This window comes from Manihot esculenta, chromosome 8 (assembly GCF_001659605.2).
Source record: "Manihot esculenta cultivar AM560-2 chromosome 8, M.esculenta_v8, whole genome shotgun sequence".
Lineage (NCBI taxonomy): Eukaryota > Viridiplantae > Streptophyta > Magnoliopsida > Malpighiales > Euphorbiaceae > Manihot > Manihot esculenta.
The window spans coordinates 35949587-36020602 of record NC_035168.2 but is presented as its reverse complement, the minus strand read 5'-3'; the positions used below and the strand labels follow the sequence as shown (position 1 = coordinate 36020602).

At 38.4% G+C, this 71016-nt stretch overlaps 6 protein-coding genes and 1 long non-coding RNA gene across 13 annotated transcripts in view; 4 read left to right on the top strand and 3 right to left on the bottom strand.

The window, feature by feature from the left end:
• Positions 1–18830: 18830 nt before the first annotated feature.
• Positions 18831–21437, top strand: LOC110621659 (F-box protein At1g55000). The gene is made up of 2 exons (XM_021765928.2): positions 18831–19349; positions 20747–21437. The coding sequence occupies exons 1-2, from the start codon at positions 18834–18836 to the stop codon at positions 21119–21121; spliced, it is 891 nt and encodes a 296-aa protein (XP_021621620.2). The 5' UTR covers positions 18831–18833; the 3' UTR covers positions 21122–21437.
• Positions 21438–26221: 4784 nt separating this feature from the next.
• Positions 26222–30638, top strand: LOC110620937 (probable linoleate 9S-lipoxygenase 5). The gene is made up of 9 exons (XM_021764887.2): positions 26222–26600; positions 27390–27679; positions 27772–28012; positions 28103–28444; positions 28526–28611; positions 28762–28869; positions 28997–29301; positions 29401–29664; positions 29744–30638. Exons 1-9 carry the CDS (start codon positions 26372–26374, stop codon positions 30495–30497), a joined length of 2619 nt encoding a protein of 872 aa, XP_021620579.1. The 5' UTR covers positions 26222–26371; the 3' UTR covers positions 30498–30638.
• LOC122724386 lies at positions 28866–29530 on the bottom strand. The gene is made up of 2 exons (XR_006351725.1): positions 29390–29530; positions 28866–29310 (listed from the first exon to the last, which is right to left on the bottom strand). It is a non-coding gene; the product is annotated as an uncharacterized LOC122724386 (long non-coding RNA).
• Positions 30639–31184: 546 nt separating the features above from the next.
• Positions 31185–35297, top strand: LOC110620940 (signal recognition particle 43 kDa protein, chloroplastic). Of its 2 annotated transcripts, none has more exons than XM_021764894.2 (3): positions 31185–32445; positions 33768–34087; positions 34192–35297. In XM_021764894.2, exon 1 carries the CDS (start codon positions 31316–31318, stop codon positions 32435–32437), a length of 1122 nt encoding a protein of 373 aa, XP_021620586.1. In that variant the 5' UTR covers positions 31185–31315; the 3' UTR covers positions 32438–32445; positions 33768–34087; positions 34192–35297. The 2 variants fall into 2 exon arrangements, with proteins under 2 accessions (XP_021620586.1, XP_021620587.1); XM_021764895.2 differs by having other exon boundaries at positions 33755–34087.
• On the bottom strand, positions 32664–39364 carry LOC110620939 (sucrose nonfermenting 4-like protein). 6 transcript variants are annotated; one of them, XM_021764891.2, is made up of 15 exons: positions 39097–39363; positions 38735–38881; positions 38527–38617; positions 38270–38357; positions 37199–37375; positions 36417–36524; positions 36249–36308; positions 35946–36035; positions 35058–35192; positions 34421–34565; positions 34179–34352; positions 34002–34065; positions 33852–33921; positions 33496–33613; positions 32664–33424 (listed from the first exon to the last, which is right to left on the bottom strand). In XM_021764891.2, the coding sequence occupies exons 3-15, from the start codon at positions 38583–38585 to the stop codon at positions 33333–33335; spliced, it is 1380 nt and encodes a 459-aa protein (XP_021620583.1). In that variant the 5' UTR covers positions 38586–38617; positions 38735–38881; positions 39097–39363; the 3' UTR covers positions 32664–33332. The 6 variants fall into 6 exon arrangements, with proteins under 6 accessions (XP_021620583.1, XP_021620582.1, XP_021620580.1 ...); XM_021764890.2 differs by having other exon boundaries at positions 38735–39363; XM_021764888.2 differs by having other exon boundaries at positions 38527–38881; positions 39081–39363.
• Positions 39365–41910: 2546 nt separating this feature from the next.
• Positions 41911–43699, bottom strand: LOC110621572. The gene is made up of 3 exons (XM_021765843.1): positions 43526–43699; positions 42571–42864; positions 41911–42429 (listed from the first exon to the last, which is right to left on the bottom strand). Exons 1-3 carry the CDS (start codon positions 43697–43699, stop codon positions 41911–41913), a joined length of 987 nt encoding a protein of 328 aa, XP_021621535.1.
• A 26279-nt stretch (positions 43700–69978) lies between these two features.
• The window catches only part of LOC110621571, a 41420-nt gene continuing 40382 nt past the window's right edge, over positions 69979–71016 (top strand). The window contains exon 1 of the mRNA XM_021765842.1: positions 69979–70331. Within this exon, the coding sequence (XP_021621534.1) occupies positions 69979–70331 (353 nt within the window). The remainder of the gene's footprint in view (positions 70332–71016) is intronic.

Sequence of the window (71016 nt, the reverse complement as noted above, 5' to 3'; positions counted from 1 at the left end):
GCCAGAGGTGAGTGGAACTAAAACTTAATCTTTTAAATTAAATGCTTTATCATGTTTCATGCATCATGATTATGCAATAGGATGATTGCATTAGTTTTCACGAATATGCCGCATTGCATAAATTGTTGTTGTTGTGGGTGAATGTTGGATGATCCAATTAGTCTAAGACAGGAAGACCAGGCCCCATGCTACAGGCTTGGCACAGAGTAAGCAAGTCCAGGCCCCAGTCTACAGGCCTGGCACAGAGTAAGGAAAAGACCAGGATTCCATCCTATGGTCTAGCATGGATATGGGACTTGAAGACCAGGAGCCAGAGGAGGCCCTGGAAAAAATGGTAAGTAATGTATGCTCTGACAGGAAGACCAGGCCCCATTCTACAGGCCTGGCACAGAGTTAACTTGGACTAATTGGTGACGAGTTCACCCAACCCTTATGTGAATTGTTTGTGTTATGATGCATTCCATTTGAGCATAGAGTTAATGTGTTTTACTAGCTCTACTCACTGGGCTTCTAGCTCACCCCTCTCCCTTCTTCCCCCAGGCTTACAGGTACAGGATATAGTGCGGGAGTTCGGTTAGAGTGATGAAGTCATGCTTATGTAATAGCTAGAAATGGACATGATCAAATTGTAATGTAAAAGTACAGTATAGTTGTAATGAGTTTTATGGATGTTAGTGTGTGCTTGACCATAGAATGTTGTATCCCTTTTTATACATGATCTTAGAGATTTTGATGATGTTTATGTAAACCAGCTCAACACAGGTTATGTTACCCTTTGAGGGCACAGATGAGATCTCACTGAGGGATCAAAGTTATGTTAATGTTATGCACAGGTTGAGTTTGGTTGATGTTCATAGAAAGAACAGTTTTAATTTTTATACATGTTGTTGATCATGTATGGGATTATACAGGTTTACAGGTTATATGTCAGGCTTGCTACGGGTCCCGGCGGCCTTAAGTCGACCCGGATCCTAGCGCCGGTAGCGGTCCGATTTTCGGGTCGTTACATCTTCGCTCTCCCAAGTTGCTTCTTCTACTTTGTGATTCCTCCACAGGACTTTAACAAGAGGAATTCTTTTATTTTTCAACTCTTTTATTTCTCTTGCTAGAATTTTCACAGGTTCTTCTTCATATGACAAGTTTGATTGTATATCCACAGATTCTACTGGGAGGATATGAGAGGGATCTGACCTGTATCTCTTAAGCATAGAAACATGAAAGATTTTTTTTTTTTAATTCCTCTTTTTATCTTATATTATTCTTATTATTCTTCAACATCATATTTACACTATGCCTCATTTTTCTTATTCCTTTAATTTCTTTTTTTTTTTTCATCTAATCTAATATCTCTTCTTGTTTTTTTTTTTTTCTTTAGTCTACTAAATTTTTTATTATCACTATATCTAACCAAATTATTTTTCTCTCAAAGAAAATAGAGTCATTTCATTATATCCATAATTTAAATTTTGGTTAAATTACATATAAATTTTAAAATTTTCTATCTATTAAATCTATTATTTCTCAAACTTTGATTATACTAATATAATTAAATTATTATTTACTTGGTCTTTCTATTAGGGTAGTAAAATTTCAAATAGAATATAAATAACAATTTCTTGCATTTATTGAAATAGAGTTGAACACAAACCTTCCCAAGATCTTCCACAAACTTAAATTTCCCTAATTTTCCTTTTCTTTTCCTTTCCCTTCCACTTCTTCATGAAAAAAAAAATAAACCAATAAATCAAATTTGTTAGACCTAAATGTCCTAATCCTTGTTTTGATGATTAATAAACAATTGCTTGCAGGTCCCTTATTGAAAGGTGTTTTGTATTGAGCTTGCAGGTCCCTTATTAAAATAAATGGAATTGCTTCAGTCACAAAAGTGAAAAGTGCTAATTATGGAAGCATACTACAAGAAAGGGATTATAAAGTATTTTCTTTCTTATTATACGTTGCCAATTTATTTATTGTGAATTTCAAGTAATTAAGTGTGATGACTCAAGGTTTCCTTCTTTTCTAAAAGTTTTTTAGATATGGCCATTTTTTTAAAGTACTTGACTTTTAGGGACTAAAATGAAATTTTCCAAAAGAAGTGATTTTGAAATTATTCTTTATCAAAATGAAAGATCTAAAAATATATGTTACAAAAATTCAAACGGATTGAAAAATGGAATTTTATAGCCTAAGTTATGATTTTTCAAAGATTTAAAGAAGGATTTTTGTGCCCCCTAAACACAACCTTCGGCTTCCGAAAGTCAGGGACAGAAACGAAAGTCCCATATGTTCGGCCGCCGAACATTGACTTTCGGCCGCCGAAAGTGGTTTTTCAACCAGCCCCCTAAAGTGCAACCTTCGGCTTCCGAAAGTGAGGGACAGAGACGAAAGTCCCGCACTTTCGGCCGCCGAACGTTTAACCTTTGGCCGCCGAAAGTATGTTTTAAGTCTGCCTCCGAAGCCAAAAGTTCGGCTTCCGAAAGAGAGGAACAGAGACGAAAGTCACCCAAGTTCGGTCGCCGAACTCTGACTTTAGGCCGCCGAAAGTTCTTTTTTAAAGGAATAGTTTCTTCACCTCAAATGGTTCGGCCGCCGAACTCTAAGCTTAGGCCGCCGAACCTGAGTTTTTCTGGGCACGGTATAACGGTTATTTCTGAACATAAACGGCTCTATTTGCATTTAATGCATCCCCAACGGCCATATTTATGACTGAACTATAAATACAATGAGTTTTTGATGTGAAGAGGTTACAACAACCATCTAAGCAAATATTTATTGAGATTACAACATTTTTCATTCTCTCTCTCTCAAAACCTTGAGCCAAAGCATTAATTTCTTGAAAGCCTGTTTTGAGTTGTAATTGGTTGGCTTTTCGAAGTGAGTAAAGGTTGTTGAGAGATTCTGTTGTTGTGAGTGTGGCATTGAGCAAAGAATTGCTCTTGAGTGAAAAAGAGACTTGTAAAGAGCAAAGGCATGCTCTAAGATTGTAAGGGTTTTAATCTTCACCCAAAGAAGATTTGATAGTGGAGTTGAACTCTCAAGGTGGACCTTGAGGAGAGGACGTAGGCTTGGGATAGCTGAACCTCTATAAATTCTTGTGTTGATTATCTTCTTCCTCATTGCCTTCTAATTTGTACTTTTCCCTTTAATTTTTTTTTATAAACCCAATTCACCCCCCCTCTTGGGTTGCTTCAAGGGACAACAAGTGGTATCAGAGCAGGTCTCCTATCTTGAAGATATAATTATCTTGGAGTAAAGATCAAATGGCAGCCCTCAATTCTCAAGAAGGTCAATCGGTTGTGAGACCACCTTTCTTTGATGGAAATGACTTTTTATATTGGAAAAATAGAATGTATTATTTCCTCAAATCGGAAGGAGTTGATTTGTGGGATATTGTAGAAAATGGTCCTTTCTTTCCCACTAGAATGATAGATGGAAACCAAGAGCAAAAACCTAAGAGTGAATGGAGTGAACTAGAGAAGAGAAGGGTAGCCCTAAATGACAAAGCCATTCACATCTTATTTTGTGCTCTTAGTAGAAGTGAGTACAACAAAGTTTGCATGAAGTCTACTGTAAAGGAAATTTGGGATGCTTTGGTTGTCACTCATGAAGGAACCAATCAAGTCAAGGAAAACAAGATGGAATCCCTCATCTACCAATATGAGTTGTTCAAGATGAAATCCGATGAAACTATTAGCCAAATGTATGATAGGTTCATTGAGATCATTGGAGGGATGAAATCTCTTGGGAAGACATTCACAAATGAAGAATTGGTGAAGAAAATCCTTAGATGTCTACCTAAAGAATGGCTACCAAAGGTGACTTCTTTAAAGGATGCCAAAGATTTGAGCAAAGTGCAATTGGATGAACTCTTGGGGAACCTCATTGACTATGAGATGACTCTAAGGAGAGAGCAAGTGGAGGAACCTAGCAAAATGAAAAAGAACATTGCTCTAAAGGTAGCCTCCGAAGATACTAGTGAGGAGGAAGAAGAAATAAGTGAGGAAGAATTGGCCTTGGTAACTAGGAGAATAAGGAAGTTGTTGTTCCAAAATAAAAAGTTCATTCCAAGAAAGAATTTTAGAAAGGAAAAAGGTGAATCAAGCAAAAGGGAAGTTATCATTTGCTATGAGTGCAATAAGCCGGGTCACTACAAAGTGGATTGTCCCAAGTTGAAGAAGCCTATCAAGAAGTTCAAAAAGAAGGCCTTCAAAGCAACATGGGATGAGTCAAGTGATACCGAAGAGGAGGAGGTTGGTGATGAAATTGCCAACATGTGCTTCATGGCTCTAGAGGAAAGCTCCAATGAGATAACCATACTTGATGACTCTACTTTATGTGATGATGTTGTTGAGTTTTCATATGATGAACTTGTAGGTGCTTTAAAATTGATGAATGATGAGCTTGAAAAGAGTCATAAGAAAAACAAGTTTTTGAAATGTGAGTTAGCTAGCTTGAAAAAGGAAAGTGAGAACTCATCTAAGGAACCTTTACCCTTAAATGATCCTTTACAAAAATCCTTAGATGAGCTCTCATTAGAAAATAAAAAGTTGAAAAATGAAGTGCTTGAGTTGAAAAATTCTCTTTCAAAATTTTTAAAAGGCAAGGACAAACTTGATGAAATTTTAGACTCTCAAAGGTCTCCTAGCATCAAGTATGGCCTTGGCTATGATAAATCAACTCAAGCAAACTTTTCTAAAACTATTTTTGTTAAAGCTACTAACTCACATGAACCTAAGGTTTCTAGCTCAAATGGAAATGTGCCTAAAGCCTCTACTAGTAACATGTCTATGAGAAATGCACATGTACACCAATCCACTAGTTACAACACTCATATAAGACACACACCTAGGCAATTTGCATATAAGAGAAATGATCATTATAGAACACACACTTCTAGTTCACAAAATCACCACTCTAATCATATCTCTTGTTCACATGCTTTTAATAAACAAAGGAGAAATTGCCACATGAGAACTCAAACACACTCACTCACCTATGGACCTAGAATAAGAAGGTTCAATGGTCATTGTCACTATTGTGGCAAGTTTGGTCATACAAATTATAAGTGCACTATTAGAAAATTACATCTTGGATATGGTAGCATATGGAGATTGGATAGTGGAATGACTAACCCCCAAGGACCCAAGTACATTTGGGTACCTAAAAGTGTTTGAATTCCTTTTTCTAGGTGTGCTTGAAATCCTCAAAAATTGAAAGCAAATGGTATCTAGATAGTGGATGTTCAAGGCACATGACCGAAAATTCAAGCCACTTCATCTCTCTTGAAAAGAAAGACGGAAGTGGACAAGTAACTTTTGGAGACAATGGAAAAGGTAAAATTGTTGGCATAGGTAAAGTCGGTAAGGAAAACTCTCATATTCTTGATAAAGTTCTATTAGTTGATGGTTTGAAGCATAATTTATTAAGTGTAAGTCAATTATGTGATAAAGGTTGTAGAGTTATCTTTGAACCAAAATCATGTTTTGTTTCTAGAATGTCGGATAACAAAATATTGTTTGTTGGTGAAAGAGTTGAAAATATTTATCTTATTGACTTACAAGCTATGACTAACCAAGATATGAAGTGCTTTGTGTCTATTAGTGATAACTCTTGGATTTGGCATAGAAGGCTTTCTCATGCTAGCATGGATTTCCTCAAAAATTTAAGCAAAGATGAGCTAGTTGATGGCCTTCCAAAGATCAAATATGAAAAGGACAAAATATGTGATGCATGTCAAATGGGTAAGCAAGTTAAGAGTTCCTTTAAAGCTATTAATAAGGTAATCTCTTCTAGACCTTTGCAACTCTTGCATATGGATTTATTTGGTCCAACTAGAGTAGCTAGTCTTGGTGGCATGCATTATGGTTTTGTTATAGTTGATGACTACTCTAGGTATACTTGGGTTGTGTTCCTTGCTCATAAGGATGATTGTTTTGATGCTTTTAAAAGTTTTACAAAGAAAGTTCAAAATGAAAAGGATTTTCAAATTTCTTCAATAAGGAGTGATCATGGTAGAGAATTTGAAAATGAAAAATTTGAAGTCTTTTGTAATAAGTTAGGGATCACTCATAATTTTTCATCTCCTAGGACTCCCCAACAAAATGGTGTTGTTGAAAGAAAAAATAGAACTCTTTTAGATATGGGGAGGACTATGTTAAGAGAATATAATTTACCTACTTATTTTTGGGCGGAAGCCATAAATACGGCTTGTTATGTTTCAAATAGAGTTTTAATTAGACCTCTCTTAAATAAGACTCCTTATGAGCTTTGGAATGGAAGGAAACCTAGAGTTAGTTATTTTAGAGTTTTTGGTTGTAAATGCTTCATATTAAACAACAAGGATAATCTAGGCAAATTTGACTCCAAAACTGATGAAGGTATCTTCTTAGGATACTCTATATCTAGTAAATCATATAGAGTATTCAATAAAAGAACCTTGATAGTTGAAGAGTCAATGCATGTTGTTTTTGATGAATCTAATCCATTTGCTCCTAGAAAGGAGGTATCTTGTGATGATGATCTTGTAGGTAACCTTGATGAGTTGACCTTTGAAGATCCTCAACCTCATGGAGATCAAAGTCAACCCAAGGAGGATTCAATAGAGGCAAAGGAAGATGAAGTTGGACTTCAAGAGCAACAAATACAAATTACACAAAGTCAGGGAGTCCAATATGACTTGCCAAAGGATTGGGCCTACAAGAAAGATCATCCCAAGGATCAAATAATTGGTGATACATCACAAGGGGTAACTACTAGATCTTCTATTAGACATGTATGTAATAATATTGCATTCATATCTCATATAGAACCTAAGTCTATAGATGAGGCTATTAGTGATGAGAGTTGGGTTCTTGCTATGCAAGAAGAACTCAACCAATTTGAAAGAAACAAGGTTTGGACCTTAGTTTCTAGACCAAAACATCACCCCACCATAGGCACCAAATGGGTGTTTAGAAATAAGCTTGATGAAGATGGCAATATCATTAGAAACAAAGCTAAGTTGGTAGCTAAATGCTATAACCAAGAGGAGGGCATAGACTATGAAGAAACTTTTGCCCCCGTAGCTAGATTAGAAGCCATTAGAATCTTGCTTGCATATGCATCATACATGAATTTTAATCTCTTTCAAATGGATGTGAAAAGTGCTTTTTTAAATGGTTTTATTGAGGAGGAGGTTTATGTTGAGCAACCTCCGGGGTTTGAAAATCATGACCTTCCAAATCATGTTTTTAAATTGTCTAAAGCTTTATATGGTTTAAAACAAGCTCCAAGAGCTTGGTATGAAAGACTAAGCAATTTTCTTTTGCAAAATGGTTTTTCAAAAGGCAAAGTGGATACAACACTCTTTGTCAAAAATCATGAAAATGACATCCTTGTAGTGCAAATATATGTTGATGATATTATATTTGGTGCTACTAATGTGTGTTTGTGTGAAGAGTTTTCAAAAGTTATGAAAAGCGAGTTTGAGATGAGCATGATGGGAGAACTCAAGTTCTTCCTTGGGCTTCAAATCAAACAAGCTAAGGATGGCATCTTCATCAACCAAGCCAAATACACAAAGGAGCTAATCAAAAGGTTTGGGATGGAGAATAGCAAGCCTAGTAGAACTCCAATGAGCACAAACACCAAGCTTGACAAGGATGAAAAGGGTAAGCCTATTGATGAAAAGCTCTATAGAGGTATGATCGGAAGCCTTTTATATCTCACCGCATCTAGACCGGATATCATGTTTTCCGTATACTTATGTGCACGTTTTCAATCATGTCCTAAAGAGTCTCATTTGCATGCCGTTAAACGCATTCTTAGATATTTAAATGGTTCATTGCATTTGGGGTTATGGTATCCTAGAAGTACTTCCTTTAGTTTATGTTCCTACTCGGATGCCGACTTTGCCGGAAGCATTCTTGATAGGAAAAGTACATCGGGTACTTGTCAACTTCTAGGACAATCTCTTGTTTCTTAGTGTAGCAAGAAACAAAATTCGGTTGCACTTTCAACCGCCGAAGCCGAATATGTGGCAGCGGGTCTTTGTTGCATAACCCTTTGGATTAAGCAACAATTAAGAGACTTTGAAGTGTCTCTTGATCACATTCCTATTAAATGTGATAATACAAGTGCAATCAATTTAACCAAGAACCCCATTCAACATTCAAGAACTAAGCATATTGACATTAGACATCATTTCATTCGTGATCATGTGTTAAATGGTGATGTTGTTCTTGAATTTGTGGATACAAACAACCAATTAGCTGATATTTTCACTAAACCCTTAAATGAAGAAAGATTTAACTTCATTAAAAGGGAATTGGGAATGCTAGATGGTGTTGCTTGTTGAGTGTTTTTATTTTTTTTTATGTCTGTTTATCTCTTTGAAAGTTTGTCAGATTGTTTGATATAGTTTTAATTATTTTTTTAAAAATTAAAAAAAAAAAAAAGGGGGAGGAAGCCCAAAAATTCCAGGTTCGGAGGCACATTCGGCCCCCTAACCTTCAATTTCAAGGGCAATATGAAAAGCGGGAATTTTCTTGTCTTTTTCTTTTCTCTTTTTCGGCCGCCTAACACTTTATTCGGCCGCCGAACTTTATGAAGTTTCGGCCGCCGAAGTTTAAGTTCGGCCTCCTAAACTTGCCCAGTTTCGGCCGCCGAAGATTAGTTCGGCCGCCGAAAATGCGCGTCCCTTAAAAACCCCCCGCGACAGCTCATCGTCTTCCTCGCGTAACATTCTCCCTCCCCGAAGCTTTCTCTCTCTCCCCGAAGCTCCCTTCGTCTCCCTCTCAAAAATCTGCATTTTTGAGCCTCCTTTCCCCCCAAAACCTCCATTTTTACTCTTTTTTCTTCTCTGAAACACCAAAAATCCGTTTCTTTTCTTCTCAAACAACCCATTTCGAGCTTTTTCTATTTGGGTAAGTTTTCTGTTTTCTCTCTCCCTTTATGCGTTTTTGAGTTATTTTCTGTTGATTTGATCTTGTTTTTAGCTCCTAATCTGTTTAGGGTTGTGTTTTTATTGAGTTTTGTTGATATGGGTATATATATATAACCTGCCTGTTTTTTTTTGTTAGCTGGGTTGTTTTATTGTTATGGGTTACTTTGTTGATTAGCTGTGGTTTTGATAATTTTTTTTTTTGACATATGAAATCTTTTTTTTTTGTTGTTGTTCTGGTTTTGAATATGGGCATGGTTAGCTGGGTTATCCTATTGTTAGCTGGATATATATATATATCAATGCCTGTTTTAAATATGAGATTGTGATGTTTATTAGTTGGCTTTTGTGTTGTTTCCGGGTTGTGTTTTGTGATATATATATTTGCTTATGGATTGGTATTTTATTGTCCTTTTGTTTATCATTTGCCTCTGTAGTTTGTCTGTCTAAAAATGGGTAGAAAAACCACAGCCCGTAGACATCCATATTTTAGAGGTCAATCCAGTAGACAGTTTGAGGCTCCTAGGTCCCCCTCCCCTGACACTCCTGCCTCTCCACCCTTTGAGTTCCCTGTTGTTAGAGAGCATGATCCTGCTTTTCAGCCTTTTTCTCTCAGGTTTGTTCATCCTGGGAGAACCGTTCATGCTAACAGTGTTCAGCTCTTTCGTTCTCATGGTTTTTTACAGCCATTCATTGTTCAGGGTTGGGAGCACCTTCTTATCACTCAATCAGACACCCATCCTAGGATTGTTAGGGAGTTCTATGCAAACCTACACACCTTTACCCGTCACACTCTCCCCCACCTGGTCAGCTTTGTAAATGGTCAGAGAGTTTTCCTCACTCCTGACATCATTGCTCGGCATCTAGGTGTCTCCAACTCTAGGGCTGTTGTCTCTACCACTCATAAGTGGATCACTGGTGAGATCTCTTCCCTTCACCAGACTAGGATTATTTCAGGAGACGTAGATCGTGAGGAGCCCTCTAGGCTTAAGGCCTGTGACCTCAACACTCTCCCTAAAGTTGTTCACCACATAGTCACCTATGAGATTCTCCCTAGATCGGGTCATAGGACTGCACTCTCCTACTCTGACATGTTTGTAGTATCTTGTCTGCTAGAGGGTCGAGCCCTTAACCTGCCACATATTATGATTCACTCTATAGCAGACTCCCTTAGGCTGAGTCGAGGTTGTCTCCCCTTTGGCCGTCATCTCACTCTTCTTCTTCGAGCCCTAGGGGTTGACCCAGGTACCGAGTCGACCTTACCTTTGTCTAGTGAGTACACCCCCTATACTGAGGCTACCCTCCACCACATGGGTTTGACTAGGAGAGGCAATGAATTTTATAATTCTAGGAGAGATTTTGCAGCTCGCAGAGCAGCACATGCAGCAGCACAGGCACATGATGGTTCTGATGAGGAGTCAGATGATGCTTCTCCTACTGATCTTGAGACAGAGCGAGCTCCCAGAGGCGATGCTAGTACCGGGCGGTCCACCGAGCAGGGTACATCTTCACGGACTGCATCTGATCTGTATGATGCCATGGGTCGTCTGGAGCTGCAGGTTGCTCAGATGTTTGATCGCCAGGCTCAGATGTCTGATCACCAGACTCAGATATCTGATCGCCAGACTCAGATGGAGCAGCAGTTAGCACGACTTACAGACCAGCAGCAGACCCTGATCGAGCAGCAGAGCCAGATTTTGCACCTTCTTCAGCAGTCATCTGGAGTGCCACCTCCTCAGCCTCCTCAGTGATCTTTTTGTTTATTTGGTTGCTTTTGTTTTCCCCTTTTGTTATTGTGATATTTTTTTTGTTTTTGATGATGTCAAAAGGGGGAGAATGGTATAATGGTATCATATATGTATATATTTGATATTTTGGATATTGGCTATATTAGTTTAACTCTTTTGGTTTTATGGATTTTGGTACTTTGTGATATCTATTTGACTCATAATTATTGTGTATAATTATAACTCTTCTTGAGATGCATTTTTTGTTGGAACTCATTCATTCATATAGGATCCATCCATTGCATCTCATTGCATTGAGTCAAAACCTCCGCTTATGTGCCTTCTCACATTTTAAATATGGCATAAAGTATTTTTGACAGGGGGAGCACATTAAGGGGGAGTAATTTTTAAAATGCACACACTACACCTATGATTATTATTTTTATTGATTACCAATTGTTTGTCATCATCAAAAAGGGGGAGATTGTTAGACCTAAATGTCCTAATCCTTGTTTTGATGATTAATAAACAATTGGTGTGCTACTAATTATCTTCAAAGGTGTTTTGTATTGAGCTTGCAGGTCCCTTATTAAAATAAATGGAATTGCTTCAGTCACAAAAGTGAAAAGTGCTAATTATGGAAGCATACTACAAGAAAGGGATTATAAAGTATTTTCTTTCTTATTATACGTTGCCAATTTATTTATTCTGAATTTCAAGTAATTAAGTGTGATGGCTCAAGGTTTTCTTCTTTTCTAAAAGTTTTTTAGATATGGCCATTTTTTTAAAGTACTTGACTTTTAGGGACTAAAATGAAATTTTCCAAAAGAAGTGATTTTGAAATTATTCTTTATCAAAATGAAAGATCTAAAAATATACGTTACAAAAATTCAAACGGATTGAAAAATGAAATTTTATAGCCTAAGTTATGATTTTTCAAAGATTTAAAGAAGGATTTTTGTGCCCCCTAAACACAACCTTCGGCTTCCGAAAGTCAGGGACAGAAACGAAAGTCCCATATGTTCGGCCGCCGAACATTGACTTTCGGCCGCTGAAAGTGGTTTTTCAACCAGCCCCCTAAAGTGCAACCTTCGACTTCCGAAAGTGAGGGACAGAGACGAAAGTACCGCACTTTCGGCCGCCAAACGTTTAACCTTCGGCCGCCGAAAGTATGTTTTAAGTCTGCCTCTGAAGCCAAAAGTTCGGATTCCGAAAGAGAGGAATAGAGACGAAAGTCACCCAAGTTCGGCCGCCGAACTCTGACTTTAGGCCGCCGAAAGTTCTTTTTTAAAGGAATAGTTTCTTCACCTCAAATGGTTCGGCCGCCGAACTCTAAGCTTAGGCCGCCGAACCTGAGTTTTTCTGGGCACGGTATAACGGTTATTTCTGAATATAAACGGCTCTATTTGCATTTAATGCATCCCCAACGGCCATATTTATGACTGAACTATAAATACAATGAGTTTTTGATGTGAAGAGGTTACAACAACCATCTAAGTAAATATTTATTGAGATTACAGCATTTTTCATTCTCTCTCTCTCAAAACCTTGAGCCAAAGCATTAATTTCTTGAAAGCCTGTTTTGAGTTGTAATTGGTTGGCTTTTCGGAGTGAGTAAAGGTTGTTGAGAGATTCTGTTGTTGTGAGTGTGGCATTGAGCAAAGAATTGCTCTTGAGTGAAAAAGAGACTTGTAAAGAGCAAAGGCTTGCTCTAAGATTGTAAGGGTTTTAATCTTCACCCAAAGAAGATTTGATAGTGGAGTTGAACTCTCAAGGTGGACCTTGAGGAGAGGACGTAGGCTTGGGATAGCTGAACCTCTATAAATTCTTGTGTTGATTATCTTCTTCCTCATTGCCTTCTAATTTGTACTTTTCCCTTTAATTTTTTTTATAAACCCAATTCACCCCCCCCCTCTTGGGTTGCTTCAAGGGACAACAAAATTAATACAATATTTCTCATAAATATTCACATAAAATGATAAGAAATATCCCTACAATAAAAACCCCTAACATACCTTTAAATTCCAAACCCTTGGTTACTATTCACTCCCCCTCATCCTTGAAATTTCTCTTTGATTTCTCTTCTTTTCTTCAAATTCTTCTTTGGAAAGGTGTTAGGAGAAGATGGAGAATTGATCGGAGGTGGAGATTTGAAGAAATTTGATGTAGGAAAAACAAATGGAGAAAAGAGGGTTTCACGGCAGAGGTAGCAGAAGGAAATGGAGGAAACAAAATGAGTTTCTCTCTTCTCTTCTAGTCTTTTCTTCTTTCTTCTTTTCTTTTCTTTTTTTTTTTTGGTATAAAATTTATTTGGTTTGTGGCTACAAATGAGCCACTTATCTTTTACATTAAAATTTAATTTATTATCTTCTTTTTTTTTCTTTTCTTTTCTTTTTAATTCTTTTTCTTTCTTTTTTTTCTTATTATTTATTTATTTTATTTATTTATTTTATTTTTTTAAGGATGTTACATGACACAAATTAAGAACAAAGACTAATCAATTATCAATTGAATGAATGAAATCGGAAACAAAAAAGAATCAAGAGATCACACCTCACAAGTAAGAGGGCAGTGAAATAAAAAATACAATCTTGTTTCTGATGTATCATTACAGACTACACATGTAACAAGAACATCTTCCCATGATGCGTCACTAACTTTGAAGTAACAAAAAATAGATCACAATATAGTCGTCAAACTACCAACTTCATCTTCTGAGGCATCTTAACAGCACAAAATTTACACCATAAACAAGTAGAAAAGGAGGCACCGGAGATGTCCCACCTTGTTGATCAAGTAACATGTAATATCCACTTTTAACAAAATATAAATCCAAATGTGAAGCAAACCAATACTATAAATTTGATTGCATAAACAATCGCAAAAGAATTTGTAAAATCAGTCTTATATCTCTATCATCAAATAACTCATGAAAAATATCCATATTCCAACAACATCTTGGAGCATTAATAAGAAAACTAAAAGACATATTAGCTACATCCAAAACATTTGGTAAATGAATATATGGATCCTCATTCAATGGTAACCAGAAATCATACAATATTAATATTGAATAGCCATCTCCAATTTAACCACGTGATCCAATTTTCAAAAGGAACCCAGCTTCCTAGATAGTGATCCAATTTTCAAAAGGAACCCATCCCTACTTTGAAGCATAGTAATATTGAACTCACAATCTTTCGAAGATCCAAATCACCAACATCTGTGCGTGTACATAAACCCTCTCAACTCATTGAACGAACACCATCCCATTTAATTTATTATAACACCAAAATCTATTTAAAAGACATTCAATTTTGGAACATAAATCCTTAAATAATAAGAAAACACTCATCACATACGATAGAATCACCTATGTAACATACTTAAATAATACCTCCTTTCTTGCATGTAATAAAATTTTACGATCCCAACTATATACTCATTTTCATACTTTATCCAATACAAATTCAAAACACTCATATTTTTTTTAATCACTTTATTAAAAACATTTTTATATTTTTAAAAATTAATTGTTATGTTAAATAAAACATTAATCATATATTTTTTACCTTGATCAGACAATTTAAACATAAAATTAAAATTTCAATTATTAAATAATATAGTTAAATTTAAAAAAAATTAACAACATAAATATTTAAATTTAGAACAAGTTAAACAACATTTTATGTGACAGAATAAATTAAAATTTTGGCTTAACAAAGCATAATAATTTTTTAATTAAATGATTAATAATAGATATTAAGTAATTAATTTTAATAAGATAAAATAGCCTGATACTAAATTCATGCATAATGAAGTTAAAGCAAAATGTTGAAGAAAATCATGATATTCTTTTTTCTTTTCTTTGTTTTTTTTTTTTAAATCGAATGACAATTTATTCAATCAATAGTAATCAAGTATCCTCACCTTACAATTGAAAATGTTCATGATAAATTAATACTCTAGCAAACAAATGAACACTAACACTACTTGAACTCTTAATTTAACACACAGTTCTTATATTTAAAATATTTTTACAATCAGGCACAATCAAGTTAAATTTAAAATTATTTAATTGTCTCTAATTTAGTAATAAAAAAAAATTGGTTGTCGGTCAAAACACAACCAGAGAAGAGAAAAAAATTTTTAGCATAAATAAAATATTGTTAGACTGTCATCGCTTTCGAAATTGCTAGATTGTTAGCACCTTCAACAAAATATGTTATAACCCTTATAAAAATACCCTCCACATCATCAAACAACACCCCAAACCTGAAAAAATCTTCTCCAGTAAAAATTGACCCATCCGCACCCCAAACCTGAAAAAATCTTCTTGAGACGCTAACCATTCCGTTGACAATGATGGAATTGAAACCATAGCTAGATTGTTGGACATTGAAAGAGCATACCAGACAATAGTTTAGTGATGCTACTTAAACTTTTTGTATTCACAATAATATCTATTCACTGCTATATGAACTTGTTGTGGACTAGAGAAAATATTGGACTATAAGAGATCATTTTTTGCTTGCCATAATTTTCACACATGCATAGAGATGCGTACAGCTCTATCACATTCCAAGCCCTCGTAAACATCATTAAAAAAGCCCTAAAATAAAGATATATTATTAGACAAAACAATACTGGTTAGTCTCCATAACTCCTTACAAAAACACAATCTAGCAAAACATGATTGATACTCTCGTTTAGCCCCTCTCCTTGCTAGGCTATCCTTAAATGGTAGGATACCTCGCCTGTTCTCCACATAAAATCCATAAACTTAGAGAGCACATCTAAATTTCAAATCCGTTATACCATTCAAGGCCTGTTGTCCTCTATACAAATTCAATACCACATGATAAGAATATTTCACATTTCACTGTGTATAAATCATGTCTATTAAATTGCCACAACAAGACGTTTGGTTAGTCACCAAACTCAAAGGAATTCGAGGAATGGCTCTCAAATCATTAACATTAAATAAATGCATCAACTTATTCATGCCCCTTCACCGTTTCCCAATCTGAGGGGCCTTCTGTAACGATCCGAAAACTGGACCGCTACCGGCGCTAGGATCCAGATCGACTTAAGGTCGCCGGGACCCGTAGCAAGCCTAACATACATCCTATGCAACTGGTATAATCCCATACATGATCAAACATAACATAAAACTTTAAACTTTTCCTTTCATTTACCAAGCTTAACATGTGCATGCACAATAACTGTAAACATAAAACCCTTACTGGAGCCCTCATCAAATGCTCCAGTTGGGTCAACATATCATATGTCAAGCTTGGTTCAACAAATCTCATCATGAAACATACATAAAGATCATGTATCAAAAGGGATTAACCATACATAACTAGGGCAAAGCACAACTCTAACCATGACATGTCATTACATATCCTTACATTACAATACATACTTTTACATCATTACATAACTTTACATTACATCATGTCCACTACTATTCTATTACATAAACACGACCATAGCCATAACCTACTGACCTCCTGAACTATCTCTGTCCCTGCAAACCTAGGGTTAGGGGAGAGGAGTGAACTATAAAGCCCAGTGAGCAGAACTATATAAAGAAAACATTTAAACATATGCCATCATGAAATACATCACATTACAAACAATACACATCAAGGATAAACTTGTCACCAATAGCCCTCTACATATCTCATATCATAACATATCCAACTATGCCATGGGCGATACGGCCACACCTGGTATTCTCTTACATAGCTCATATCATAATATGTCTGACTATGCCAGGGGCGATACGGTCACGCCTGGTCTTCTCTTACATATAACATATTGCCAGGGGCGATACGGCCACGCCTGGTCTTTCTATCTCATGTCATATCATATCATGTCATATCGTACAGAGGGCTAGAGGATCATTCAATATTCATCCACATCATCATCATCGTATTATGCAATGCATCATATTCGTGAGTTCTAATGCAAACAACCTATTACATAACATGGTATTCATGATGCATGAACATGCTTAAAACATTTGATTACTTTAATATAATAAGAGTTATGTTCTACTCACCTCTGGCTACCTCTGGACTAACTCTGAAGCAGCTAACACTGCTGAACACCTCGGTTCCTCAGGTCCGATCCTACACAGGTGGACTCAAATGAGGGACCAAACATACTCTAATAGGACTCTAAACATCTCCCCAAAAAACCCCTAAAACATCATAAAACAATCATGCAAAACAAGCAAAGGAAGGCTGGACAGGGCACCTTCGGCGGCACATTCGGCGGCCGAATGCTCCCACAGATCTGAAAGTCAGGCACTTTTGGAGGCAGGTTCGGCGGCCGAAAGTCTCCTCCAGAGACGAAAGCCAGGCACTTTCGGCGGCACCTTTGGAGACCGAAAGTCCCTTCCAGAGCCGAAAGTCCCTTCCAGAGCCGAAAGTCCATTTTTGGGGGCAAGGTTAGGCGGCCAAAGATTGCTTCCACAGGCAGGTTCGGAAGCCGAAACTACCTTCGACGGCCGAACCTGGGTTCCCCAGCAAGGCAGAACCCGTTTCCGCCTCATGCAATCCGTCTCTAAAACCTCCCACACTCACGTTCAACACTTCCAAAACATGCACAACTCATACAACAAGCATATAGGGGTCTCAAACTAGCTTAAACCCCAACGAACATCTCATTAAACATGCATTAACATACTTTTATTATAAAGGGTATCAAAACCCTAACATGCACATCCATACAACTCATACATTCCTAGCCCTTAACCCTCCATAAAACTCACTTAAAACATCATAAAACATAAAGATCTACACTTACCTCTTGAAGATCGAGGTTTGGTGCGACCCAAGCTTGAAGGTATGGAGAGTCCAAGCTTCAAAAGTCTCCAAGTTCGCAAAACCTTGATCAAAGCTTAAAACTCTTCAAAACAAAGATAAAACTCATGAAAACTTGAGAGATTTGAAGAAAAAGCATAAAAATAACCAAAGGAGAGCATGAACTCACCTATGCCCGAAAAGAGAGAGAAAACTCGATCATTTTCCGGACAATGGGCCTTTTATAGGTGGCCGGCCAAACCTCCTTCGGCGGCCAAAGCTGCTTCCAAAACCTCACAACGTTCAGCGGTCGAACATGGGGTTCGGCGGCCGAAAGAAAGCCACTTTCGGAAGCCTAACGTGCCTCCTAAACAACCCCATGTTCGGCGGCCGAACCTGGGTTCCTCCCTCCTTGGTCTTTTCTTTCAAAACTCAATTTCTTTCTCATTGAAAACCTTCAAAACACTTAAAAACATTTTAGAAAACCTTTATTTTACCCTTCTAGAAGGCTCCGACATCCGAGATTTCTGGATTCCAACGGAGATTCCGCCGGAAAGTTAAAATTCCGATGCCGGGGTCTAGCCGGGTATTACACCTTCATTAGGTAAAAAACCAACATCCTTTGAGATACATGGGTTCCTATTCATATAAATATTTCTACCATCACCAATTCTCCATCTTGTATCTTGTAATAACAACTGTTTTGAGGATAAAATACTTTTCAAACAAAGCTGTAGTTGAAACCCAACTCAGCAGATAAGAAGTCCCCTTAAAGAAGTATTTTCCTAGTACCTGATAAAGAAAAGTATTATTGATAACTATAAGTCTCCAACCTTATTTTCCCAATAAAAATTTGTTAAAACACCGCAAGTCTCTAAAATTCATACCACCATCACTTTCACCACAAACATATATGATCCCATGAGAGTCGGTTAATGCTTCTGCAATTTTCTTTTAGTATTTATTCATCGTCATTTGTATTTCATGACAAGTAGTAATAGAGAGCAAAAACACATTCATATAGTACACATATATAGTCTGAAAAATAATTTTAATCAAAAAATTGTTCTAGCTATTCAACCGTTTTCAAAGAGCATAGCTAATATTAGCAATGTTGAATTTTGGTGGGAGAAATTTTATGAAATTTGATAAATAATTATTTTTAAACATATAGCTTTTATTAATTTTTGAATAATACGAAACAAATTACAAGGGTATTATTGATGCCATGTTGATTAATATCCTACAGTTAAAGTTTAATATTCTACGGTCAAAGATTAATATTTCAGTCAAAACAAAATTTGATTAATAAAAATGAGCTCAATCTAAAACGACAATCCTTGATACACGAGTCCCAATTTGCTGACGTCAATGGCTTACGTGTGGGCATGGGGACCAGCTGGCCGCCACTGTTCAACTCTTGTTGCTTTAATATCCTCTCGCTCTAACATCCCCCCCTTTCTCTCTAAAACGATGGGCTGTTGTGGCGACAGCGATGAGGATGATCCGATCCCTATCCTCACGCAGCACCTCAACCCACTGGAATCTTCAACCGATATATCGGCTGAGACCACAATCACCATCTCTCCGATGAACTCCCACTTCTCAGCGCTTACGTGCCGGGATACACTCCGGCTGATCTTCGAGAAGCTTCCGGTGGCGGACTTGTCTCGGGCGTGTTGCGTTTGCAGGGTTTGGAACTCGGTGGCGTCAGATGGTGATATAGTGAAGCGTGCGTTTATGAGTCCGTGGAAATTGAAGGAGGTGGTCGGAAAGCCTGTGTCTGGAAACTTCTGGAGAGATAATGGCATCTGGAAGTTCTCTATTTCGCATAAGATTATAAGAGGGGATACTGTTGCCAGTCTTGCAGTCAAGTATTCGGTCCAGGTATTGGAAAATTTCAAGTTCTATGCCTTTTTTTTTTTGTTCGTTGGGTTGGTTGAAATTGCTAATTTTTGGGGTTTTAGTGCTTGCTTATTCATAATTTTCTTTGGAGAATTTCAAGTGGATTTTTTTTTCTTTAACCCTTTGTTTGGATCGAGGGAAATGGAGAGGAGAAAAAAATGTTAGTTTCTACCCTTTGATGTCTCCATTCTCCTTCATTAACCCAAAATATTTCTATCCGATTTGGAGAGAAATGGAGAGAGATAGAGATCATTGGATACTATTTATGTTAAAATTACTGACATTCCTATTTTAAAAGAAAATCATAACTTAGTAATTCTATTGAGGGAGAAATTTTTTATTTCTCTTCTACATCCAAACAAGGGGAAAGAAATTTAATTTCTTTTCTCTTCATTTTTCCTTTTTAATTCTCCTTATTTCCATTGCATAATTAAGGATCCAAACAGAGGGTAAGAAAAAAAAAACTTTTTTCTGCTCAAATGTCAAGGGGAAAAGAAGGTAGTCTGAAGTCATGCGATTGACTATTTTGGTTGGCTAATTGATGGAGTTAATTATCGTTACCGTGTTTTTATCTTCATATCTTTGATACTTTGTGAGAGCTATGGATGCTATGCAAAGAGTTGCTGGAGCTGGATAAAAATGGTAGTCGTTGTTCTTAAATAACCAGAACTGATAACAGAATTAGATTTGCAATTCACAATTTTGGAGGTTGTCCATCAATTTGTACATGAGAGCTTGTTGATTGTGATGTAAAATTTGAAGCTCATTTTTGCAAATTTGGGGCTTTCTATAAGCACTGAACTAGCAAGATGTTATGGACCTGGGTGAGTTGAGAACAGTAAGACACCTAGTGGTGCTACTCATTTGCTAGATATATTGGATAGGAGGATTAGGCTGCATGGTGGCCTATGTTGGACATATGACTTAAGTAAAGATATAGCGGAGCCATTGATCATGTTGAGAAAGTTTAGACAATATATTCACCTGAAACATAAATTACAGTTTGCAATTTACTACTCTAGATGTATGTTGCTAGTTTCTTTGTAAAGTAATTGAAAGATTTGGGTGCTTTCTCCAGTTTTAGGATGATTAGCTTGGACAAGAGGTTCAAGATTGACTTAAATTGAAGTTGATGCTATATGAAGAATCGGGAACTGGAAAAATGGCACTGAGTAGGGGATAGCTCCTATGAGTGCAATTGAAAATTTGATCTGAAAGCTATTTTCATGCCACACATGCCAATCATAACGATCTTCAGCTAAAAGCTAATTTTCCTTTTATTTATTTATGCTTAAGAATATGGAGTTTTACAATTCATTCTTGGCAAGCTTAAAATAGATGAATAAACCATATTGGATTAAATTTTCTTCTTGCTGCAGGTTATGGACATAAAAAGATTAAACAATATGATGAGCGACCATGGCATATATTCAAGGGAGAGACTACTAATCCCTATAAGCAATCCAGAACTTCTCGTGAATGGCACATGCTACATAGAGTTGGATACCTATGCAAAAAGGGAAGTGGCAGTGCTGTATCTTGAGGGTGAACCTGACAGAAAGCTGAGGTATTTGTCAAACTGGGCAACCTCTGACCGTGGCAAAAGAAGGGTTCTTGACTCTTTGAAGAGAAGCATGCAAGTTGATGATGGGACTGCTCAATACTACTTGTCTATTTCAAATGGTGACCCCCGGGCTGCTATCACACAGTTCTCAGCAGATATCAAGTGGGAGAGACAAGCAGGATTAGGTTAGGTTAGTTGGAAATCTGAAGTTGATAATGAATTGGACATAAAGAAGTATCTGGATCAGAGTTTTCACACTTCACTTGTCCTCAAAAACATCTTATTGATGAGCAAAGAGCAAATGTTAATATCATATTGATGGTCCATGTGGGATTACATCTTATTGATGTTCCCCTTGATTTGGCCTGCTTGCTGCTTTAGTTTCATTTGTTCCATCTTGCAAAACCCTGAGCTAATGTGTTGTAATTTTTATGTATATGCATTTGTGGATGAACTTGTTGCACATCTGAATTTATATTTATGAAATGAAAATGAATTTGTCCAAATATGAATGTTTTATCACTCACTATTGTAAGCTCAGTTTTTCTTGCAATTTGTTCACCATTTTTTTTTGTGTACTGAGGCTGCGTGTACCTGCAATGGAAAGAGCAGTTATTCTGTACCTTCACTGGTTTGGCATGGGTGCCTAACAGGATTGTTTGGTTCCGATTCCAATATGATTCTTGTTGAGAATCAGAATTGAAATTAAATCTATATCCTTTGATTTTAGGAATAATATTTGAAATTAAATTTATTAAATCTCTATCCTTTGATTTTAGGAATAATATTTGAAATTAAATTTTGGTATTTCAGTTTGATTTTAATGTCTTTTTAGCTTTATCAAATTTTGATTTTACAAATAAAATTATAATATTTTTATATTTATTTTAAAATAATAAATAATTAATATCAAAATAAAAATAATAAAAATAATAATACTAATATTTAAACAATAATAATATTAATATTAATATATATTCTATATAATTTTAGTAAAAATATTATATTATTTTATATATAATTATTAGTTATATATTTTTAATATAAAAATACATATATAATTAATATATAATATTAATATAATATTATAAATATGTGATTCATTTATATAATATAATTTAAAAACTATGATTAATATATATATATATATATATATATATATATATATATATATATATATATAGACAAAATAAATTATAATTAATTAATTAAATTATTTAAATCATATGATTAGAAATTTTTAATAACTAATTAGATTTCATGATTATTTTATAATATTTTCATTAATTATTTAATAATTAAAAAAGAGAAAATTATATTTAATTTATATAAATAATTTAATTTATAAAAATAATTAAAATTAAATAGTTATCGGTTCGGTACCATTCGACAGTTTATTATGATTTTTCAATTTGATTTGAGATTTCAAGAATAGTATAGAATCTGTATCGTTTAGAATAAAGATCACGTGAGAATTTAATTTGGTGAGTCTGTTCAATTAAGGACCACCATCTCAACATTCAACACCTTATCATAATTTCAATTCTATTGATATTATAATCTCAAAATGGTAATCAACTTTGCTATTGCAATTAAAATTGATTATTATAACGTTTGTTTAGTTGTGATAGAATAAAATAATATTGGATATTACTAAACTCAAAAGAAATATTATTGGTTAAATTAATTCAAGATAAGTAGTTATATTTTATATTTTTAATATAAATATAATTCAGTTTTTTTATTCAATTGTTTTCCTCATCCGTGGAAAATTAAATTATGTTTATATTGTGTCAGTCTTTATAAAAATAAAATATTTGCTGTGAGTATTTAAATTAAATTATTTAAAAATAAATAATAATTATAATATTTGTAATTATTATAGATAATTATATACTTTCGTTCAAGTTTTCTTTTTAACATCCTATCAAACACTAATTATTCAGTAATTTAAGGAGAATTAATTATTTAGTCTTATAGTTTAGTGAAAATAACTATTTAATCCTTTTATTTTTCAAAATAGACTAAATAGTCTATATATTTTCACATCATTGATTGCTTAATCCATGTCCTTCCAAAATGGTAAATTATTTAATTTTTTATTTATTAAAGTCAGTAATAATATTTAAAACATTAACAACGTCATACTGTATTTTTTAAAATTAAAAAATTAATTAATAATTTTTTTATACTATAAAAATTAAATAATAATTTATCTAAAATTTAATTTTTTAAAATTCAGCCTATAAAATTTAAATATTAGCATCTATATAATTTATTATTTTTTTTATAAAATAAAACTACTAGTTGTATTAATAAAATTTTATCAAACAGAGAGACGATAATGTCTAATAGATTCTCTAGTCAAAATATGAGCGGATAGAATGGTATGATGACGAATCCTGTAACGACCCGAAATCAGACTGCTACCGGTGCTAGGATCCAAGTCGACTTAAGGTCGCCGGGACCCGTAACAAGTCTATCATATAACCTATCATACCTGATAAATCTCATACATGATCAAACATTTACATAAAAATTTTAAATTTTTCATTGATCAAGCTTGACCTGTACATGCACCATAATCATCAACATAAAACCACACACTAGAGCACTCATCAAATGCTCTAATTGGGTTAACATTACATACATCAAACTTGGTTTACATTTCTCAACATTAAAACATTTTATAAAAACATGATTTTACTCTTCTAGAGGGTTCCGACATCCAAGATTCTGTCGGAAAGCAGGAATTCCGATGCGGGGTTTAGCCGGGTATTACAAATTCATTTAATAGAAATATTAGTTTTAGAGTCTAACAAAAATTTACGATCATTCAAAATCAAACTCAATTAAAAAATGTCTAAATATGTAGACTGAAGAGTTTGAATTACCTGTAATCAGTCCATAAGAATGCAACCATTAAAAGGCAAAAATTTCATTGCAAAAAATAAACAGTGACGAAAAGCTAAAATTTTAACAATTACCGGTATATCATTACCTTTCGACAAACTAGAAATACCACATTGAAATATATTCTCAGAGTTTTCCACAATAAAATTATAACTAATAAAATCTTGAGTTTGAAATAAAGTCCCATTAACTAAAATCAATTGAAATTGTTTAAACTCAAAGATGATGTGCATTACTGCATTTAAGTTAATATTTAAGGCAAAATTTTCATCGCAAAGAGCAAATAGTGACGAAGAGCTAAAGTTTTAACAATTACCGACATATCATTATTTTTCGAAAAATTAAAAATATTACGTTAAAATATATTCTCAAAATTTTCTATAATAAAATCGAAGTTAATAAAATTTTAAATTTAAAACAAAGTCTTATTAATTTGATAAAATTAACTGAAATTATCTAAAGTCGAAGATGTTATGCATTATTGCATTTAAGTTAATATTTTATCATTCTTTTGTTTTATTAGTTTTTATGATGTGCATTAATGCATTTAATCATTAATAAGATCATTATCATGAAAATAACATAAAAAAAAAGCCATAAACTTTAAGTTAATATTTGTCTAATCATGCAAATAATCCATTTTTTTCAGAAAAAAAATTATATACTTTATCATTCTTTTGAAGGGCTTCAATGGGTGGAGGGAGCATTTGTTAGTGGGTCTCTTTATCAACAGCAAATTGGTATAAGATATGATTCTGTAAAAAGCCTAATCTTTTATTATTATTATTTAATAAAATGAATCACGGTAATTGTGTTCAGACACTTCTTATCATAAAAAAGACACAAATGGGTCCAACGTTAACTAGAAAGAAATTCCATTAGGGCTGTTAAGCAATACTCTCAAAGAGAAGCACAACAAAAAGGAACAAGTTTCTACTTTTGAGATTGAGATGATTCCACGTGAGAAATGAAGAATAATATATATTAATTAATTAATAAAAAAATTATTATTTAATTTTTATTATATACAAAAATTTATTAATTAATTTTATTTTAATTTTTTTATAATATTTAATTATTAAAATTAACGAAAAAATTAATTAATAGATTTTTTTTAAATAATTAAAAGAAGCTCTGGAGCTCTAGATTTGAACCACCGAATTTAATCTAACTGAGGATCTGAGAAAGCAACATAGTAGCACCGTCTCTTTGAAAAACTCCAGCTGCCTAAGGAAAGGAAGAAGATCAGAATCTCACCTTCTGCTACCATAGCTTTTGAAGGCCATCAAACGCACACCGAGGCACACAGGGAGGAGATCATGAAATCTTTTGGCAGAAATCGTCATTTCAGATCAAGAAAAACCTGCTCATTCTTAAAGAAAATACATGTAGACCCGAATTTTGTAAGGGTGGAGGATGAACCAGCTAGCATAAGAAAAGCAACGCGACAAACCATCAAGCCTTGGGTCAAGAAAGACTTCAAACAGTCTGGAAGGTGTCGGTTGAGGAGGAGGTGGAGCATTAGTACTAGATAATGATGATGACAATGAGGCGGTCCCAGACAGCTGCTCTATTGGCTTACATACTTAGAAAGAGGCTGCTGTCTGTTGCCTAACAGTAAGGATAGCAATGAACAAAGGCTGTGGAAACACATCACTCATGTCTCTTCACGCCAAAATCTACTCAATTTTAATAATTGTCTATATTAAATAATTATTTTACTAAATTTTCACTTGAATATATATTTAAATTCATATTTATATTAAATGTCAAACAAACAACTAGTTTAATTTCAAAAAAAAAAAAACTACTACTTCAACCCTCATATTGTATTTTATGAACCATCCAATTTAAGAATTCAAATTTTTTTATAAGAAATGTGAAATTTTTAACCTAAATTTTAGGCATTTTCCCATTTGGCGTCAGACATTTTCTACTGGATATCTATGAAGTAAACTGATTATTTGAATCTCTAAGAAAATAGTCAATCATTTCTACATGTCAAGACTCTTAGTTCAACCTAATTCCTATATTATCAGAAATTGCAAAACAAATTCCAAATAAATTGGAAGGGATTTTGATCTCATTAAGAAATAACTAGAAAATTTATTCACACATTGCAGGCTTATGATGTTCTTTGATACACAACCTGAGAGGTTAAGTTATTGAACAGTTTACAATGACTTTTTTGTAATGCAAAGATTGGATTTGAGAAAAATTTATTAAAATAATTTCTAAGCTCTGCTTTTCATATAGTTACTCATTCCATATAAATCAAATGGAACATATCCCACGTGTATAAGTGAAGCTTCTTAGTTAGTTTGACAGGAAAAAAAAGAAAAAAAGAAGAAGCTTCTTAGTGAGAACTCAGAGCCACAAGCTGCTACGGCTCTAGCTTAATCCATGTTTTTCTATTTTCTCTATAAATACGAAGCCATAAGCCTTTTTTCACATCTATCAAAACACACAGTCATACCCACCTCTCTCCTGTTATCAGATTCGTTGTTTAGCTCCAGAAGCAAGGGATATGTTTCAGAACATAGTGGATGCCATTACTGGTGACGATAATGGCAAAAAGAAGACTAAGTGCGCAAGTGGAGAGTGCAAGAAGATCAAAGGTACTGTCGTTTTGATGAAAAAGAATGTTTTAGACTTCAATGACTTCCATGCTTCTGTTCTTGATCGTGTTCATGAGTTGTTTGGCCATGGAGTTTCTCTGCAACTCGTTAGTTCTGTCAACTGCAGTGACTCAGCAGGTGATTCTCTTTCTTTAATTTCTCTCTTTATCATGATTCTTTGATTATTCTTCTTTCTTTGCTAGCCAGTATTGATCACCTTGGCAGTGATCGATGTAGCTGGGCTATGAGAAAACCAAGTTAGCATCATGGTTGGTATTGAAGAAAAGAAAGTAGTATTTCAAGAAAAACAAATAGGAGAAACCCATCAGCTCGGTTTCAAGATCTGGGATTGTTCATGTATTTTTATTTTTGTGTTTTTATACTTCTCATCTCTATCGCTCTTTCTTCCTATGAGCAATTGAACTTACCACTTTTTCTTTGGAGACAAAACCTGATAAAGTGAATCATATTAGCCTCAGACCTCAGTGCACTAACAGACAATGAAATAGGACCCACTTGTGGTAACCTTAGTTTGTATACATCCATGGTAAGAATAGAGGCTGTGCCTGCACAAAGTCACAGCCATATGTTGCTAAGACTTTCTAGAAAAAGATTGATGAATGTCAGATGAGGCCCAACCAGTTCCAGCTGTTGTTACCCCTCAACAAAGAGTCAACGATAGAAAATTTTCTATATTAATTCAATAACTACCAAGTCAGAGAACTCTCTCCTCAAGATTTTATGGTATTTAATTCAGAAATTGTGTCATAGTTTAGCTCATAAAGCAAGACAGTTGATATTACAGAAATTTTCTGCAACTTCCTGGTTGGCAACTTTCTTGATTTTTTTTTTCCCTTGATTAACCTGCAAACTAATTATTGTAGACTGCCAGTAACTAGAATGGTGCATATTTGGGTTCCTTTGTAGAAAATGGTCTTCAGGGGAAAGTAGGAGAGCCTGCATATTTGGAAGATTGGATTACTACAATCGCTCCCTTAACGCCAGGAGACTCAGCATTCAAAGTCGCCTTTGATTGGGATGATGAGATTGCACTTCCAGGAGCATTCATCATAAAAAACAATCATCACAGTGAATTTTACCTGAAAACTCTCACTCTTGAAGACGTTCCTGGGCAAGGTCGAATCCATTTCATCTGCAACTCATGGGTTTACCCTGCCAAGCTTTATAAGAAAGATCGCATTTTCTTTGCAAACAAGGTAAGCAACAACTCATATATTGTGATGATAATACCTTAGCAGCTAGGAATGGAGCTTGTTAAGCTGATAATGAATTTGTTATGATTGTGTAGACATATTTGCCACATGAGACACCGATTCCGCTGCGTAAGTACAGGGAGGAAGAATTGGTGAACTTGAGAGGAGATGGAAAAGGAGAGCTCCAAGAATGGGATCGTGTCTATGACTATGCCTACTACAATGATTTGGGAGATCCTGATAAGGGACCAAAGTATGTCCGTCCAATCCTTGGAGGGTCTGCCGAGTATCCTTATCCTCGCAGGGGAAGAACTGGCAGACCACCAGCTGAATCAGGTCAACAAGCACTCTACTCGATAACTGTTCTCACTGAAATCAAATCTCCCCACTGTTTTATGGTTTTTGACTTGTTGCATTTACGAGCAGATCCCAACTATGAAAGCAGGCTGCCAATTCTCATGAGTTTGAACATTTATGTTCCAAGAGATGAACGATTTGGCCACTTGAAGATGGCCGACTTCCTTGCTTATGCACTGAAATCTATTGTCCAGTTTGTTAAACCTGAACTAGAGGCTCTATTTGACAGCACCCCCAATGATTTTGACTCTTTTGATGATGTGTTAAAGCTCTATGAGGGAGGGATTGAGTTGCCTGATGGCCCCCTACTAGATAACATAAGGAAAAACATTCCACAGGAGATGCTTAAGGAAATTTTCCGAACAGATGGCGAGCAGCTTTTCAAATTTCCAACACCTCAAGTAATCAAAGGTATGATACGTATCTCCACCATTGAAGCTGACATTTCTTTTCCTTCTGCCAAGCAACTGTGATGTTCTAATAATTGGGCAGAGAGCAAGACTGCTTGGAGGACTGATGAAGAATTTGGCAGAGAAATGCTGGCCGGTGTAAACCCTGTCATCATTCGTTGTCTCGAGGTATTGAAGCACTTTTTCCCTTATTGTTTGCCATGAAGGTTTGTATAGAATTGACTTAGGAAAATTATAATGGATGTCAAACCTTCGTTTCCTTCCAATTTCACCCGTTACAGACAGGAAGTTGATGCCTAAAACTAAATTTTACTGCAGGAATTCCCTCCAGAAAGCAATCTAGACAGCAAATTTTATGGTGATCAAAACAGTAAAATAAGTGAAGAACATATAAAGAATAGACTAGATGGACTGACCATAGATGAGGTAATGCTACTCTTTTTCGTTTCTTTCACAACTGAGTTTACAATCAAAATCAATGATGTTCTTGTCGGGATTAGTTGAATTTAATCAATCCCACAATTGAACATTTGTTGTATTAATGGTGGTGAAGGCAATCAAGAACAAGAAGCTATACATATTAGATCACCATGATACAGTCATGCCATACCTGAGGCGGATAAATGCTACTTCCACAAAGACATATGCAACCAGGACCCTACTTTTCTTGAAAGATGATGGTACTCTTAAGCCTCTTGCGATCGAATTAAGCTTGCCTCATCCTGAGGGAGATAAACTCGGTGCCATTAGCAAAGTATGCACACCAGCTGAGCATGGCATTGAAGGTTCCATATGGCAACTGGCTAAAGCATATGTGGCTGTAATTGATTCTGGCATTCACCAGCTTATCAGCCACTGGTATGAAATCTGTCAAACAAAAATAGACTATCAGAAGAAAGATAATTAATTACTTAATTAATTGAGATCGATTTCTAAAGATTTGTACTTTCTTCATAGGTTGCACACCCATGCAGCGATCGAGCCATTTGTGATTGCAACAAATAGGCATCTAAGTGTGCTTCATCCAATATACAAACTTCTGCAACCTCACTTCCGGGACACAATGAACATAAATGCAGTGGCTAGACAAACACTAATTAATGCTGGTGGATTGTTGGAGTTTACAGTATTTCCGGCAAAGTATGCCATGGAAATGACATCCATGGCTTACAAAAGCTGGAATTTCACTGAGCAAGCACTCCCTCAGGATCTAATTAAGAGGTAAATTAATCTCAATCCAATAATGGGTCGTAAACTTTCTGCTTCATTTTAATAACACTTTACTCTTCTTTGTTTTCAGAGGAGTGGCAGTTGAAGATCCTAATTCCAAACATGGTCTCCGTCTACTGGTAAAAGACTATCCCTATGCCGTTGATGGGCTTGAGATATGGTCAGCAATTAGAGAATGGGTGAAAGACTATTGCTCCTTTTACTACGAGACAGATGACATGGTCATAAAGGATCCTGAACTCCAATCATGGTGGAAGGAACTCCGTGAGGTAGGCCACGGCGACAAGAAAGATGAGCCCTGGTGGCCTAAAATGCAGAACAGGGAAGAGCTGACAGAATCATGCACCATAATAATATGGCTGGCATCTGCTTTCCATGCTGCAATCAACTTTGGTCAATACCCTTATGGAGGCTACCTCCCCAATCGTCCAAGCATAAGCCGCAGGTTCATGCCTGAAATAGGCACTCCTGAATTTGAGGAGCTTAAAACAAACCCCGATAAGGCTTTCTTTAAAACAATCACTGCCCAGTTGCAGACTGTTATTGGCATTTCCCTTATAGAAATTTTGTCAAGGCATTCATCAGATGAAGTGTATCTTGGGCAGAGAGACACGCCTGAATGGACAACAGATGACAAACCATTAGAGGCGTTCAAGGAATTTGGAAAGAAGCTGGAAAAAATTGAGGAGAGGATTCTAGAGATGAACAAAGATGGGGAATTGAAGAACCGTGTTGGACCAGTTATGATGCCATACACCTTGTTAGTTCCTAACAGCGACGTTGGACTTACTGGCAGGGGAATTCCCAATAGCGTTTCGATCTAGTTCCTCTTTATACATAGGAAATTTTCTGTTCTTGTTTAATATCAATGCACCGTTGTGCTGAAAGCTTCAATATTTTCAACTCTCAAGCACCTGCAATGTTGCACGCTGAAGGAAATAAAATCCATAGATGTATATGCAATATATCTTCCATGGACTCCTCTTCCCGCCCTCCACCCCTCCCCTCAAAGAGCTTGTTGTTTGCTTGGTCAGAAAACGAGGGAACATGTTAATAATACGCACAGAAACGACGAAGCTTTTGGAATTCGTAGTTGAATGTTGAGAATTTTCGCTGTTCTGTGAAGAGTGAGTAGTTATTTTAAATGATTGAGCCCCAAGGTAGATCCGTATAACATTTGGTTGAAGCCTGAAGAATGAGGTAAAAGCTCCCAGTTCTCTTGGTAGCTGGCTTGGGATCTGCAATCAGTTTGCTTTTCAAAGCTCTTCCGCCTGACAAATTCCATTTTCAGAAAATTTCAGTTCTCTTGTGACTGCTTGCCTCCACACGTGGGCGCCTAAAGTCTTCAACTTGATAGAATGGAAGCTTGTGTCCGTATCTTGGTCTGCTGAAGTGTAACATGGTTGCTTGGTTAGATTCACAGCCTGTATCTGGTGGTTTGATTCACACTTTCTAATAAATATTTTCTCCAAAATACCCTTTAAATATATGGATGAGGTTTCTTATCCTCCGCTATCCATGGATGGGATTTCTTATCCTCTCTCTCTCTCTCTCTCTCAAAAATTGAAGGTTCCCAACAAGTCTTCAGTGAAAAATTCAGTACCCTTTTCCACACTCACTCTCCAATAGCAAATCCACATCTATGGAGAGTCTCATTGGTAACCAATGTCTTTCTCGTCTCAAAATCTCTGCCAACCTCACAATCCCTTCTTCTTCCTTCTTTTCCCATAATCAATTTCCAAACTTCAAAAGTCCCCATATCAATTATAAGCCCACCTTCACTTCATTTGCCATCCAAAATCAAGAAACGCAGAACCCACTTCAAGAAAACGCCACCGCCAACGCTGCCCAAGATGACGAGTCCTACGGCGAAGTTAGCAAGATCATTGGCAGCAGAGCCCTCGAAGGTGGCACCGGCATGGAGTACTTGATAGAATGGAAAGACGGCCATGCCCCTTCATGGGTACCATCAAATTACATCGCCAAAGATGTCGTTGCTGAGTACGAAACCCCATGGTGGAACGCAGCCAAAAAAGCCGACGAGCCAGCTCTCAGCCGAATTCTCAACGACGATGATGGACGTGATGTCGATGCTGTCGATAGTTACGGCCGCACTGCATTACTTTTCGTATCCGGTCTCGGCTCCGAAGCTTGTGTTAAACTCCTCGCCGAAGCTGGGGCAGCTTTGAACCACCAAGACAACAGTGGCGGCTTAACGGCGCTTCACATGGCAGCCGGATACGTGCAGCCGGGTGTGGTAAAGTTGTTAATCGATCTCGGGGCGGATCCTGAGGTGCAAGACGATCGAGGATTGACACCGTTAGATTTGGCTAAAGAAATTCTGAAAGTGACCCCAAAAGGCAACCCAATGCAATTTGCTAGAAGATTGGGGCTAGAAAATGTAATAAAAATTTTAAACGAGGAAATATTCGAGTACGCGGAGGTGCAGGAGATACTGGAGAAGAGAGGGAAGGGTGATAAAACGGAGTATTTGGTGAAATGGAAGGACGGTAGTGATAACGAGTGGGTAAAAGCCCAATTCATCGGCGAGGATTTAGTGAGGGATTTTGAGGCAGGACTAGAGTATGCTGTAGCAGAGGGAGTTATTGGTAAAAGAATTGGTGATGATGGGAAGAATGAATTTCTTGTAAAATGGACGGATATTGATGAGGCCACGTGGGAGCCTGAAGAGAATGTTGATCCTGATTTGATCAAGGAGTATGCAGAGGCCCAGTTAACCAAGAATGAGAATGGATCTTCTTGAATCCTAAGGTGTAGTTTTTGTGATTGAAACTTTTCAATGAAACGAATAGAACAGTTTCTTGATTTCTTTTTTGGCATGAAATCGACACTTGGCCTAATTTATCACATGCATGCATATGCTATTTTATTAGCTATATAAGTGATGTTGCACCAACTACGACTGCAATGAAAGGTACGTTAATTTCGTTTGATTACAGATTATTGGTTGTTTCAAAAGTCTGCCCAGCAAAGTATGAATGTCCTGTATGATGGTTATAATCCAAAAGAACCAATTAGGTCTCAATTAAAGCTCCAAAAACAAAGCCCTGCAATTTTGAGCCTTTAATGAAATATTACAGATGTAGGACAAACGCAATCTAAGCACATCCCCCTCTATAAACAATCTCAGATACAAGACAATAATTATTCAGCAGGATTTTTTGTACCATCAAAGCAAATTCCACTTGTGTTCCTATACCACCCAATTCACAAGATCATGGAACATTGAAAATAATCATAAATGAACTGAAAATGCTGCAGTAGAAAAGAGAGCAGAATTAGAAATTGAAAATAAGCAACCACCCACAATTCTTATGCACAACCCACCAACAGTATGGAATGCCGCATGCAGTTTCCTGCACTTTAAGCCTCATTTTCTGTAATCACTAAAACATGAAAGCTGCTACAGTAGCACAATTGAGTTGATAATAATTGGGTTGTAAGGGGAAATTTTGAATACTCACAATTTACAAATTTTTTTATGCTCTCTGAATTTTCTACCATAAAAAGAGGGCGGGCTCAGAAGAATGGGGCCCTTCCAATGAAGAGAGACTTTACAGAACATATAAGAAAGAAATGAGCCATCATCAGTGTTACCATAGCATATATTTCCATGCAAATAATTGCTAACATCTAGGCTAACCAAGCAGAAAATTGAACACATCACTCAAGGAGATGATCCCTTCAACACGCTTGCTACCAGCCTCCACAATCAAAAGTCTCCTTACACCTGAGAAGTATTGCAACTTCATTTAGTTAAAGTAAACAATAGATAAAAGGCTAAATTAATACTAGAAATACCAGGATTTGCCAATTGCTCCATCACTTTGTGTAGAGGATCGGATCCCAAACACATCTGACATCTCTGTCCATTGTAGAATCCATACGGTGAATTTGCATCTTGTCCCAATTGCAATGCCTAGTAGAATAGGGGCAGCAGACTGCTAGGGTGAGTTCTCTGTCATGCATACATGCTAATAATGAAATGAAATGATGTTATGGTTCTTGTTACTTCAATGTTATAAATGTTATCCTGACTTAATACTACCTTTCACATAAGGTGGTTTGTGCAGGCTCCGAGTAGGTTGGTTGAAGCCATTCATTCAAGAACCTCTGTACAATTGCAAGATACAAGGAAACAAATTTCTGAAAATTACCTGATGGATACTGATTTCATCAAGATGAATCTGTGCATAGGCTTTGTCTTTTGCCAAAGCAGTGATATCACTATCAAGAAATTAAGAAGGGTGTCACTGGCGTACCAGTACATCAATTAAACATGGTGGAAAAGAAAACAAAGAATTTACCTCCTTGAGTATATGTCTAAGAGTGAATCATTGTCATCTACAATTGGTATTGAACTTACTTCAGCTGCAAAAGACCACATAATAAGGTAAGCAAAATGTTGTATCACATCAGCGATAGAGAAAGAGAGAGAGTGAGAGAGCTATGAAAATATAATATTCCTTCTTGATGTGAATTACCCTGAACTAACAGAGATAGGGCATCACCAAGAGAAGCATTTGGTCGCAACATAGCAAATGGCTGTGCATTTGATTCCCCAATTTTTGGAACCCATGTACCTAGAGGAATTCTACAAATTGGTAGTTGAAGAACAGGCAAGGAGCTAGCAGAGTGCCTAAAGTGCCTGCATATACCTGGAATTAGGCCCATATGTTAGTTAACATGTCAAACAACCCCAAGCAAATAAACCAAGTAAGCTTACACTTTAGTATTCCTGAAAGAGAAGCAAGATGCAATAGCTGGGGAAATGAACCGTCTCGTGAAGAAGAATGAATAATGGGAATTGTCGATACTTTGTTTTGCAAAATTTTCAATGCAACATCTTTCAAGGAATCGTACGGCCCAGCCTGCATATTACAGGATCTGTTGATAATAATCTAGTGATTTTGTATATGACAGCTTGCAAGTACTAGATAAAAAGGACTGGCTACAGAAAGGCCTTTCTAAGTGATTTATTTCTCCCATCAAATCCACAAACGTAACTACAAATGTATGATATATCCTACCATATAAAGTGAGCAGTTCAGGACAAATGGACAATAATTATTGAAACCCGATGTCTCATTTATGTCCTTTAAAACAACATGCAAACCAAGTGCTTAAAAAAAATTCTAGAACTTCAGAATTAAGATGAACTATTAGTAATCTAGCAAACATTTTTACAACTCTAGAAATAGTTTATTTTGCAAAAGTTTGTAGACACTCACATGCATACGGTAATAATTTACATTCAAACTTCAAGACTTCGCCATGCAAGATGCAGAAAAATAATATAAAACAGGAGACGGATTCATTTGTTATTTAGACTAGCTTGGGAAGGAATCTTTGAGGCAACTTACATGTACAAGATGTTTAGGATGTGCTCTCCCATTGCCATCCATTTGTCTGCTAAGATGTAATTTTCCTTCCTTCCAAGCTGATATACTATGTGTCTCCAATTCTTCCTCCGTCAAGTTAGATCCATTATTCCCCAGCTGAAATTCATGGCTTTTATAAATGTCTACAACCTCCAGAGACACAAATGGGAACAAATACAACAGAAAGAAAGAAAAAAAAAAAACATTGATACTCCTACATAACTCTAGCTTCACATCTTGTAAGGAGTCAAGGACATGCAAGTCCAACAAGTGTTGATATGCAAGCATGAGGAGTAATTAGAACAAGCTAAGTTGCATCTGAATGCAAGAAAAAAGCTTTGATGATGAAATCATGAAAAATTTAGAAAGATAACTATTATTTATTCAACTTATTAACCACTCTTCCTTTGAGCTTGTGAACATAAACTGCATCATTTAGGTCTGTGGGGGCAAACCTTTTGAAGAATCTTTGCAAGTATGTATAATAAAAGATGATTTCTTCAGTGATCCTTCAAATGAAATTAAGACATGACATCTTATCCAAAAGAGAGCTACAGAGAGAGATGGTACCATAAACTACACTTTGATTGCCAAATAAAAATGAAAGTTTCATGAGGCAAATGGTTGAAAAATATCTTCTTTTTTTTTGCACTCTTTTTGGGAGAAATGTCTTTCTGATTATAGATATAAGCAGATAATATAATAGTCCATGTATGAGCACTGAAAACCTCAACAATCTTTCTAAGTTAAAATTACTACTTACCAAATTCTTCTAATTATCAACAAATTCTTTTTAAGATTATGAACAATAATTCTCCTTGAAAATCAATAGAATATGTTAGCACTGGAAAAGAATAGCAAAATACACACCTCCCTCAGAATCAAGATAAAGTCCAGTGCACTGAGAACTCCAACAAACTGGCCCTTTAGAAAGTCCCAAAGAGGAGCCATAGGGACACGCTGGAAGTATATTAAATCCAAAAATATGAAAAACAGAGACAATATCAGCAACATATACTTATGTTGCCAAAAAAAAATTGGAGAGCATTAAACAAGAAAAGTCATATATATATACAAGATTCTGAGGCACTTAAGGTTCATTTCATGTGAACAAGAAAATGCACTTTTTGCATGTTTTAGACTAATTTCTATCTATATAGAGTAGAGATTCACCTGTTCATGGAGAATATGGAATGCTTGCTTAACTGGTACATTAACATCCAAGGCAACAACCTACAACATTAATGCAATGAGAAAGAGATCAGCACTAAGAAGTAGTCGAACCCAAATGAACGACTATATACAATATAAATAGCTCCAAAGAAGGTAAAGCATTCAAACCTTGCCTGACTCAGGAAGCAGCTCATATGCAGTATGTGTGGCTAAGAATGCAGAAATACGGTGATGAGAAACCTGGAAATCAGCTTCTGACACCCTCGCGATTGCTTCCTGAGAAGCATCATCATATAATTTGGCCTAATTTTTATGGCAAAATAATATATATAGAGAAATAGATACATAACAACTACAATTGCAAAAGAACCCTTCCCTCATTTATTTCCCAATTTTAAGATCCTGAAAAATTCTGAAGCCCTATATCATTCCTTCTGTAAAATTCACATTTTAACTTCGCTGCTGTCCAGATATCAAGACCTTTCAATTGAAAACAGAAGTGTTCCTATGTCAATGCCAATTCTACTGCTCTTGCAATAACTAAAAACTTCAAATGGGAAGTCAGAAGCATGTTTAAGCAAGAAATTTGGAAGAGTCTTGACATCACTAGTCTTATTTTTTATTGCATCTCTAATTCTCTACTTTCTTGTTTCTGCCCCTCATTTTCCCTCTTTAAAAGTCCACATTCTACTGATATGATATCCTTGAAGTCATGGCACGTCTAGAGTGAATCATGTGTATATAGAGAAGGAACAAGATACTAGAAGTGATGAAAGTCATTGAAAGTATAATGACTTGCACATCTAAAAATAACTATTAATTAAACCTTGTTACAGTCTTACAGATATGAGAAACGAACAATACTTGGAAAATGATTATGAATACTCTGAAATCAGGATGATGAGATAATGGGGCTTGATGACTAGCTAAAAACTGAATTAGACTCTTACTGTACGTGAAAAGACATCATCCAGCTCCATATTAGATCCAGATGTCTCGAGATCAAAAACTGGAGGATCCATGTACAGTTCCCTTGGTACAAAAACAGTATTTACTACCCCATAATTCCCACTTACAGAACGTTGGTGCTCATCATGCCGCCATTGTCCGTCAACAAAAAATTTGTACTGCATTTAGATGGCAGAATGTGAATGTCAGGAATTAACATGTCTTTGTTGCATTAAACATCAATAAGAACACCAATGAGGAAATTTGAAAAGAAAAAACTAACAAGCATATCGAAATGTAATGCTTTTAACATTCAGTCTGCAACAATCCCACAGAAGTTAAAGAAAGTCCAATTTTCTGGCAGTCCAAACATAATGTGGGTCTGAAACAAGTTGGAATAATTAGAAACCTAATGTAAAGTTTATTTTTTCAAGATCAATGTTGGCTAATAACCATATATTTATAATCACCACAGATAATTCATGTGTATTAATAATCTGAACTTGAAAAAAACCGCTTACTGATATTAGTGATAACATCAATAATGACTGGTTATCGAATACATTGAGCATTTATGGCGCCAAAAGATAGTTTGTCAAAGGAACACTTTGAGAACTCGTGAGTCGGATTCCTAGACCATTTTAGTCTCTTTGCATAATATAATTTCTTTGTTGTTCAGTCCAAAGAAGAGCAAGAAGTTTCATAACGTGTGGCATCCTCAAAAACTAGACAATCAGTATTTTTCTTTATTCTTTTTCCCCCATTAGGGCATGGGGATTGAGGAGCTACTTTTATCTCTTAAAAATTGATGTGCAAGAATATATGGTTGTGGCAAATAAGAAGTTGCATTTCGCACTCTGTCCATGTGTCATCTTTAATAATCATTGATATTAACTGGGATATTGCATATAGATATAACATGATATACTAATAAAAACCAAGGTGCCAAATGTGCAATGAAAATATTTCAAATAATACCACTTACCATGACATTAAATACTCCTAGCTCTTAATAATGCATTGGCAATCTGAGTTGAGTATGAGAATAGTATCAAGCATAGCACCTAACTAACCTGGTGGTGTCCCGGTGTTAAGCTGCAAATAACTTGGAACACAGTCGGGCAACCCTCCATTGGAGACATAGGTATGTGTTCAGTCCAACTGTTCAGATAACAATCCCATTTAAAACAGCCATCAAACATCCAATCCACACTATTAAATAACTAAGAACTAGAAAAAAAAAAAATCATTTAAGTGTTCACTATTAATGAGAAATCAATCCTTGGAAGTAATTCAAAACCAGAAAAATTTGGTCAATCTAGTAACTCACCCAGTGAAAGAGAAACTGAGAAACACACTCCTCCCTCCGTAAGGCCACACAAAGCGCATAGGAACCACTCCAGCATTATCATGGGCAGTCGCTGCACCAGAACCAAACATTTCCCACCCAAAATAATTTATATAAATATGCTTGACAATGAATACCAATTATGCAAAACTCCTCAACTTGCCAAAACAGAATCTCCAAATCAACTGACCGTTATCATTTGCATTTCTCCAATTTGCTCACCCTCTTCAACAATAATAACTAGGCAATAATAAAACAATTCATAGGGATCCTCCACAGTCTAGCAGAGGACCCCTTGCTGCTCCCACATGCAGAGTCACCAAATCAAAGCCAAACCCTAAAAACACTAAAACTTATTAAAAGCCAAACACGTATCTGCAATCAACAAAAAAGTGTTGAATTCAAGCCCCAATTTCAAGAATTCTCAACATGCAACACCGACCAAACACAAATCAGCCAATTTCAACTCCTCATTATCAGCAATTCAAACCCAAATACCCAAAAGTCAATATTTCAAACAACAACGAAAATCCCACCAAAATCCAGTAGAACCTGAGTTGAAGATTTGATCCGGTCCAAGAGAAACCAGATTTTAGAGGTGACTCGAATCTAGAAACCCAAAACAAATAAACACTAGGCACATAATTGAGTGAGGAGAGAGTTGGGTTAGTCGTAATTTAATATTGAAGATGATAGAGAGAGAAAACCCTAATTGTAATAGAGGCGAGATTAAAGGGAAATTGACATTGTATTGCTGGATCTCAAAAGAGATTCTTTGTGGTTTCTTTTTCTTTTTTTTTTTCAGCGAAGAGAATCTGATGAATTAACAACAGAATCTTAAACAGAAAACACGCTACCAAAAAAATAAATTAAAAATTACTCATAATTTTTATCTATTTTATTTTTTTATATATTAAAAAATATTTTTTATTAATTTTTTAATCATATCAATTTTAAAAATATTAAATTTTATTCAATATTAAAAAATATTTTTAAAAAATTCTTTATAAATAAAATAAAATTATAATAATCAATTTATATATTATATAATATAAAAAAATAAACAGAAATATTGAAAAATTAAAAAAAAGTAAACAAAAATTATGAACCAATGAAATATTAATTAATTATCAAATTAATTAATTTTTTTATATTTAAAAAATACATTTAAGTAATCTTAATAATTTTAAATACTCTACTAAAAAGTTACAGCAGATAAATTTTAACACTTCTAAAGAAAAATATTATTATTGTTAATTTTGCATTGTTGTTATCTTTTTGCACACATTTTTACTATATACATTAATGTTAAAAAAAATTAAAGTTTAATGAGTATAATTTTTTAATTGAATTTTTAAAATTATGTATAATGTTTTGTGTATTTTTAAAAATATAAAAATTAATTGGTAAATTTGAGACTAAATGATAGTTTTCCTGAAAAAAGAAAGCATTACAAAAGGAAATTAAATGATTGTGGTAAAATCTAGGAATTACTGTTAATTCCGTACATGCATCTACGCACGTGTGTACATATGGAATTTAAACTCTTTTTATAATTGAATAGATTATTATAATTTTGAAATTTTGTACTAATAATTTCATCACTTTGCATTTTTTTTTGAGAGAAAAAAATATTGATATATTTAAAAAGACATATTGTCAAAATTAAAGTAAGATTAATAATATGAATTACAAAGGAAATTGAGAATTTGGAGTATTTTGAAAGCAAGAGAATGTATCGCCTTGTTTTGCCATCTCTATGAATGTGAAGAAAGGATATCGATATGAAAAGTTTAGAAAGTTTTTGAATATTTTTTATCAATCCTTAGATAATAAGAGAACTAATGTGATCAGTAGTAGCCTGAATTACCATCAAGGAATCACCTACCATCACAATGTCCTCTAAATTATGATTATGTGTCATACGAAGATTTTTTCGGTAAGTGAGACATTCTAAGACAAGACGGTCAGAAATATTTTCAAAAATCTTATAATGTCAAAACCATGGTTTCCCAATTGAATCTCTAGCAAGGATAGTTAAAGAATCTCTAGGTTTGTTATGATCAACCGCAGCATCAAAATTAATCTTGAAAGTATTTGGGGGAGGAGACCAATGAATAGGCATATTATCATAAAGGAAATGAGGAGAAAAGTGCACATCACGCTGCCTCGAAGCAATAGAGAAATCTTCATAGTGATTAAGGGCTATCCTAATAATATCTTGGACCTCTTAGTGATTATTTTGAAAAATAATAGCATTTTTGCTCTTCCAAATTTGCCAAAGAAGGAAAATAGCTATTTGTAAAAGTCCAACTCCTTCCGAATGAGATAAAATGTAATAGGATAATTCCTCCCAATAATCCTTAATACTCTATAACTCAAGGAGAATGGAGCGAAAACGCAAGGGAGAGTTGATCCACACGGCTGCCGCTCTTGGACAAGAAAAGAACATATACTCTAAAGTTTCTCGCTCTCCACACCATCTGCAAGAAAAAGCCATTTGTGAAAATCTGCAATTAAGGAGGTCATTGCAAGGAAAACGTTCTTTAAGAAATAATCATAGAAAGATAGACAATTTAGAGGGCAAAGGTATTTTCCAAATATTTTTCCAAAAGGATATCAAATTGCTTGGGTTACTTGTGCTTGGATCTGTTGAAGAATATGGGCGTTGAAGTATATTCCATGCGACCCAGTAACTCGATTTAACAGAATAGTAACCTTGCCTGTTAAAATGTCATACCAATCTATCTTCTTGCATAAATATCGGAATAGGGATGGAGAGAATATTAAGAACATCTTCATCTGCGAAACTTTCCTCTAAGATCTGTTTCTTTTAAGAATATGAAGAGTGGTCAATTAATTACAATACCTAAATAATATTGTGGTTATGGCCATCTTTAGTGCTTAATTTAGAAGGAAAAGAGTTAGGAACCCAAAGGTCCTATTTGCACATAATGGAGTTACCATTTCCCACATTCCAACGTATACCTTCTTCAAGAACTTATCATCCCCACAAGATACTCTACCAGCCCTAAGATGGAGATCCTCCCCAGATTGGGTATTCATGAGAGTGGTGGAGTGAAAATACCTCCGTTTTAAGGACTCTAGCTAACAAGGAAAAAGGGTTTTGGATGATACGCCAGCCCTACTTTGCAAGAAGAGCCATATTGAAGCTATGAAGATCACAAAAATCCAAACCACCTTTGCTTTTAGGATTACACATAGATGACCAAGAGATCCAATGCATCTTTTTAGAGTCCCCCTCCTGCTCCCACTAAAAATTTAATATCAAAGAATTGAGCTTTTTGCAAAGAGAAGTGGAAAGTTTGAAACAAGACATAACATAAACAGGAATAGCCCAAAGCACTAATTTGAAAGAACTTCTTTGCCTCCTTTTGAGAGAAGTTGTTCCTTCCAACTAGCAGTCTTATTTGCTATTCTCTCCTTGCAAAGACAGAAAATTTGTCTTTTTGATTTAGGAATATCTGAAGGGAGACCAAGGAATTTATTGGGAACATCCAGCTTATTGATGTGCAAAATAGAGGAAATGCTTCGTATAACATCTGAAGGAGTATTTGGGCTAAAGCAGAGGCTGGACTTAGCCAAATTAATTGTTTGTCCACTCTTTGAAGCATAGGAATGCAAGATGTCTTTAATTTTCTCAACTTCTCTAGAAGTAGCTTTCGCATAGATGACTGAGTCATCTACGAAAAGCAAATGAGTAAGAGTAGGCTTAGATCTGGAAAGTTTAAGACCCTGCAGACCAGAATTCTGAATCATATGTGATAGCCCTTCTGCACAAAAGAGAAAAAGGTAAGGAGAGAGAAGATCCCCCTGTCTAATCCCTCTTGAAGGGTGGACGAAGCCTGACTTATAACCATTAATCTAAATCGAATAAGAAATTGTAGTAACACAGGCCATGATCCACCAAATCCAAGTCTCATGGAATTCGAAGCAGCGAAGCATATGTTCAAGATAAGGCCATTCCACGCACTCGTATGCCTTGCTAACATCCAATTTAACTACCATACCGTAATTCTTGTATTTTCGTCTCAACTTCAGGGAATGCATGACTTCATGGTTAATAAGAATATTATCAGAAATCAGTCTATTCTTCGTGAAAGCACTATGCTCCTTCCCTATGAGAGAATCCATAAAAGGTTGTAGGTGAGTAGTGAGGACTTTAGAAATGATTTTGTACAAAACTTTGCATAGTCCAATAGGCCTTAGATCACTCATGGTTCTGACTTGCTTGACTTTAGGGATAAGAGAGATGATATTGTGATTCATTCTTCGATCCATGATCCATGTTGTGAAAAACTGTTGCACAGCATTGCAAACATCAGTACCAATAATATGCCAATATTTTTGAAAAAAACAAACTTGTAAATCCATCTTCTCCAAGCACTTTAGAAGGGTGAATAGTAAAAGTTGCAGCTTTAATCTCATCTTATGAAATGGACTTAATCAAATGGGCATTCATTTCCTCCAAAACCCTTGAACAAAAACTAGTGGTGATACTATAAAGATTTCTTGGTCTCTGAGTGGAATAAATATCAGTAAAATAATTCAGAGCAATGGTTTGGATCTCCTTAAGAGAGGAATGCCAACGACATGAGGGATTCGTTAAGTCTGCAATAAAATTCCTTTTCCTTCTTTGGATTACTTTAGAATGGAAGAAAGAAGTATTTTGATCCCCAACTTTGAGCCAATTAATCCTAATTTATTGAGCCCAAAAGACTTCCTCATTCTGAATTTTTATAGCAAGTTCTTTTTTGATACAACGAATGCCCTTAGCGTCCCAAGAGGAGGATTATTTCACCATGGATAGCTCCGATTGGAGATGGTTAATTATGCTTCTCAAATTATGATGGCATGATCTATCCCACTCAACAATTGCTCGTCTACAAAATTTTAATTTTGAAATTATAGAGCTCATACCACAAGAATTGGACATTTGGTTCTAAGAGAAAGAAATTACTTGCTCGAAGTTAAGATGAGAAGACCATCTTCCATCATAGTGAAAGAGCCTCTTTGATTTAGGATTGTTTGGCTTTGAAGTGAGCAGGATTGGTCTGTGGTCAGATCCAATATCCTCAAGATGAAGCACTAGGCATCCGGATAGGCTAAGAACCAACTGTGAGAAAAGAGGCATCTGTCTATCCTTTTTTGGATATTATTTGAGCCAATTTTTCAATTATTCCATGTCAAAGGAGGCCCTATAAAATTAAGTTCAACAAGTTTAATTTGGTTAACAAAATCACGAAAAATAATAGTCTTGGAATCAATATAGAAATTGCCTTTCAACTTTTCATGACTATTCAAAATTGCATTAAAATCATCTAAGAAAAGGTGTACATCAGAGAGATTATTGGCATAGTTAATGACAAAATCAAATTGATCCTTCATGGAGGAGACATCACTATTAATATGCAAAAACGAAATGTCCCAAGGAAGTCTAGCTTGATCATCTTGCACAGTAGCATGAATCATGAAGTGCGTCCATTTAATCACTGTTACAGAGAGGTGAGACTTCCATGCTAAACAAAGACCTCCTACAATGCCAACTGGGTCAATCAAGATAAGATAAAAAAAAAACCACAATTGTTCATCCATTTTTTCATAGCTTTAGATTTTTTTTTGTCTCCATGAGGAAGACTATATTAAGGGAATTGGATCTACAAATCCCTTTGAAGTTATAAATTTTTAGGGAATTCCCCATGCCTTGACAATTCCAACTCAAAATATTTATCTAGATACTGGGGGCTATTTAGGGTTGGCTTCCTTCACCCTCAGAGTAGATGTCCCATCCACAACATCTTTCTTTGCTTCTATATAGTATAGTGAAACTTACTAGTTGGTCCCTCGGTTTTGAAAAATATATTAAAATATTTCTGACGTTTTAAAAAGACTACTAGTTAATCATTTTGTTAGTTTTAACCATTAAATATTGCAAAAAAATTTAAAATACCCCTTATATGGAGGAATTAATTAGTAAACTTTTTAAAAATTTGAGAAACTAACTAATAAGTTTTTCAAAATTATAGAAACTAAATAGTAAAATATTTAACGGCAAAATTAACGAAAGAACTAACTAGTAGACTTTTTAAAACATCGGGAATGTTTAATATATTTTTCAAACTCGAGGGACTAATTGATAGTTTTGTATGCCCATAGTATGTGGGGTAACTCTTCGGACCAGTTGCACTTAGCTTGGTCGAGTCTTTTCTTTAGTCCCAGTAGGATGATCTTGTTTGTCACCTTAGTCATACTATTAGTCTAGGGGCGATAGGCTGAGCTGAACCTTAAGTTAATTTTCTATTTCTTGCAGAAGTCTTTGAACCTAGAGCTTGCAAATTGAGTTTCATTATCGGTGAATACTATCTTTGGTATTTTGAATCGAGTGAATATGCTTTTACTGTCGAAGGAAATCGCTTGTTGGGTGGTGATGGACTGTATTGGCTCAGTCTCTGCCCACTTGTTGAAATGATCTACTGCCACGATAATAAACTTTCTTGACCCGATTGCCTTAGGGAATGGGCCGAGGATGTTTATTCTCCACAGAAAGAAAGGCCAAGGACTTCCAATGGCCGCTTGCATTTCTCCTGGGGTCCTTGAAATGTTTGCGTATACTTGGCATCTTTGACACCTCTGAATAAGTTGCTTCGTGTCTTCCATTATCATCGGTTAATAGTATCCTTGTCTAAATGCTTTCTAAGTGATTATTCGGCTCCTTCGTGGCTCCCGCAATCACCTTCATGGATATCCCTTAAGATTTTCTGGTCTTCCTTCTCGATGACACATTGCAACCACGAATGTATCGGTGAACTCCTATACAACCAACTATCAATTAGTGTGTATTTAGAGGACTTCCTTATTACCTATTTGGCTAATAATTCATCGACTGGAAGATCATCTTGTGTCAGAAATTTATATATTGGCATCATCTATGATTCCCTTTATTCTATGGGAAAGGACTCTTCTGCTTCCATTGCTGGATTGTGCAATTCTTCGAATTGAAAAGGTTGAGTCAAGTGTTGTTCACCTATCGCTGCCATCATGGCTAGAAGATCCGCCTCTTTGTTGTTGTCTCTGGCCACCTAGCAAAGTTCGCATCTACCTTGCCCATCTTTAATCCTATCCATTAGGGTCCGAACCTTCTCCGCATTTTTGATAAGATTCGATTCTTGGACTTTGAATTATCCCTGGTATTGATTAACCACTAATTGTGAGTCACTAAAAACAATGAATTTTTGTATACCTAATTCGTTGATGATTCTTAGGGCTATTATTACAGCCTCATATTCGACTATATTGTTAGTGGCATTGAAGGCGAGTTTGGCCGCATATCGAAACTTTATCCCTATCTGAGATTGGAGCAAGATCCTGATCCCTGAACCCCCAGCTCCACAAGCTCCATCTGCCCAGACCTTCCATTCCTCTATATTCTCCCCCAAGGACCCTGAAGGTTCTAACGGCGGAGTCATCTCTGCAAAACAGTTGGCTAGTACCTAGGCTTTCATGGCCTTCCTTGGAATATACCTGATATCGTAGGCTAACAGTATTACTGCCCAGATGGATAACTACCCTGACAACTCTAGTCTGTGCAGAACCTTTCACAAAAAGTAATATATTCTAACTTCTATGGTATGTGACTCGAAGTATGGTCGCAGTTTTGAGGCTGATATTAGTATTGCAAACGCCAACGTTTCAAGGGGAGGGTAGTTCAACTCTACTCCCATCAACACCTGGCTAGCATAGTATATTGAGCTTTGCTCCCCATTATTTTCACTAGCAAGTACCAAGGCATATTGTTCCATTTGTCACATACAGGTATAGAAATAAAAGTAGCGGAGGGGATGATAAGAAGGTTTTTAGACTTTCGAATGCCTCTACACACTCTTTTTCCCATTCAAACTTACATTTGCCTTTTAAAGCCTTAAAGAACGGGAGGCACATTTTGGCCGAGCATGATATGAAACGACCTAGGGCAATGACCCTTCCATTCAATCTTTGTATCTTATTAATGGTTTTGGGTGCTTTCATATTTTGGACGGCGTTGATCTTCTCAGCATTTGCCTCTATACCTCTTTTCGAGATTATATATCCCAAGAACTTCCCAGCTTTTACTTCGAATGTACATTTTTCAGGGTTCAACTTCATACCCACCTTGTCTAGGACACCAAAAACTTTTCGAATATCCTTTGGATGGACTTCTAAGGATCGACTCTTCACTACCATATCATTCACATATACCTCAACTGTTGATCCCATCATTTCCTTGAAGATTCCCAATATTTGTCACATACAGGTATAGAAATAAAACTTCGCCTTCAACGAGCGAGCTTAGCAGCGAAGGGGATGATAAGAAGGTTTTTAGACTTTCGAATGCCTTTGTACACTCTTTTCTCCATTCAAACTTACCTTTGCCTTTTAAAGCCTTAAAGAACGGGAGGTACCTTCTAGCCGAGTATGATATGAAACGACCCAGGGCAATGACCCTTCCATTCAATCTTTGTATCTCATTAATGGTTTTGGGTGCTTTCATATTTTGGACAGTGCTATTCTTCTCAGGGTTTGCCTCTATACCTCTTTCCGAGATTATATATCCCAAGAACTTCCCAACTTTTACTTCGAATGTACATTTTTTAGGGTTCAACTTTATACCCACCTTGTCCAGGACACCAAAAACTTTTCGAATATCCTCTAGATGGTCTTCTAAGGATCGACTCTTCACTACCATATCATCCACATATACCTCAACTGTTGATCCCACCATTTCCTTGAAGATTCCCAACATTTGTCACATACAGGTATAGAAATAAAATTTCGCCTTCAACGGGTGAGCTTAGCAGCGGAGGGGATGATAAGAAGGTTTTTAGACCTTCGAATGCCTCTACACACTCTTTTCCCCATTCAAACTTACCTTTGCCTTTTAAAGCCTTAAAGAACGGGAGACACCTTCTGGCCAAGTATGATATGAAACTACCCAGGGCAATGACCCTTCTATTCAACCTTTGTATCTCATTAATGGTTTTGGGTGCTTTCATATTTTGGACGACACTGATCTTCTCAGGGTTTTCCTCTATACCTCTTTCCGAGATTATATATCCCAAGAACTTCCCAGCTTTTACTTCGAATGTACATTTTTCAGGGTTCAACTTCATACCCACCTTGTCCAAGACACTAAAAACTTTTTGAATATCCTCTCGATGGTCTTCTAAGGATCGACTCTTCACTACCATATCATCCACATATACCTCAACTGTTGATCCCACCATTTTCTTGAAGATTCCTGACACCAACCTCTGGTACGTTGCCCCTGTGTTTTTCAATCCAAAAAGCATTACTTTGTAACAGTAAACTCCTTCATCTGTTATGAATGCAATCTTCTCTGCGTCTTCGGTATCCATCATGATTTGGTGGTATCCTAAAATGATATCAAGGAAGGAGACCACTGCATGCCTTGAGGTTGAGTCCACTAATCTATCAATGAACGGCAATAGGTAAGGGCTTTTTGCCAAATTAGGGGTGGGAGATCTTTTATTTCTAAATTTGGGGTTGGAGAAGAATTATTTATGGATTTAGGGTTAGACTGCCAGGTGGCAGCCAAAAAGAGTATCTGGCGCCTATTTGAAAAGCGCCAGAGCCTGGCGTCATTCTAAATGGCTCCAGGCCATTATTTATTTATTTATTTTTTTAAGAATGGCCTGGCGCCATTTGTAAGTGGCGCCAGGTCATTATTTATTTTATTTATTTATTTATTAAAATATTATAATTATATTAATTAATTAATATATGAGTGTATGAATATTTAAAATTATAAAAATTAAATTTATTTTTATTGGACAGCTATTATGTAGCCGTACATAATCACATAATAATGATTATTTATTTTATTTATTTATTTATTGAAATATCATAATAATAATAATTAATTAATATATGAGTGTATGAATATTTAAAATTATAAAAATTAAATTTATTTTTATTGGACTGCTATTATCTAGTCGTACATAATCACAGAATAATGTTAATGTCCTAATATTTTGGAGAGTTATGAAATATATATTATTATATGATTTGATAACCATCACACTTCTCTCACTCTAGGGGAGGCTAAACCCGAAAAAGTGAAATAGACCCAAGGTCTCAGAAACTCACTTCATTTAGCCGGTCCAGCATCTTCGATCCTGATCTAGACACGGAGGCAGATCGGACCGCCCACGAGTCCGGGTCCAGCATGAGGAGTCCAATCCGGTGATGTGACTTGAAGAAAGACCGCAAATCCAGTCAATTCACAGCCCTGCCCGCATGTGCTCCGGAAATTAAATGGCTGTATGGCGTGAAGAGGGGTCCTGACGCTTCTGTGCATACGGACCTGGATGACAGGAAACACTGTAGCAGATATACCGTTAGACGTCACTAACGGACAAAAAAAAAAGATAAAAGGGAAGAAATACCTTCTTTCCAAACTTACATGATTGTTGTAAATCCCCTTATTCTGAATTTCAAAGTATCATGATTAAATATATAAAAGATTACTGGTACTATTTAATTACAGTATTATTATATTAATCTATTAAAATATTATATAAAAAATTTATTATAATAAAAAAATATAATATAAATAAAATTATTAAATTAACATTATATAAAAATAATATATTAATTAATTAATATAATTATAATATTTTAATAATTAATATTATCATAAAATTAATATTATTCTCTGGTCATTTACCACTGCACAAACCAATCTAATAAAAATAAATTTAATTTTTATAATTTTAAATATTCATATTAATTAATTTATATATTTTTTTATTAATTATTTAATTAAGTGTTTTTTATATATATTTAATAACATATAAATAAATTTATAATTAGTATTTAATTATAATATTATTATAAAAATATATTAAAATTAACAAAATTTATTATAAAAAATTTATTATAATAAAAAAATATAATATAAATATAATTACTAAATTAATATAATATAAAAATAATATATTAATTAATTACTATAATTATAATATTTTAATAATTAATAAAATAAAAAAAATCATAGTCTGGCACCACTCAAAATGACGTCAGACTATTTTTAAAAATTAAAAAAATAAATAATGGTCTGGCGCCATTTATAGTAGCGCCAGACCATTTTTAAAAATAATAAATAAATAAATAATGGCCTGGCGCCATTTAAAATGGTGCCAAACTCTGGCGCCTATCAAATATGCGCCAGATACTCTTTTCGGTTGCCACCTGACAGTCCAACCCCAAATCCACAAATAATTCTTCTCCAACCCTAAATGCACAAATAAAAGATCTTTCATCCCTAATTTGGTAAAAAGTCCAATAGGTAATGATCTTTTGGACATATTTTGTTTAGGTCAGTGAAATCCACGTACATCCTTCAATTTCCGTTAGCTTTCTTTACTAGGACTGCATTAGCCAGCCATGTGAGATACTGGACTTCCTTTATCAACCCTGCATTTAGAAGTTTATCAACCTCCTTTTTGATCACCTGCTACCTTTTTGGTGTGAACTTTCTTTTCTTCTGTTGGATCAGTTTGACAATCTTATCAATAGTTAACTTATGGGTAATAAGAGTCGGGTCCACACCCGTTACATCTTTTAAAAACCAAGCGAAAGTGGTTACTCGACTCTTCAGTAACTCTATTAAGTGAACCTTTATTTTCCCAATTAATATAGTGTCCAACCGCACTTTTTGCTCCTTTCTTACTTGGACCTCCTCTACCGGATCCGCGGATTCTGGCTTTACACAAGATTTCGGCTTCTCCAATAAGTCGATGGACATGGTTGCTTTTTTGAGTTTTTTGCATGGTATCTATAATCTTCTTTGCGATCCTCGGATTACCTCGGACCACTGCTATTCTCCCGAGAGATGGAATCTTAAGGCACATAGCACCCATATTAATAACGATACCGTGACAATTCAAGACCAGATGACCGAGTATCACGTTGTATGCAAATGGAATATCTACCACCGCAAACTTTGCATATAACTCTTACCTATACTTTTCGTCTCTAAGTACCAGAGAAAGGTTGATGGTGCCCAGTACTGCCACGTTCTTATCTCTAAACCCTAATAAAGGATAAGAAACTCTGACAAGGCTATTTTTATCCGATCCTAACTTGTTAAAAATATTTAAGATAAGAAGGTTAACAGAACTACCTATATCCACCAGTACCCTTCTTACCTCATAATAGTTTAGAAGGATCTTGATGACTAGCGGGTCGTTTTGGAAGAATTTGATCGCGTTATCTGTTGGGTCGAACCTTACCTCTTGCTTGGTCCATGGTTCTTGATGGACAGATAGGACATCTTCTGCTACCCGCTTATTTTTTCCTTTACCCTTGTTAGGTCCTCCGGTGATGACATGTACAATTCTGGCCATTTCTAAGAACGGGGAAGAAAAGTTCCTTCTTTAGAGAGAGAAAAGGAACGAGAGCCAGTTGTTAACACAAATGATCAGAGAGAATCCAATGGTTTTCTAGCAACGAAACCAAATGATATAGCTGAGATTAGATTGATGACATGGCTGGAACAATACTGAGATATATTTGGCTAGAACTTGCAAGAAAGAAAATGTGAGGTGATGGTGGATGCTTACGGCAACCACTATAACGCTCAAGTCAGTAGCTTAGAGCTTGAGTGGTATTAGAGATAGTGTATCTTTACCTTTAGGATTGTTCTTCTTTTATACTATAAGAAAATGGAAATAAATATAATGTTTTCTAAAAATTCAGCGATGATGTGGCCGGCTACTCGATAATGGATATTGCCAGCTAATAAGTTGGTAATCTCGCGATTTCTAGTAAAATGGAAATGTGCCTGATAATGGTAATTCCGTGCCAAAACTCGGCCTATTAGAGAGAGAGCGAGTCATGACAATAATAAAGTATCTGGGTCTCCCTCTACTCAGGTGAGACTGTATTTTCCACTTGTCAGATCCTTGTCACGTGACTTCTATTTAGTGGTGACAACTCATAACTTATTTTAAGCGAATATTATGTGATGACCGCTGGATTTCTCCACCCCGGTCTGGGGCCAAGTCCACTGTAACGACCCGAAAATCGGACCGCTACCGGCGCTAGGATCCGGGTCGACTTAAGGCCGCCAGGACCCGTAGCAAGCCAAACATACATCCTGGAAACCTGTATAATCCCATACATGATCAACAACATGCATAAAAAATTAACTTTTCCTTAAAGGCATCCAACTCAACCTGAACATACATGTACATAGTCCTGATCATAATCGTGATCCCTCTATGGGATCTCATCAATGCCCCAACGGGCGATACAACATGAGATGAGTTGGCTTAAACATAAACATCAAATATCTAAGACCATGCATCAAAAGGGATTACAATACTCATAGGGTCAAGCACATCTATAACCTCAATATACCTCATTACATACATACTGTAATCTCTTACGTTACATCATAATACAAATGTCATGTCCACCATCTAACTATTACATACACATACTTCAAAACTCTGGCTAACCTCCTGGTCTACCCTGTACCTGCACATCTGGGGTTAGGGGAGAGGGGTGAGCTACAAAGCCCAGTGAGCAGAATAATGAAAACATATATTTAAAAATCTCATGCCATTATGTAATGCAACACATCACAACAAATCACATCTCGGATGGTATTGTCACCAATAGTCCTTTACATAGTCCAACTGTGCCGGGACGTAGAATGGGTACAACCGGTCTTTCCCTTATCATAACATATCATAATATACCAATGTGCCAGGGACGTAGAATGGGTACAACCGGTCTTTCCCTTATCATAACATATCATAACATACCAATGTGCCAAGGATGTAATACCCGGCTAGACTCCGGTATCGGAATTCCTACCGTCCGGTGGAATCTCGGATGTCGGAAACCTCTAGAAGGGTAAAACCATGTTTTATGAAATGTTTTTAATGTATTTTATGTTTTTAAGCAAAAAGGAAATTGAGTTTTTTGAATGAAAAAGACCAAAGGAGGCTTTGCCAGGTTCGGCCGCCGAAAGTGAGGTTCGGCCGCCGAACATGGTGGGGTTTTGGGAGCGCTTTAGGCCTCCGAAAGCCTTGTTTGAAAGACTCAAGGTTCGGCCGCCGAACCTCATGTTCGGCCGCCGAACATGCATGAGATGTGGGGGCACGTTAGGCCGCCGAAAGGTGACAGAACCTGCCCTATAAAGGACCCCGTGACCGAAACAGGCGAGGTTTTCTCTCCCATTTCGGCCGACGGTAAGCTTTAGCCCTCTTATGGTCATTTTGAGTGTTTTCCCTCAAATCCTTTAGATCTTAACAAGTTACATCTTGTTTTTGAAGAGTTTTAAAGTTTAAGCAAGTTTTGGAGCTTTGAGGTTCAAGAACTCGAATCTCCCCATCTTCGAGCTAGGATCGTTTCTCTCTCGATCTTCAAGAGGTAAGAGCTGATCTCTAGTTCTATATGTGTTTTAAGTAAGTTTTATGCAAGTTTTTGGGGTAGAAATGCATGAGTAGGCTTGATGGGTTTTTATGAAAAATCCATGGTTTTAATGTGTGTTTAAGTGCAATGTGGCTTGCTTGTGTGTTGTAGTTGGGGTTTAAGCTTGTTGGAGACCCCTAGGAGCTTGTATGCTTGAGTATGTTTGTTGTAGAATAGGTTTATGCATGATTGGTTGTGTAGGGGGTTGTTTTGGGCATGAAGAACCAAGTTTCTGCCCTTTGGCAGAAACCAGGTTCGGCAGCCGAAGGTACTTTCGGCCGCCGAACCAGCTTGGGAGGCAGCTTTAGGCTGCCGAAGCCTGCCCCCGAAAGTTTGAGTTTCGGCTCTGTCCGAGACTTTCGGCCGCCGAAGGTGCCGCCGAACATGCATGAGTTTCGTCTCTGTCTGGGAGTTTCGGCCGCCGAAGGTGCCGCCGAACCTGCCTGACTTTCGACTCTGGAGGGACTTTCGGCCGCCGAAGGTGCCGCCGAAAGTGCCCTTCCCAGCCTTTTCTTGCATGTTTTCTAGGGATGTTATGAGGTGTTTTTAGGAGGTTTTTGGGGGTATGTTTAGAGTTATGTTCTTGTTGTTTGGTGCCTCATTTGAGTCCACCTGTGTAGGTTCGGACCCGAGGACCCGAGACCCCCGGTTGTGAGATAGTCTTTCAGAGTCCGTCGTTAAAGCTTCGGTCACCAGGTGAGTGGGATCTTTCCCTAAGTTTTTAAGTAATGAATAAATGAACAAATGAATGAATCTGATAGCATACTCATGCATCATTAGTGCCATGCGATGTTTCAGGATGTTTGCATTAGAAATTCACGAATATGTTGCATTGCATAATTTGATGTTGATGTGGATGGTTATTGGGTGATCCATAGTCCTCTAATGTTATGTTATGATGATATGTTATGGAAGACCAGTGAGGCCCATTCTACGCCCCTGGCACTATGTAAGAGAAAGACCAGCGAGGCCCATTCTACGCCCCTGGCACTTTGGAGTGTTATGTTATGTATGTTATGTAAGAGAAAGACCAGTGAGGCCCATTCTACGCCCCTGGCACTTGGAGATGTGAGGACTAATGGTGACAATACCATTCTTTATGTGATTAAATGTGATGTGTTGCATTTCATGAAAGCATGTAAAGTAAAAGTCATGTTATTTAATGTTATTAATAAAATGAATAATAATATACCTAAAAAGTGTGGAATTAAAGCAAATGTCAAAAAAAAAAATGGAGAATAAAATACCTAAAAATGGAGGAATTAATATCATGTTTTTACCTTTGCTCACTGGGCTTTTTAGCTCACCCCTCTCCCCTAACCCCAGTCTTGCAGGTGCAGAGTAGATAGAGGAGTCAGCAAGAGTAAGAGAAGTCTCTGTAATAGCATAGAAGTGGACATGGTTTAGTTGTAATGTAAAAGTATGTTATGTAATGTAATGTAAGTTTTATAGTGTGCTTGACTAGAGTCTGTTGTAATCCCTTAAATACATGAGATAAATGTTTTATGATGTTTATGTAACCCAAGCCTGCTATATGATATGTACCCCATTGGAGTAATTGTTGAGAACTCCACTGAGGGGTTTATGTTATGTTTATGCATGCACAGGCTAGGCTGGGTAAAGAAATGTGTGAATGAAAGAAAAGTTTAAATTTTTATGTATGTTTTGGTTCATGTATGGGATTGAACAGGTTCACAGGATGTATGTTTGGCTTGCTACGGGTTCCGGCGGCCTTAAGCCGACCTGGATCCTAGCGCCGGTAGCGGTCCGGTTTCCGGGTCGTTACAGAATGGTATCAGAGCCCTAGGTTCATATGGTCGGACCTAGAGTGTCGGGCTCATAGATGTGATAGAACGGTCAAGCACAATAGGAAATCATGTCCACTAGGATAGGATGTAGAGTCCTGTCTTGCATGAAAGTATGATATGCCTTGTTCTGTGATATGTATATGATGTGGGTTCATGTGTTTCCACATGAACCATTTGATACTAATGTTTTGTTATCTGTGTTGTTTTTCAGTAAACAGAATGCGAGGAACTCGTCGATCAGCTAGATTGACTAGAGTACCACCGGAGGATGAGGGCACGAGCGCCCGTCCTCCAGCATTGCCAAGGGCAATGTCAAGCAGGTCCAACAGAGACAGAACAGTGAGGGACCCTAGAAGGTCTCTGGATCTGGGTAGAAGCAGATCAGTAAGGGGGACAGTTCAGGAAAGGATGTCAGTTGATGAAGAAGTAGAGATGGATGTGGAGCAGAGGAGGGATGGTAACCTTGGTGTAAACATGCCAGAAGAGGGCATGGGTGAGTCACAGGGAGGCACTCAGGCCTCGGGGTTTGTTCCACCACCCCAGTACCCACCTTTTTCACCATACCCCGGGTATTCGATGGGAAGTACATCGGATTACCCCAGTTTTAATCCTTACCCTTCTCACATGCCATATCCACCTTTCTACCCACAGTATCCACAGTACCCTATGTACCCACCTCCATCCTTCCATCCAGGCACAGCAAACCCTATCCCAGGGGATGTCGCTCCACCACCAGCAGAACCCACAGTTCCAGAAACCCAAAGACCTCAACCTACCTCATCTGGTGGGAGCAAGGCCAAGATGACCGACTATATGAAGTTGGGTGCTCCCCAGTTTGATACCGGTGATGATCCGTTTGTGTACCTGGAGAAGGTCAGAACAATTACAGATGAGATAGGTGCTGATGATAGTAGAGCCATTCAGATGGCTGGTTTCACCCTGAAATGCAAAAAGGCCCGTGAGTGGTTCAAGGGCTATGTGAAACCAAGGGTGGACAGTCTTTCATGGGAGGAGTTTGCGAATGAGTTCGCAGGATGGGCTTTCCCTGACAGTTCAAGGGAGCTGAAGATGATTGAGTTTGAACAGCTGAAACAGACAGATGAGATGGGTGTCGATGAGTACACCGATAGATTCTTAGAGTTGTTGCCGTTTGCTGGGCAACATCTGGACACAGATTCGAAGAAGTCGAGGAGGTATACCATGAGGCTCAATTCCAGGTATTCCTCTTTGATTCAGTCAGCCGATAGAGAAAGTTTCCATGCCATTATAGACATGGCCAGGAGAATGGAGGCTAGTGCCGTAATAGAGGGAAAAGTCAAGCAGTCAGTGGCACAACCTTCTGGTTCTAAGACCCCAGGTGGGGGAAGGATAGATCCTTCATCCTTGAGTTCAACCAGTAAGAAGTGGAGCAGTACCACTAAGAAACCAAAGAAGAATAAGTTCTGGAGCAAGATCAAGTCAGGTCTGGGACTAGGAAGTGGCTCAAGCTCTGGTGCTGATAATGCAGTATGTGCAAGGTGTGGTAAGCTACACAGAGGGGTATGCCGTTTTGGGACAACAGCCTGCTACAGGTGTGGGCAGGAGGGACACATGTCCATGGAGTGTCCTAGAGCAGTTCCTATGGCACGACCCCAGCAGACTACTTCAGGTAGTGTGGCACAGCCAGCAGCTTCAGCCGCGACACAGGCCAGTGGCAGAGGCCGAGGGAGAGGGTCAGCCTCTTCTTCATCAGCTTACAGAGGGGAAGGTCCGTCAGCTCCAGCACGGATCTTCACTATGACACAGCAGGAGGCAAACGCATCCAACACCGTGGTGTCAGGTAATATCATCATTGGTTGTTCAGATGCTTATGCCTTAATGGACCCGGGTGCATCCCATTCTTTTGTTTCTCCGAGAGCGGTCGAGAGGTTGGGTTTGATGGTCTCTGGGTTAGAGTGTCCCCTATGGGTCAGTGGACCCAAGTGTGACCCGTCAGTGGCAGAGTCAGTCTGCCAGTACAGTCCAGTTTTCATAGAGGGAAGATGCCTATCCGCCGACCTAGTGGTTCTAGACTTGACAGATTTTGACGTCATTCTAGGGATGGATTGGCTATCTACCCATGGTGCTACCTTGGATTGCAGAGACAAGGTAGTTAAATTCAGATGTCAGGATGGGTCAGAGGTTGTCTTTAGAGGAGACAGGGGGAGTACACCTAGAGGTTTGATATCAGCCCTACAGGCTCGTAGGCTGCTCAGGAGGGGTTGTCAGGGTTATCTAGCTCATGTGAGAGAGCTAGACAGAGATGTCAGAGAGCCCGCCTCAGTGCCTGTGGTTAGAGAGTTCTTAGATGTCTTCCCAGACGAACTGCCAGGTTTACCGCCTCCTAGGGAGATAGAGTTCGAAATAGAATTGATGCCAGGAACCAGACCAATCTCTATCCCTCCCTACAGGATGGCGCCAGCAGAGCTGAAAGAGCTTAAAGAACAGTTGCAAGAGCTGGTAGACAAGGGTTTCATCCGACCGAGTACCTCACCTTGGGGTGCTCCAGTGTTGTTCGTGAAAAAGAAGGATGGATCCCTTAGACTTTGTATCGACTACAGACAGTTGAACAAAGTCACTACCAAGAACAAGTACCCGTTGCCTAGGATCGATGATCTATTCGACCAGCTATCAGGAGCAGGTTGTTTCTCCAAAATAGATCTGAGATCTGGGTACCATCAGCTGAGGATCAGAGATGAGGATGTGCCGAAGACAGCTTTCAGAACCAGATATGGGCACTATGAGTTCCTAGTGATGCCGTTCGGGTTAACAAACGCCCCTGCAGCATTCATGGATCTCATGAACAGAGTATTTAGCCAATACCTGGATCACTTCGTTATTGTCTTCATAGATGATATCTTAGTGTATTCCAGGAATGCAGAAGAGCATGCCCATCATCTGCGGTTGGTCTTGCAGACTTTGAGGGAACATGGCTTGTATGCCAAGTTCTCTAAATGTGAGTTCTGGCTGAGGAGCATTTCGTTCTTGGGGCATGTAGTGTCAGAGAATGGTATTGAGGTGGACCCCAAGAAGACAGAAACTGTGGCTAACTGGCCTAGACCCACTTCAGTGACAGAGATTAGAAGTTTCTTGGGTTTGGTTGGTTACTACAGGAGGTTCGTTCAGGACTTCTCAAAGATAGCAGCTCCTCTGACCAGGTTAACCAGGAAGAATCAGAAATTTCTGTGGACCGACCAGTGCGAAGAGAGTTTTGAAGAGCTTAAGAAGAGGTTGACTTCAGCACCAGTTTTAGCTCTGCCATCTAGTGATGAGGACTTTACAGTCTTTTGTGATGCATCCCGTGTGGGACTGGGTTGTGTACTGATGCAGAATGAGAGGGTGATTGCTTATGCTTCTAGGCAGCTGAAGAAGCATGAGTTGAATTACCCCACACATGACCTTGAGATGGCAGCAGTAATCTTTGCACTCAAGATGTGGAGGCACTACCTCTATGGGGTAAAATGTGAGATCTTTACAGATCATAAGAGCCTGCAGCACATCCTGAGTCAAAGAGATTTGAATTTGAGACAAAGAAGGTGGGTAGAACTGCTCAGTGACTACGATTGCAAAATCCAGTATCATCCGGGTAAGGCTAATGTAGTAGCTGATGCCTTAAGCCGGAAATCACTCGGCAGTCTATCCCACATCACGGCAGAACGAAGACCAGTAGTAAAGGAGTTCTACAAGCTCATCGAAGAAGGGCTACAGTTGGAGTTGTCGGGTACAGGTGCCTTGTTGGCTCAGATGAAAGTGACACCCGTGTTCCTTGAGCAAGTTGCTCAGAAACAGCATGAGGACCCCGAGTTAGTGAAGATTGCCAGGACTGTTCAGTCAGGCAATGATAGTGAGTTCAGATTCGACAGTAAGGGGATTCTCCGCTATGGGAGTCGATTATGTGTACCAGACGACATAGGGCTAAAAGGAGACATTATGAGAGAGGCTCATAATGCAAGATACAGCATTCACCCCGGAGCCACCAAGATGTATCAAGATTTGAAGAAAGTTTATTGGTGGCCAGCAATGAAGAATGAAGTGGCACAGTTCGTGTCAGCCTGCGAAGTGTGTCAGAGGGTGAAGCTGGAACATCAGAAGCCAGCTGGAATGCTTAACCCGCTACCTATTCCAGAATGGAAATGGGAAAATATAGCTATGGACTTCGTAGTAGGGTTACCGGCGGCGTCCAACAGAGTGGACTCCATATGGGTGATTGTGGACAGACTCACCAAATCTGCTCACTTCATTCCTGTCAGGAGTGGCTATTCTGTGGACAAGTTGGCGCAGGTGTATGTGGACGAGATCGTCAGACTGTATGGGGTTCCCGTTTCGATAGTGTCAGATAGAGGGCCCCAGTTCACCTCCAGGTTTTGGCGGAGTCTGCAGAATGCCATGGGTACTAGGTTGGATTTCAGTACTGCCTTCCACCCCCAGACTGATGGACAGTCAGAAAGAACCATCCAGACTATCGAGGATATGCTCAGAATGTGTGTGCTGGACTTTGGCGGTTCTTGGAGGCAGCATCTACCTTTGGTGGAGTTTGCCTACAATAACAGTCATCATGCTAGCATCGGGATGGCTCCATATGAAGCTTTGTACGGAAGGAAGTGCAGATCACCTGTTTGCTGGGAGGAAGTTGGAGAGAAGGCCTTGGCAGGGCCTGAGCTAGTAGAGATTACCAGCAGGGTGGTACCCATAATCAGAGAAAGAATCAAGACTGCTGCAAGCAGACAGAGGAGTTATGCAGACATCCGCAGAAGGCAGTTAGAGTTTCAGGAGGGGGATCTGGTATTGCTTAAGGTGTCTCCAATGAAGGGAGTGGTTCGCTTCGGGAAGAAAGGTAAACTAGCCCCACGATACATCGGACCCTTTGAAATCTTGCAAAAGATTGGGAATGTGTCGTACAGGCTAGATTTACCTGCTTCAATGGCAAGAATCCATCCGGTTTTCCATGTTTCGATGTTGAGGAAGTTTGTGTCAGATCCGAGCAAGGTTCTTAGTGAGCCTGATGTGGAGGTCCAAGAGGATCTCACCTATGTTGAACAGCCAGTACGGATCATAGACACGCAGATCAGAAAGTTAAGAAACAAGGAAATCCCGATGGTGAAAGTCCTGTGGAACCACCACAACTTGGAAGAATGCACTTGGGAGACACGGGAGTCTATGCTCCAGCAGTACCCTCAGCTCTTTTAAGGTTAGATCCCTATGTGTTGATGTGCTTAGTATGTATGTTATATGTTTGCCTTGTTATGTGTTGTTTGGTGAACATTCGGGGACGAATGTTCTTAAGGGGGGAAGAATGTAATACCCGGCTAGACTCCGGTATCGGAATTCCTACCGTCCGGTGGAATCTCGGATGTCGGAAACCTCTAGAAGGGTAAAACCATGTTTTATGAAATGTTTTTAATGTATTTTATGTTTTTAAGCAAAAAGGAAATTGAGTTTTTTGAATGAAAAAGACCAAAGGAGGCTTTGCCAGGTTCGGCCGCCGAAAGTGAGGTTCGGCCGCCGAACATGGTGGGGTTTTGGGAGCGCTTTAGGCCTCCGAAAGCCTTGTTTGAAAGACTCAAGGTTCGGCCGCCGAACATGCATGAGATGTGGGGGCACGTTAGGCCGCCGAAAGGTGACAGAACCTGCCCTATAAAGGACCCCGTGACCGAAACAGGCGAGGTTTTCTCTCCCATTTCGGTCGACAGTAAGCTTTAGCCCTCCTATGGTCATTTTGAGTGTTTTCCCTCAAATCCTTTAGATCTTAACAAGTTACATCTTGTTTTTGAAGAGTTTTAAAGTTTAAGCAAGTTTTGGAGCTTTGAGGTTCAAGAACTCGAATCTCCCCATCTTCGAGCTAGGATCGTTTCTCTCTCGATCTTCAAGAGGTAAGAGCTGATCTCTAGTTCTATATGTGTTTTAAGTAAGTTTTATGCAAGTTTTTGGGGTAGAAATGCATGAGTAGGCTTGATGGGTTTTTATGAAAAATCCATGGTTTTAATGTGTGTTTAAGTGCAATGTGGCTTGCTTGTGTGTTGTAGTTGGGGTTTAAGCTTGTTGGAGACCCCTAGGAGCTTGTATGCTTGAGTATGTTTGTTGTAGAATAGGTTTATGCATGATTGGTTGTGTAGGGGGTTGTTTTGGGCATGAAGAACCAAGTTTCTGCCCTTTGGCAGAAACCAGGTTCGGCAGCCGAAGGTACTTTCGGCCGCCGAACCAGCTTGGGAGGCAGCTTTAGGCTGCCGAAGCCTGCCCCCGAAAGTTTGAGTTTCGGCTCTGTCCGAGACTTTCGGCCGCCGAAGGTGCCGCCGAACATGCATGAGTTTCGTCTCTGTCTGGGAGTTTCGGCCGCCGAAGGTGCCGCCGAACCTGCCTGACTTTCGGCTCTGGAGGGACTTTCGGCCGCCGAAGGTGCCGCCGAAAGTGCCCTTCCCAGCCTTTTCTTGCATGTTTTCTAGGGATATTATGAGGTGTTTTTAGGAGGTTTTTGGGGGTATGTTTAGAGTTATGTTCTTGTTGTTTGGTGCCTCATTTGAGTCCACCTGTGTAGGTTCGGACCCGAGGACCCGAGACCCCCGGTTGTGAGATAGTCTTTCAGAGTCCGTCGTTAAAGCTTCGGTCACCAGGTGAGTGGGATCTTTCCCTAAGTTTTTAAGTAATGAATAAATGAACAAATGAATGAATCTGATAGCATACTCATGCATCATTAATGCCATGCGATGTTTCAGGATGTTTGCATTAGAAATTCACGAATATGTTGCATTGCATAATTTGATGTTGATGTGGATGGTTATTGGGTGATCCATAGTCCTCTAATGTTATGTTATGATGATATGTTATGGAAGACCAGTGAGGCCCATTCTACGCCCCTGGCACTATGTAAGAGAAAGACCAGCGAGGCCCATTCTACGCCCCTGGCACTTTGGAGTGTTATGTTATGTATGTTATGTAAGAGAAAGACCAGTGAAGCCCATTCTACGCCCCTGGCACTTGGAGATGTGAGGACTAATGGTGACAATACCATTCTTTATGTGATTAAATGTGATGTGTTGCATTTCATGAAAGCATGTAAAGTAAAAGTCATGTTATTTAATGTTATTAATAAAATGAATAATAATATACCTAAAAAGTGTGGAATTAAAGCAAATGTCAAAAAAAAAAATGGAGAATAAAATACCTAAAAATGGAGGAATTAATATCATGTTTTTACCTTTGCTCACTGGGCTTTTTAGCTCACCCCTCTCCCCTAACCCCAGTCTTGCAGGTGCAGAGTAGATAGAGGAGTCAGCAAGAGTAAGAGAAGTCTCTGTAATAGCATAGAAGTGGACATGGTTTAGTTGTAATGTAAAAGTATGTTATGTAATGTAATGTAAGTTTTATAGTGTGCTTGACTAGAGTCTGTTGTAATCCCTTAAATACATGAGATAAATGTTTTATGATGTTTATGTAACCCAAGCCTGCTATATGATATGTACCCCATTGGAGTAATTGTTGAGAACTCCACTGAGGGGTTTATGTTATGTTTATGCATGCACAGGCTAGGCTGGGTAAAGAAATGTGTGAATGAAAGAAAAGTTTAAATTTTTATGTATGTTTTGGTTCATGTATGGGATTGAACAGGTTCACAGGATGTATGTTTGGCTTGCTACGGGTTCCGGCGGCCTTAAGCCGACCTGGATCTTAGCGCCGGTAGCGGTCCGGTTTCCGGGTCGTTACAAGGGATGTAGAATGGGTACAACCTGGACTTTCTCTTACATCGTGCCAGGGACGTAGAATGGGTACAACCTGGACTTCCATACCATATCTCATGCCGTAGCATCATCATATCATATGAGGACTAAAGGGTCATCCAATAACCAATCCACATCAACATCATAAATGCAATGCAACATATTCGTGAATACTAATGCAAACAACCTACTATATCTCATGGCATTCATGATGTATGGATCATGCTCAAAATTCATGTTTCATTTATTTTAAAACTTAAGGTTTATTCCACTCACCTCTGGCTAGCTCTGACAAACTCTGTAGCAGCTGGCTCACTGCTGGGGTCCTCGGTTCCTCGGGTCCGAACCTACACAGGTGGACTCCAATGAGGGACCAAACATACATGAACATAACTCTAACATACTCCCCAAAAACCCCCTAAAACATCCTGAAAACATCACATAAAAACATGCAAGAAATGGCTGGACAGGGCACTTTCGGCGGCAGGTTCGGCGGCCGAAAGTCCCTCCAGAGCCGAAAGTCAGGCAGGTTCGGCGGCACCTTCGGCGGCCGAAACTCCTAGACAGAGGCGAAACTCATGCATGTTCGGCGGCACCTTCGGCGGCCGAAAGTCCCAGACAGAGACGAAAGCCTCTTTTCGGGGGCAACTTCGGCAGCCGAAAGGCCTGCCTCCCCAGCCATGTTCGGCGGCCGAAAGCTCCTTCGGCTGCCGAACCTGGTTTCTGCCAAAGGGCAGAAACTTGGCTCCCTTATGCATTTTTGCCTCCAAACTCACCAATCATGCATAAACTTGTTCTAAAACATGCATACAAGTTCCTAGGGGCCTCAAACAACATATACCCCAACTACAACACTTCAAACATACTCAAACATGCCACATTGTTCACAAATCACATAAAACCTAACATTTGCTTAAAAACTCATACAACCCTATACATGCCATTCTACCCCATAAAACAACTTAAAACTTACTTAAAACACATAAGGAGCTTAAGATCGGCTCTTACCTCTTGAAGATCGAGAGGGAGACGACCTAAACTTGGAGATCCACGAAAATGAGCTCCTGAGTTCCCAAAGCTCCAAAACTTGTTTCAAAAGTTCAAAACCTTCAATGCAAGCTTAAAACTCAAGAAAAAATGGTGGGGATTTGAAGGAAGAACACTAGATCTGGGGAGAGGGAGGTCGGAAGCTAGCTGTGGCCGAAAATGGGAGAAAGCTCGCCCATTTTGGCTAAGTGCCCCTTTTATAGTGGCTGGCCAGACCACGTTCGGGGGCCGAAAGTGCCTCCGCATGCATGCCATGTTCGGCGGCCGAACTTGACTTTCGGCGGCCGAACCTGGACTTCCCTCACTCATGCTTTCGGGGGCCTAACGTGCCTCCAAAACGCATGCATATTCGGCGGCCGAACTTGACTTTCGGCGGCCAAACCTGGGTTTTCCTCCAAAGACTTTTCATGCAAAAACTCATTAAATCTTCATACTTAAAACCATGAAATACCTTAAAACATTTTATGAAAACATGTTTCTACCCCACTAGAGGCTGCCGACATCCGAGATTCCACCGGACGGTAGGAATTCCGATACCGGAGTCTAGCCGGGTATTACATTCTCCCCCCCTTAAGAACATTCGTCCCCGAATGTACCTCAACTAGCACACATAGCATGGCATAAAACATAACATACATATATAGCACATCAACACATAGGGATCTAACCTTAAAAGAGATGAGGGTACTGCTGGAGCATAGACTCCCGTGTCTCCCACGTGCATTCTTCCAAGTTGTGGTGGTTCCACAGGACTTTCACCATCGGGATTTCCTTGTTTCTTAACTTTCTGATCTGGGTGTCTATGATCCGTACTGGCTGTTCAACATAGGTGAGATCCTCTTGGACCTCCACATCAGGCTCACTAAGAACCTTGCTCGGATCTGACACAAACTTCCTCAACATGGAAACATGGAAAACCGGATGGATTCTTTCCATTGAAGCAGGTAAATCCAGCTTGTACGACACATTCCCAATCTTTTGCAAGATTTCAAAAGGTCCGATGTATCGTGGGGCTAGTTTACCCTTCTTCCCGAAGCGAACCACTCCCTTCATTGGAGACACCTTGAGCAATACCAGATCCCCCTCCTGAAATTCTAACTGTCTCCTGCGGACGTCTGCATAGCTCTTCTGTCTGCTTGCAGCAGTCTTGATTCTCTCTCTGATTATGGGTACCACCCTGCTGGTAATCTCTACTAACTCAGGCCCTGCCAAGGCCTTTTCTCCAACTTCCTCCCAGCAAACAGGTGATCTGCACTTCCTTCCGTACAAAGCTTCATATGGAGCCATCCCGATGCTAGCATGATGGCTGTTATTGTAGGCAAACTCCACCAAAGGTAGATGTTGCCTCCAAGAACCGCCAAAGTCCAGCACACACATTCTAAGCATATCCTCGATAGTCTGGATGGTCCTTTCGGACTGTCCGTCCGTCTGGGGGTGGAAGGCAGTACTGAAATCCAACCTAGTACCCATGGCGTTCTGCAGACTCCGTCAAAACCTGGAGGTGAACTGGGGCCCTCTATCTGACACTATAGAAATAGGAACCCCATGCAGCCTGACGATCTCATCAACATACACCTGCGCCAACTTGTCCACAGAGTAGCCACTCCTGACAGGAATGAAGTGAGCAGATTTGGTGAGTCTGTCCACAATCACCCATATGGAGTCCACTCTGTTGGACGCTGCTGGTAACCCTACTACGAAGTCCATAGCTATATTTTCCCATTTCCATTCTGGAATAGGTAGCGGGTTAAGCATTCCAGCCGGCTTCTGATGTTCCAGCTTCACCCTCTGACACACTTCGCAGGCTGACACAAACTGTGCCACTTCTTTCTTCATCGCTGGCCACCAATAAACTTTCTTCAAATCTTGATACATCTTGGTGGCTCCGGGGTGAATGCTGTATCTTGCATTATGAGCCTCTCTCATAATGTCTCCTTTTATCCCTATGTCATCTGGTACACATAGTCTGCTCCCATAGCGGAGGATCCCCTTACTGTCGAATCTGAACTCACTATCATTGCCTGACTGAACAGTCCTGGCAACCTTTACTAACTCTGGGTCTTCATGCTGTTTCTGAGCCACCTGCTCCAGAAACACGGGTGCCACTCTCATCTGGGCCACCAAGGCACCTGTACCAGACAACTCCATCTGTAGACCTTCCTCAATAAGCTTGTAGAACTCCTTCACTACTGGCCTCCTCTCTGCCGATATGTGGGATAAACTGCCTAGTGACTTCCGGCTTAGGGTGTCTGCCACGACATTCGCCTTACCCGGATGATACTGAATCTTGCAATCATAGTCACTCAGCAGTTCTACCCATCTCCTCTGTCTCAAATTCAAATCTCTTTGACTCAGGATGTACTGCAGGCTCTTATGATCTGTAAAGATCTCACATTTAACCCCATAGAGGTAGTGCCTCCACATCTTGAGTGCAAAGATTACTGCTGCCATCTCAAGGTCATGTGTGGGGTAATTCAACTCATGCTTCTTTAGCTGCCTCGAAGCATAAGCAATCACCCTCTCATTTTGCATCAGTACACAACCCAGTCCCACACGGGACGCATCACAAAAGACTGTAAAGTCCTCATCACTAGATGGCAGAGCTAAAACTGGCGCTGAAGTCAACCTCTTCTTAAGCTCTTCAAAACTCTCTTCGCACTGGTCGGTCCACAGAAACTTCTGATTCTTCCTGGTTAACCTGGTCAGAGGAGCTGCTATCTTAGAGAAGTCCTGAACGAACCTCCTGTAGTAACCTGCCAAACCCAAGAAACTTCTAATCTCTGTCGCTGAAGTGGGTCTAGGCCAGTTAGCCACAGTTTCTGTCTTCTTGGGGTCTACCTCTATCCCATTCTCTGACACTACATGCCCCAAGAACGAAATGCTCCTCAGCCAGAACTCACATTTAGAGAACTTGGCATACAAGCCATGTTCCCTCAAGGTCTGCAAGACCAACCGCAGATGATGGGCATGCTCCTCTGCATTCCTGGAATACACTAAGATATCATCTATGAAGACAATAACAAAGCGATCCAGGTATTGGCTAAATACTCTGTTCATGAGATCCATGAATGCTGCAGGGGCGTTGGTCAACCCGAACGGCATTACAAGGAACTCAAAATGTCCATATCTGGTCCTGAAAGCTGTCTTCGGCACATCTTCATCTCTTATCCTCAACTGATGGTACCCCGATCTCAGATCTATTTTGGAGAAACAACCCGCTCCTGCTAGCTGGTCGAATAGATCATCGATCCTTGGCAGAGGGTACCTATTCTTGGTAGTGACTTTGTTCAACTGCCTGTAGTCGATACAAAGTCTAAGGGATCCATCCTTCTTTCTCACAAACAATACTGGAGCACCCTAAGGCGAGGTACTCTGTCGGATGAAACCCTTTTCTACCAGCTCTTGCAATTGCTCTTTCAACTCCTTTAACTCGGCTGGAGCCATCCTGTAGGGAGGGATATAGATCGGTCTAGTTCCAGGCACCAACTCTATCTCGAACTCTATCTCCCTAGCAGGTGGTAAACCTGGAAGCTCATCTGGAAAAACATCCTGAAACTCTCTGACAACTGGCACAGAGGCCGGCTCCCTGACCTGACTGTCTATGTAATACCCGGCTCGTTCAGGCATCAGAATTCCTACCGTCCGGTGGAATTTCTGGTAGTGGACCTTCTTTGAAGGGTAGAGCAAGGGTAAAGGAAAGTGTTTTAAGTATTTTAATGGTTTTAAATGAAATAGGAATGAGTTTTGCAGAGAAAAGGCTTTGGAGACAAAGGCCAGGTTCGGCCCCCGAATGTAAGTTCGGCCGCCGAAAGTGCTCAATGTTCGGCTTCCGAAGTTCATGTTCGGCCCCCGAACGTTGCATGGTTTTGCATGCAGGTTTGGCAGCCGAAGGTGAGTCGGTCAGCCCTCTATATCAGCGCCTCCAGTCGGTGAAATGGATAAGGGTTGCCTTCTTTTCACTTCCTGAGGTGAGGCCACCTCTCCTGTGACTCTTCTGCAAGCTTTAATCAGCTTATGCAAAGGGTTTGGTCATTTGCAAAGGATTTGAACATTTTTGAGAGAAAAGAAGAGTTGTGAGGGTTTGAAGCTTTGGAGGAGGAGTTGCTGAGTTGGCTGTTCCTCTTCTGTTTTTAAGAGGTAAGTGAAGTCTTACACTTGTTTTAATGAGTTTATAACAGCTTTTAAAGAGGTTAAGGGTAGAGTTTGCATGATTAGGGGTAAAGTGAGTTTTGGAGATGTTTTGGTGTTTGTATATGTGTTATAGTTGCTGTTTTGTTGGGGTGAATAGATAGTGTTGGACCCCTTTGAGCAGATACCAAAGTATATGCAAGTTGAGGAGTTGAGTATGCATGATTGTGTAGAGTTGGTGCTTGGCAGGAGATGGTTGTGCACGAAGCTGAGTTCTGGATGAACTCAGGTTCGGCCGCCGAGGGGAAGATTCGGCCGTCGAACCCCTTGAAGAGGTAGTTTCGGCTGCCTAAGGTTGCCTCCGAAAGAATGGACTTTCGGATCTGTCCTGCACGTTCGGCCGCCGAAGGTGCCGCCGAAAGTGTCCTGCCTAGCTTTTCCTTTGCATGTTTTATGTGATTGTTTTATGAACTTTTAGAGGGGTTTTGGGAAGTTGTTTAAGAGTTAGTCAGAGTATGTTTGACACCTCAATCGAGTCCTTTTGATTCAGGATTGGACCCGACAGTTCAGGGAGGTCGTCAGGGTTAGCAGTTGCAGAGTCAATCAGGTTTCTGCTTGAGGAGCAGAGGTGAGTAGAACTAAACGTACTCTTTTATTACAAAACATAATGCTTTAGCATAGTTCATGCATCATGAATGCTATGATATGTATTAAGGTGATTGCATTAGAATCACGAATATGAAGCATTGCATATTATGTGATCAGAGATTAGGTGGACCCAGGCGACTCCAATAGCCTAAGCTTCGGCTCCTGTCATTGTGTCAGGTCAGTTGGGCAAGTACACGTTGGAATGCCCTGTGTAGCTCCTTTGGAGGGGCCAGTGTTGACAGAGGGTACTTTTGGGGTCATGTCTACCTTAGTGGGGATTGGACCAAGGCGACTTCAATAGCCCGTCGAGGGAGTTTTGGGGTCATGTCTAATCCGAGATATATTGAGATGGTTGTTTTGTGATGCATTTTCATATATAGTGCGTATGAATGAACTGTTTTCAGTGTTTCTACTCACTGGGCTTTAGTAGCTCATCCCTTTCCCTTAATCCCAGTTTTGCAGGTTCAGAGTAGCTGGGAAGGGCAGAAGCAACAGAGTTATGCTTTAGCTTGCATGTGTAATAGTACAGTGTGGACATGATGTAATGTAATTAAAGAGATAGATGTAAAAGTGATGTAATAGTTAATCAGTTAATGTATAAATGTGCTAGAATGTGCTTATGCCTATTGTCTAGTGTATGATAATCCCTAGTGTATGCATGTATCCTGTTTTACAGTTTCTTAATGAGCAATGAGTCAAACCAGGCTTAGCAGATGTTGTGTTTCGAAAACCCAGTGAATTATAACTGTGAGGGAAGACAGGGATTAATTCCTTTGACCCAAGACCAGTGCATAGGGAAGACCAGGTTTGATTCCTGTGATCCATAGAGAGGCCATTAGAGAAGACCAGGTTTGATTCCTGTGACTCTATGGTAGCCAAGTTAACTTATGATATGCTGACCCTTACAGAGTGGGTTCTATGCTGCAGAGCGCATAGGGCATGGAGGTTACTTGGTAGCGCATCACTGGTGTATTATAGATAGCCCGAAGGCTAGTTCAGATTAGTATATCTGAGCATTTTGGTTCATATGATTGGACCTACAGAGAGTGTTTTAAAGGTTAATTCTGGTCGTTTTGAAAGTAAAGTTTTAACAGTTAGTAGTCCAGTCGGATCATGTATGGGATTTTAGCAGGTACACAGAGTTTAAGAGAGGCTTACTACGGGTCTAGGCGGCCTTAAGCCGATCTGGATCCTAGTGCCGAACGGTTCGGGCCGTTACTAGAGGGGTATCGGTTTTCCGGGCTGTTACAGGTGGTATCAGAGCATAGGGCCTCCTAAGTACGGTGTGTTGAGCATGTTTGTTCAAGGATTAGAGATCCCACATCGGAAAGAGGTTGCTTTTAAGTCATAGTCAGGCAAAGCACAATAAGTAAAAGCATGTCCACTAAGATAGGAAGTTGTTTGCATGCTAATGTGAAATGCCCATGTATATAAACATGTGAAGTAATGTTAGGTATGTATGCATGTATAATTGTAAGTTCCTGTGTTTCATATGACCTCTATGTTTGCTAATGTTTGCTCTTATGTGTTGTTCTTCAGGAGAGCTAGAGGAGAGTTAGAAGAGTGGTAAGATGAGTAGATCTGTGGAGTCTGCTCCGTCTGAGGGATCTTTTGATGACAATAGAGAAGGAATGAATCTAGAAAGAGCGTCAGAAAACAAGAGAGAGATAGAAGCGGATGTTCAACGAAAAGATGTAGGTGTACAAGTGAATATGGATGATGAATCTTTAGGTTTTGATCAGACCAAGGATTCTAGGATAGGAGAGAATGATCCTTCCTTATGGAGTACAGCTTCCTGGAAAGGAGTGAAGTGGGGGAAAACTCCTAAGAAAAAGGGTAGAGGCCTTAAGGGGACAAAGAAAAGGAAATTCGGGAATAGCAGTGTTGGTCCAAGTTCTGACATAGGCAAGCCACAATGTTTGAGGTGTGGTAGATTGCATAAGGGAATCTGTCTGGCAGGAACAACAGGATGTTATAGGTGTGGTCAGAAGGGGCATGTGATTCGTGAGTGTCGTAGGATGCCTTGGATGGTTCGGTCCCAGCGGTCTTTTTCAAGTAGAAAGGCTCAGCAGGGAATAGCCCCATCAGATCCAGTGATGCCAGGTATGCTCTTTTTGAGAGTTTTGATGTATATCTTTGTTTTGTGGATCCTAGTAGGATTGAAAGGAACATAATGTAATAGAGTGACATGTGTAGAGTAAAAGTAAAAGAGATAGAGAGTAAGAGAAAAGTTAATCGCTAAAGGAAAGTAAATCGGAAAAGAGTGAAAGAAGAGCGTTGCGTTAAGATCATAATGTTTCAGGTTTCTTTAAACCCAAGCATAGTGAGATTTGTTTTCTCAAAACAGAGTAAGTAAGTAAGTTAAAAGCAAAAGGAAAAGTGAGATAGATCAGAGTTAGAGGAAAAGAAAAGGAAAGTAAGATCAGAAAAAGGTTAGAGTTAGTCTGGGAATAGGCGGTAGTTGAGACAAGGAAAAAGGGGTAACTTTTTCTGAGGATTCCCGAGGGAAGTTCCATTTGCTGGATCTTCATCCTGACTCAGTAAGAGGTTGCCACAGCAAACACGGTGACGTCAGGTACGTTCACTTGAAAGTGTTTGGATGTGTATGC

Coding starts and splice junctions, on each gene's coding strand:
- LOC110620937 (XM_021764887.2), top strand. CDS start 26,372: ATGTTTCAGAACATAGTGGATGCCATTACTGGTGACGATAATGGCAAA. Junction 28,870..28,996: donor ATGGACTGACCATAGATGAG/GTAATGCTACTC, acceptor ATGGTGGTGAAG/GCAATCAAGAACAAGAAGCT. Junction 29,665..29,743: donor CCTCAGGATCTAATTAAGAG/GTAAATTAATCT, acceptor CTTTGTTTTCAG/AGGAGTGGCAGTTGAAGATC.
- LOC110621572 (XM_021765843.1), bottom strand. CDS start 43,699: ATGCCTCTTTTCTCACAGTTGGTTCTTAGCCTATCCGGATGCCTAGTG. Junction 42,865..43,525: donor CTCATCTTAACTTCGAGCAA/GTAATTTCTTTC, acceptor GCTGTGCAACAG/TTTTTCACAACATGGATCAT. Junction 42,430..42,570: donor AATACAAGAATTACGGTATG/GTAGTTAAATTG, acceptor TATTCGATTTAG/ATTAATGGTTATAAGTCAGG.
- LOC110620939 (XM_021764888.2), bottom strand. CDS start 38,636: ATGTTTGGTTCTGGTGCAGCGACTGCCCATGATAATGCTGGAGTGGTT. Junction 35,193..35,945: donor TTATCTTGATTCTGAGGGAG/GTGTGTATTTTG, acceptor CATGAATTTCAG/CTGGGGAATAATGGATCTAA. Junction 34,566..35,057: donor ATCCTAAACATCTTGTACAT/GTAAGTTGCCTC, acceptor TGTAATATGCAG/GCTGGGCCGTACGATTCCTT.
- LOC110621659 (XM_021765928.2), top strand. CDS start 18,834: ATGGCTTACGTGTGGGCATGGGGACCAGCTGGCCGCCACTGTTCAACT. Junction 19,350..20,746: donor CAGTCAAGTATTCGGTCCAG/GTATTGGAAAAT, acceptor TTCTTGCTGCAG/GTTATGGACATAAAAAGATT.
- LOC110620940 (XM_021764894.2), top strand. CDS start 31,316: ATGGAGAGTCTCATTGGTAACCAATGTCTTTCTCGTCTCAAAATCTCT.